Below are 68325 nucleotides of genomic sequence, written 5' to 3'. Positions count from 1 at the left end.
GTATTTGACCCCCTCTGCAAAACATGACTTAGTACTTGGTGGCAAAACCCTTGTTGGCAAACACAGAGGTCAGACATTTCTTGTAGTTGGCCACCAGGTTTGCACACATCTCAGGAGGGCTTTTGTCCCCCTCCTCTTTGCAGATCTTCTCCAAGTCATTAAGGTTTCGAGGCTGACGTTTGGCAACTCGAACCTTCAGCTCCCTCCACATATTTTCTATGGGATTAAGGTGTGGAGACTGGCTAGGCCACTCCAGGACCTTAATGTGCTTCTTCTTGAGCCACTCCTTTGTTGCCTTGGCCGTGTGTTTTGGGTCATTGTCATGCTGGAATACCCATCCACGACCCATTTTCAATGCCCTGGCTGAGGGAATGAGGTTCTCACCCAAGATTTGACGGTACATGGCCCCGCCCCGTCCATCGTCCCTTTGATGTGGTGAAGTTGTCCTGTCCCCTTAGCAGAAAAACACCCCCAAAGCATAATGTTTCCACCTCCATGTTTGACGGTGGGGATGGTGTTCTTGGGGTCATAGGCAGCATTCCTCCTCCTCCAAACAAGTTGAGTTGATGCCAAAGAGCTCCATTTTGGTCTCATCTGACCACAACACTTTCACCCAGTTGTCCTCTGAGTCATTCAGATGTTCATTGGCAAACTTCAGATGGGCATGTATATGTGCTTTCTTGAGCAGGGGGACCTTGCGGGCGCTACAGGATTTCAGTCCTTCACGGCGTAGTGTTTTACCAATTGTTTTCTTGGTGACTATGGTCCCAGCTGCCTAGAGATCATTGACAAGATCCTCCCGTGTAGTTCTGGGCTGATTCCTCACCGTTCTCATGATCATTGCAACTCCACAAGGTGAGATCTTGCATGGAGCCCCAGGCCGAGGGAGATTGACAGTTCTTTTGTGTTTCTTCCATTTGCGAATAATCGCACCAACTGTTGTTACCTTCTCACCAAGCTGCTTGCCGATGGTCTTGTAGTCCATTCCAGACTTGTGTAGGTCTACAATCTTGTCCCTGACATCCTTGGAGAGCTCTTTGGTCTTGGCCATGGTGGAGAGTTTGGAATCTGATTGATTGATTGCTTCTGTGGACAGGTGTCTTTTATACAGGTGTCACGTCCTGACCATAGTAAGAGGTTATTTTCTATGGTAGAGTAGGTCAGGGCGTGACAGGAGGTGTTTTTGGGTGGTTTTCTATGTTTTCTATTTCTATGTTTATTCTAGGTTTCTATTTCTATGTTGTTTTTTGGGGGGTTGATCTCCAATTGGAGGCAGCTGGTCCTCGTTGCCTCTAATTGGAGATCATATTTAAGTCGGTTTTTTTTCCACCTGTGTTTGTGGGCAGTTATTTTCTGTTTAGTCTCTGTACCTGACAGAACTGTATTCTGATCGTTTGCCGTTTGTTATTTTGTCTTTAGTGTTTTGAGTTAATAAATATCATAATGAGCACTCAACACGCTGCGCTTTGGTCCCCTCTATACGACAGCTGTTACAGAACTGCCCACCACAATTGTATCAAGCAGCGTGCTCGGGAGGAGATGGATACCTGGTCCCTGAAGGAGAGGCTAGAGAGGGTAAACTGGACTTGGGGCCAAGTAATAGACAGATATAGACGCCTGCCAGGGAGGCACGAGAGGCTACAGAAACCCAAATATTTTTTTCGGGGGGGGCACATGCAGCAGTCGGCGGAGCCGAGGAGTAAACCAGAGACAATCCGGGAGAAGAAAGAACATTTGGAGAAGGGAGAAATGGGAGAGTTATTGAGTTGGTGGAGGACGCACATGTTTTTCCCAAAGGAACATGTCGTCAGTTTGGTGCCACCTGAGTCAGCTCCCCGTACTCATCCTGAGAAGTGTGTGGACGTTCCGGAACAAGTGGTACCGGCTATACACACCAGGTCTCCAGTACGTCTCAACAGTACGTCCTGTGCCTCCTCTCCACACTCGCCCTGAGGTGCGTGTCATCAGTCCGGTGTCACCTGTACTGGTCCCACGCATCAGGCCTCTGGTGCGCCTCCACAGCCCAGTACGTCCTGTGCCTGCTCCTCACACTCTCCCTTCAGTACGCTTCCACAGCCCAGTACGTCCTGTGCCTCCTCCCCGCACTCAACCTGAGGTGCGTCTTATCAGTTAAGGTTATGAGGACTACGTTTGAGCCGCCATAGACAATGGTCACCCTCCCTACCCTCCCTTTTTGTTTTGTGGTTTCTTTTGTTGGTTTTGTTAGTTGCATTTGGAGTCTGCACCTTTGGGGGGGGGGGGGGGGGGGGGGTACTGTCATGTCATGACCATAGTAAGAGGTTATTTTCTATGGTAGAGTAGGTCAGGGTGTGACGGGGGGTGTTTTTTGGTGGTTTTCTATGTTTTCTATTTCTATGTTTATTCTATATTTCTATTTCTATGTTTTTTTGGGGGGGTTGATCTCCAATTGAAGGCAGCTGGTCCTCGTTGCCTCTAATTGGAGATCATATTTAAGTAGGGGTTTTTTTCCACCTGTGTTTGTGGGCAGTTATTTTCTGTTTAGTCTCTGTACCTGACAGAACTGTATTCTGATCGTTTGCCATTTGTTATTTTGTCTTTAGTGTTTTTGAGTTAATATCATAATGAGCACTCAACACACTGCGCTTTGGTCCCCTCTATATGACAGCCGTTACAACAGGTAACAAACTGAGATTAGGAGCACTCCCTTTGAGAGTGTGCTCCTAATCTCAGCTCGTTACCTGTATAAAAGACACCTGGGAGCCAGGAATCTTTCTGATTGAGAGGGGGTCAAATACTTATTTCCCTCATTAAAATGCAATTTATAACATTTTTGACATGCGTTTTTCTGGATTTTTTTGTTATTCTGTCTCTCACTGTTCAAATAAACCTACCATTAAAATTATAGGCTGATCATTTCTTTGTCAGTGGACAAACGTACAAAATCAGCAGGGGATCAAATACTTTTTTCCCTCACTGTACGTCTCATATAATATCGGAATTTGTACTGGTATTATCGTAATACATAGGCCTATAAAACACTCCTTGGCTGACACACCAATTGCTATTGGCTTATGATCTTGCCTATGCTGCTTGGTCATAGCTCATCCATATATTTATATGTACATGTTCTTATTCCATCCCTTTACCTAGATTTGTGTGTTAGGTTGTTGTTGTGGAATTGTTAGATTACTTGTTAGATATTTCTGAACCGTCGGAACTAGAAGCACAAGCATTTCGCTACACTCACATTAACATCTGCTTGCCATGTGTATGTGACCAATAAGATTTGATTTTGATACATTGTGTGTCTGCGCAGTGCACTGGCCAAGGTGAAAATACAGTTAGTGATGATCCTACAATCGTATGAGAAGAATAACTGTTAATACAATCAGCCATTTTAAAAGAGGCCCATCACCCCTGAGACGGAGGATTCCATTGCCTAAGTGACATATAAAGGAAAGAGACATCAGCAGTTGTGTGTGTGACTCACACTCATGCTGTTAGCTGTTTCCTAACACCACTAAATCTCGTCTCATTGACTCCCACTCATTATTAGCTGTAGGCCGTTGCCTTCATGCAGGGTAAACAATCTTATTTTGGCATAAATGTAGGTTGATAATGTAGATTGTAAAATTCTATAGAATGTTCATAACTGATAAGATAAATAAATAGTATGACCTGGGTTACATAAAATTATTTTTAACCTTCCAGCAAAGTTCCTATTACTAGTTTTAAAGAAATGTACTGAATAATGTTGGTACACAAGCCAGGACAAACAACATGGCATGGAATGTTTTTCATGTAAAGCTGTAGTTCTAAAAATAACTATGAAAAACAATGTGTTGAGAGGTCAAGATCAAGGTGAATAAAATGACTAAATGTTAGAAAGACTCTGAAGATCAAGAGGGAGAGGGTTGGAAATTAAAAAGTAAATATACACTGCGTGCACAATTATTAGGCAAGTGAGTATTCTGATCTAATCATTGTTTCTATTCACATTTTCGAACTCCAAACCATATAAACTTGAATGCTTATTGTATTTAATCTTTTTCAGGTGATATGTATTTGTGTAATGAGGGTGGGTGTGGCGAAAGTAAATAACACCTTATATCAAGGTGTGCATAATTATTAGGCAGCATCATTACCTCAGGTAAAATGGCCCAAAAAAGAAATGTAACTGACACTGAAAAGCCAAACATGTAAAATGCCTTTCAGACGGATGCGACACTCTTTAAATAGCTAAACTATTGAGGTGTGACCACCGGACATTCAAGCGTTTTGTTGCGAATAGTCAACTGGGGCGCAAAAAACGCATGGGGAAGAAAAGGCGCAAATTAACTGCAAAAGACTTGAGAATAATTAAACGTCAAACTACCAGGAACCCATTATCCTCCAGTGCCACCATATTCCAGAACTGCAACCTACCTGGAGTGTTCAGAAGTACAAGGTGTCAAGTGCTCAGAGACTTGGCCAAGGTCAAGAAGACTGAAACAAGACCACCACTGAATAAGATTCACAGGTTGAAGCGTCAAGATTGGGCAAAGAAATACCTGAAGACAGATTTTTCAAAGGTTTTATGGACAGATGAAATGAAAGTGACTCTTGATGGACCAAATGGATGGGCCCGTGGCTGGATCAGTAATGGACACAGGGCACCACTTTGAGTCAGGTGCCAGCAAGGAGAAGGAGGGGTACTGGTATGGGCTGCTATCATTGAGGATGAGGTAGTTGGACCTTTTCAGGTTGAAGATGGGCTGAAACTCAACTCCCAAACCTACTGCCAGTTTCTGGAAGATTCTTTCGTCAAACAGTGGTACAGGAAGAAGTCCTTAGCATTCTAGAAGGCCATGATCTTTATGCAGGACAATGCTCCATCACATGCATCCAAGTACTCCACTGCTTGGCTAGCCAGCAAAGGCCTCAAAGATGCCTGAATAATGACCTGGCCCCCTTCCTCACCTGACTTAAATCCTATTGAGAACTTGTGGGCCCTTCTCATACGTGATATTTACAGTGATGGAAGACAATACACCTTTTTGAACAGCATTTGGGAGGCTGTGGTTGCTGCTTCAGCGAAAATTGATCGTGAACAGATCAAGAAACTGACAGACTCCATGGATGGAAGGCTCATGGCAGTTATTGAAAATAAGGGTGTCTATATTGGTCACTGAATATTTTTGATAGGCCAAAAATGTTATATAATTGTCATTTTGTGTTAGTTATCTGTTACACTTACTCTAAGAATTGAGAATAAACAACTGAGTTGAGAGAAATTATTTTTGTAATTTAGTTGCCTAATAATTGTGCACACTAATAGTTGCCTAATAATTGTACACACATATATTTCCCTGAGAAAGACAAACTCACTTTTCCTTTGTTAAACATTCAGGTTTGAGGTTCAATAACATTTTGGATTGACTGAGAGCATTGTGTTTGTTCAACAATAAAATGAATCCCGAGGAATACAATTTGCCTAATAATTGTGCATGCAGTGTATATAAAAAATAAAGCAATTCAAGCTCCTGATACAGGAAAGGTAAGGTGAACAGCAGCCAGACTGCAGACAAAACAAAAAGAAAGGAAAAGATCACAATTTTATTTGTTTATCTTTATTGTGCATATAGAGTGAGATTGTAGACTGGAGCACATGGTATCACTCTAAGCACAATACAATCAGTTTTGGGAAAGGGGCCAATCACAAAGTTGACTCATGGATATTCTGTATATCCCTTATATTCTACATATGAATTTAACTTCGTAAATTGGTCTGACCAATCAGAATCCGCGCTTCAAGATTGTTTTGATCACGCGGACTGAGAAATGTTCCGAGCAGCCTTAGAGAATAACATCGATCTATACGCTGACTCAGTGGGTGATATATATATATATAAGGAAGTGCATTGTAGATGTTGTACCCACTGTGACTACTAAAACCTACCCTAACCAGAAACCGTGGATGGATGGCGGCATTCACGCAAAACTGAAAGCACGAACCACCGCATTTAACCATGGAAAGAGGACTGGGAATATGGCCGAATATAAACAGTGTAGTTATTCCCTCCGCAAGGCAATCAAACACGCAAAATGTCGGTATAGGGACAAAGTGGAGTCGCAATTCAACGGCTCAGACACGAGATGTATGTGGCAGGGCCTACAGGAAATCACAGACTACAAAAAGAAAACCAGCCACGTTATGGACGCCGACGTCTCGCTTCCACGAAACACCTTCTTTCCCTGCTTTAAGGATAATAAAGTGCCACCGTCATGGCCCGCTAACAAGGACTGCGCCCCCACCCCCTTCTCTGTGGCTTATGTGAGTAAGACATTTAAACGTGTTAACCCTCGCAAGGCTGCTGGCCCAGATGGCATCCCTAGCCGCATCCTCGGAGCATGCTCAGACCAGCTAGCTGGTGTGTTTATGGACATATTCAATCACTCCCTATCCCAGTCTGCTGTCCCCAAATGTGTTAAGATGGCCACCATTGTTCCTGTACCCAAGAAGGCAAAGATAACTGAACTAAATGAATACCGCCCCGTAGCACTCACTTCTGTCATCATGAAGTGCTCTGAGATACTAGTCAAGGATCATATCACCTTCACCTTACCTGCCACACAGCTTAGATATTTGTCACTGATTACTGTACCAATGTGCTTTCGTGAGAATGATTGCTGAACGATCTCCACATAACAACTAAATAGATTCACTGCTGCTATCAAAGTCATTTTTCATCCTCCTCCTCCCCTCCTCCTCTCATCCTCCCCCTACTCCTACCTCTCCTCTTTTCCACCTCCTTCTCTCCTCCTCCTCCTGCTCCTCCTCTCCTCCTTCTGCTTTCACCCTTCCTCCTCCTGCTCCTCCCCCTCCTGCTCCTCCTCGAGGCGGACTTTGCATCTTTTTCAATATGTGTTACATTGCATGTGGGAATGACGTCAGGCGGGGGTATACAAGTGCTTTGAAATGTGTATGTACCATGTATGCGAGAGCTTACTGGTCTTAGCTTACAGGTCTCTTGTATGTTTTTTATGCAATACATGCAACAGCTTGTTATTACTATTATCCAAGTGCTTTGAAATGTGTGTCCCATGTATGTGAGACCTTACATGTCTCTTGTGTTTTTTATTCAATACATGCAACATTTCTGTTGTCTAAACGTAAACCACCCATATAAGTCAGATATGACAAGAATCATCTATGAATCTTGTAAGTGTATTTGCTGCCATATGTGTTAGTTCCAGGTAGAATTCATAAGAATCTTGTTAAATTCTTCTATGTCTTTTCCATATGGGTAGCGTTATTGTCATAGCCATGGGAAGCGGTCTATCTAACACAATAATAGAGTGATAAAACAAGTTCATAGACACATGATTGAACTGTGGACTATGGACTCCTTGAGCTGCTCTGTTATCGTAGTTCTGAGCATGTCACTACCATTCCCACCATCCAACAGGTAAGATAGAGTATTCATACAATCCCTGCATACAGTCAACAGTATTTGGTCAAAAGAGTGCAGGTTGCAGTAGTGAATGTAGGAATATCTTCTGTTCAGGTAAGGGTTCTTACGGGATGCTTGAAGAGTGTTTGTACCAAGTCTCTTGCTGTTTTTTGTACCTCAGGGTTTTTGGCTTGGGTGTGGATGTTATGTTCTACAAAGTCAATAACCAACCTTTTTGTTAAACAATTAGAATGTACTGTATAAGGATCCATATAAGTGGGCTCCCGAGTGGCGCATCGGTCTAAGACACTGCATCTCAGTGCAAGAGGCCTCACTGCAGTACCTGGTTTGAATCCAGGCTGCATCACATCCGGCTGTGATTGGGAGTCCCATAGGGTGGCGTACAATTTGCCCAGCGTTGGCCGGGGTAGGACGTCATTGTAAATAAGAATTTGTTCTTAACTGACTTGCCTAGTTAAATGAAGGTTAAATAAAAAATATAAGATCTGAATTCTATCTCACTTTTCAAATAGGATGTGCTATAGCTCCTACTACTGTAGCTGGTCTTCTATAATGATTGTATACAGTACACGGATGGCCAAAACAATCGATCATGTGACACCATTCATTCCTATGCGAAGACTCAATAGAGCATTGAAGCCAAATGAAGTAGGTTAAGATGAAGTCTCATGGAGACATAACATGCGCAGTTTGAGCTACTCCAGGAAGTGACGTTGCAGGCTAGCTCAGTGCTGCCCCCTCTCATATGATAACTAAAGTTGAAGGCCAACCGGGGTACTGCAGGCTGCTATTAGCAACTAAATTATCCTTATAACTTCTTCTGTGTGCAATTTTGTAAATAATCAGTTCAAGAACATACATTTGGTGTTGTAGATGCAATTATTGGTACCATGATTGTCTCCAAAAATGTTTTGTATTTATATGAAGATTGACCAGAAAGATTGCAATTTTTCCATTCCCTATAATGGGGGATCCTGTTTTCTGCAACCAATGCCTGCAGTACCGCAGTCGGGCTAGAACTTCCGTGGCTTAATGAGGGAGGGCAGTCTTCTCCCCAGTCTTTTTATTAGTACAATATAAAGAATTGGTACAATATAAAGTACTTTGCAACCTAATTAATGAATGGTGCAATATACAGTAAATAAATGCAATTCATAATCATCATTAATACATAACCATACACTAACATATCTGCAGCACCAGCAGCACCACACCTCCATTGGATAATGAGCTCTACAGACCAGCAGCTGCTGCGCTCCCAGCGGGATGTGCTCCTGGAGTGGACACGTGTCCACCCTGCCCCCCTACTACGCTGGCTATGTGACGCCGGGGTCCTTTCTCACGCCCACTACCTGTCCCTGCTGGAGCGTTCGCCCTCCAATGCCATTGCGCAGGCCCTGGAGACGGTGTGCGCAAGTGAGGAGAGCAGCCGCGGCTTCCTGCAGGTCCTGAGGGAGGTGTGTATGTTGATGAGCTACAGTACTTACAGTATAATAACCTGATATGTTACTTACATTAAGCAGGGCATCTTCGTAATTCTGTTCCTGTATCTAACATAATGGTGTCCTGTGACTGTCTCCTTATCAATATAAGGTGCAGGACTACTACTGTGATGAGCTGCAGGTCTGGGTGGAGAGACACTGCAAGGAGAGGACGGAAGGGATAAAGGAGGCCAAACCGGTTAGAGTGGAGGGTGAGCCTGGCTGCAGGGGAGTTGTAGCCTGGTCCCAGATCTGTTTGTACCGTCTGCCAACTCCTATTGTCATTGGTTGGCAGAGCACAAACAGATCTGCGACCAGGATAGGAGGCAAGGCCGTTGTGATGTTTGTAAAAAAACATACTGATGGTTGTAATAGTGTTGTCATTGAGGTTTAGCCAAAGGCAGGCTTCTGATTATGTTTGATAAAAAAATAAGATATTGGCAGTGTGAGCCAAACCTGATGCTGAAAAACTGGAAAATTCATGAATTAATTGTTACTGAATGCGAAGTGAAAGAGCTGATAAAGAATAATTATGTCAGATTTACTTATTGAACTATAGAACATTATGGAGAAATGATTAACAGTGTCAATTCAGGCTTGTAGTATTCAACTGAAGTGCAATTCACTGAACTGTGGCAAAGCCTCTAATGTCTTGCCAAGGTCTTATCTACTGCAGATTGGACTGGCAAGCGGTTTGCGTACATGCTCATCCTTGCACGGCGATAGAAAAGTCATTCATTGTAGCCTGTATATAGTAGTCAATAAAATACTCTGTCAATGTGATAAGACATTCTGTTGAGTTTCCATCTGAGATTGCATTTACCTAACAATGGCTAACTGTGAACTTTAACATCTTCTCACAAAGCAACAGTCTTGATGATGCAGAGGTTGTCGATTCTGCTCGCCCAAAGTCTTTAGTGTTACACTCCTAATGGAAACACACTTACACTCGTGCTTACATTAACATAAAACACTGGCGACACAGTGGTGTGAGGTAAGTCTTAGGTGGAAGTACAGATAGTGTCAAAGACCATTCCATTATCAACAAAGTCTGGGACAACATCTCACCTGATGCCTAGTTATGTTTTTCTAGTTTACATCTATGCATTTTTTTCTGTCTCATCTCTACAGAGAAGAAAAAGCCAAAAAGCCCCATTTCAAAACTGTTCAAAGGCAAGAGTAAATTCACTGTGACCCCTGAAGTCAAAGGTAATGAATTCCATTATCATCCACCATCAATATTAAAGATATGAGATGATTAATCAATTATCACTAACATGCTTTCTAGTGTGCCCAAATGACACACATCAGTAATATGACACAATTAAATGTATTCAATCCCCAGGTGGGGGAAATGTATCTTTCAAATGTGTCAAATGTATAATTTAAATCGTTGTCTTGATAATTTAGTTGAGGAAGAGTTGAAACCTCGGCGGAGCGTAAAATCTTCTCATCTCAGAGGTAGGTTGATAACATTAAGAGTTGGGCCAAACTGTGTAGCACTGACATTGAATTGACTATTGAATCAATATTTGCTTATAAAGACATTATAATACACGAATTGCAGCAACATTTCTCATAGATATGACTTGAGTATCTTATTGTAATGTGTTAGGTATGTTTGCCCATGTTGCATGTAATTTACTTGTCTCCCTTCTATTGCAGTTCCCCTTTCAGCTCACAGAAATACCCTTCTGGAACGTACAGAACGACTTACATCTTACGCAGAAGGGGGAGGGCAGGCCTCCAACTCTGCTTCTCACATTGAGATCCGATACACTGATCTCTTCGTGACCGAGGATAACGAGTCATTTGACAGCAGCCAGCATGAGTACTTCACCCTGGCCAGTCGACGGGCACGCATCTACGCCCACCAGGCCTGCCAACGCATCTGCCCTCACCACCTCCTGAGCCCCCAAGGCACCACAGGGCGCCCACCTAAGCGGGTAAAGGTGAAGGGCATCGCTGGCATCGGCAAGAGCGTGGCAGTGCAGAGGCTGATCTATGAGTGGGCGCTGGGGAAGCACATGCGTGAGTTCACCTGTGTGTTCGACCTCCGCTTCCGCGAGCTGAACCTGATCAAAGCCCCGCTGAGCTTACTGGACCTGCTCGAAGACCGATTCCGTTACTTCAAGACTGTCCTGCCAGAACTTCTGGCCTCGCCAGGTCCCTTGCTCTTCATTCTGGATGGGCTGGACGAGTTTAAATACCAACTGGACTGGAATGCTCCTGACAGGGACATCGGCGTGGACTCCAAGGTGCCTGTATCAGAGCTGATAATGGCGATGATCAAGGGGAGTCTACTCCCAGAATCCTCGGTCATCCTGACATCCAGGCCTTCCACGGACGCTCCTAAGCGGTTCTTCCAGCGTTGCTGCGTAGTCCTGGGCTTCGAGGAGGACCAGGTGAAGGAGTACACCTCCAAGTTCTACAAGGACCCCAAGGTGTCTGAGAAGGTGTACAACTACATCCTGGACAACGACAACCTCTTTGTGCTCTCCTTCATCCCTCTCTATTGCTATATCATCTGCACCGCCTTGGCTGAGTTCTTCTCCAGGCAGGAAGATAGTGACTCATGGTCTCTAGAGTTGAACCCACCTAGGACAGTCAGCGAGGTTTACTACTGCTACCTGTTTACAGCCATCAAGCACCATGCACTGAAAGGGAAGGCAGAGAGGAACACCCTCAGATCGGAGGTATTATCTCTAGTTAAGCAACAGCTGACGAACCTGGGGAGATTAGCTTACGAAAACCTTCTAAAGAGTAAAATCATGTTCGACATACAGGACCTGGAACGTTATGGTCTCACGCCAGTAGATATACAGAACACCTTCCTCAGTCAGATCCTGGTGCCTCTGAAAGAGGAGAGGGTGGAGATGTTTTCCTTCTTCCACTTGACCGTCCAGGAGCATCTGGCCGCCCTGTACTGTGCGATCAACCTCTCAAAGCAGGGTCACATCATCCAGGCTCTGGACTTCTGGTGCTTTGGTGAGATCCCCCCCCCTTCCACCTCCCCAACTCCCCTACTGAGCCAAGACCTCCACCTGGACCAGACTAGGGTGGAGAACCTGCAGATGTTCACTCGCTTCTTCATGGGACTTCTCCGGACCAGGCTGGGGGGGCAGTTGGATGGACTGGTGCTGGCCCCTCTGGAGGTGGGCTTGGAGGGGGAGGATATCCCCACCAGGCTGGGTATCTGGTTCCAGAACCAGTTTAAGGGTAGGCAGCTAGCCAACCAGACGGCGCTGAACCTGCTCCACTGTTTGATGGAGCTGCACATGAAGGAAGTCACCAGCAGGGCGGCACCGGAGATCCGGAGTCTGAACCTGTTCAAGATTAAGCTGAGCATGGTGGACTGTGCAGCGTTACACTATGTGTTGCAGTTCTCCCCACATAGGCTCAAGGAGCTCAACCTGGGATACTCCAACATCGGAAACAGAGGTCTTAGCAGGCTAGCTCCGATATTGCACCGCTGTGAATCTCTTTAGTGGGTATTCATAGCATTTTTCTTGTGTGACTCAGCTTTGCAAATGTTTGATCATTAACAGGGACTAACTGATGAGAAGTATAGCAATTAACTCATTATTGTAGGTAACTATAATTTGTATTTTTTTCTCAGTCTGCGATATAACTGTCTGGAAAGGGAGGCAGCCATCCTGGAATCTGCAGTGTTGAAATCAAACGAGTGTCAGGTGAAGAAGCTGTTGTAAGTGACTCTGAAAATAACATTTTCTGAAAATAACATAATTTCATTTCTAAGACTGTTTCATAGCGCCTCTATCTCACACTTGAACTCTTGACTCCTCTATTTTGTACAGTATGTGTGGTAACAATTTGGGTCCGGAAGGAGTTTTGGAGCTGTGGAATGCCCTGGAGCAGAACACTACACTGGAGGAACTCTACTTGGACATCACTGGCATCACAGAGAGAGGAACAGAGAACATTGTCAACTGCCTCAGCAAGAACACCTCTCTGAAAATGCTGACGTAAGAGAAAGGGGAGAGAGAGATGTGTTATCTTTTTTGTAATATTTATTTTATCTGACTTAATATTACTGCATTGTTGAGGAAAAGCTTGCAAGTAAGCATTTCACTGTACTGTTTACTTCTGCTGTATACTGTGCAGGAGACAAATACACTTTGATTTGAAGTTGACAGTTTTCTCTGAAGTTACAATGGGTGTTGACATACTGCCATCTAGTGTATTTCACAGTTGTTGCTATGATAACATCCTGTCTGACCTGTTATGTTCTCCTTCCCAGCATCGTGGGGAATGACATTGGGGAGGTGGGGAAGAGGAGGCTGAGGGAGCTAGGGCATCGACGGCCGGGGCTCCAGATCATTGGGAACTTTGTGGACGACCTAGGACTGCTAAAGGCCTACCTGGACTGGGTAGAGGAGATACGGGATGACCGGGACCAGATGGACTCAGTGAAGAACGCAGATGCCCTACAGTCTATCTTGAAGGGGCTGAGGGTGGGGGCAGGTGGGGAAAATGGGGAGGGAGTGGAAGGAGAGAACACAGCTAAAGCCCTGGAGCTGGAGACCAAGATCTTGGAGCTTTTGAACGCCCCCACTCACCTGGCTGGAGTGAGATGACTTCACTTAACCTTTTGCTCCGTGAGGAGCACAGGTTATCCACAAAGTGAGATGGCTGATCAAGTCTAAATGGGCAAAATAAAATGCAACCACACCTTTGCATTGTCACAAAACCAGAGAGCAACCTCTGTCTGGTGAAGTCCACAAAGCATATTGCATGTAACAAACTGTTACATGACCTACAGCATGGTCAAGCAAGTGAATGTTTCCAAAATGTTCTGACCACTAAACAACTATTGATTTAGAACCACGGAGAGTTACCACGAGTCTCAAAGAAAACAGCTGCCTCCACTATTCCAGCACCAATTTCAACTTCAACATTTCAACCACATCAAATCACCTATTCCTAGACTAACACAGTGACAACTAAAAGATACCAAAAACTATTTAGTCCAATGAGCTAAATATGATGTGGCTGTCCATGGTTCTGATTTCTATGTGCGTGTGTGTGTGTGTGTGTGTGTGTGTGTGTGTGTGTGTGTGTGTGTGTGTGTGTGTGTGTGTGTGTGTGTGTGTGTGTGTGTGTGTGTGTGCTATTGCAAGTAGTTAAATATGTTGACTCACCCTACTTGTTGATGAAATGGTCAACCGCTCTGTCATACAGTACACACTTTTATTCTTTGTTGTCCTAGGCTACCTGGCTAAAATGCTTGCTCGCTAGCCTGACTTCAATTCATGGCAACATTAGCTAGTTAACATTAGCCTTCTACATCTAGCTACATATTGAACTTCCATCCTCTCAGGCCAGGTGAACAACAATGTATGAATAAATGGTTGGATCAGAATCACTCAGAATTAAGTAAAACCACAAGTCCAAATCCTTATCTCCATCCATGTCTAATTTAGCAAGGGGACAACTTTAGCTAGCTAGCTACCGGAGGACAACACAACGAGATGCAACAATTCAAGTTGTTTCTGTGAATGATGTATGCTCTCAATGCGATTTGATAGGAGTGACGCCAAAATTCAAGCTGGCTTCCCTACACACTTTTTTTTGATGCGCCAGGATCATTCACAATTGTGCTCGCTCAGTTTAGTTGATTGGCATATGTTTGTATACTTTTTTTATCAATGGAGGCCAAATGCTTGCTGGCTTCCCTTGCATTCCATTCAATGCTATTGCGGCAACAATAGATGAACAGAGATGGATGGACAGAGGGGCGCTGTTTTGCTCGCTCGGATGCTTTGTCTGATGAGATACATTCAGCCTCTTGTCGAATTGAAGGACAATTATAAAACACAGAGAGATGAAAGATAAATTATACATTTGTTATTGGTAAAACATTTTTGGGAAGCCTGGCTTTCCTTGGCATCCATGAATGCACGCCACTGCCTATAGCCCTAAATCCTAGCCTTTTATACTTTTCTAATTGGGCCGTAGTGATTATGTTGCCATTGCTGTAAAAGTTGAACGTGTAATAAAGCTCCTTTGCTTGTACTTCGCACTGTCTCTGTGGTAGTGTTTGCCGTGGGATTTTAGAACTCTGCGAGTGACAAACATTGTTTCTGTGAAATGATTTATCAGCTGAACATTGCTGACACTGAGAGCAATGATTAAGAAACTGGATGGAAGTTAGAGTGTCAAAATATATTTTGGGCGGAACAGTGTTACATCTGATACATTTACAGTAATTAGTGTCATGCCGAATGTAACTTGTGAATTAACAAATACAGCTCTGAAAGGTCCTAATTTTCTCAGTCAGAGAGTTGCAGTAAAAAAATTATAATTAAATACTAAAGTAAAAAGACAAACCCAGCATGGCCAAATAGCTCTATTTTCATGTCATTCAACAAATGTAAACGCCTGGGGATGGCTCATTGGCATTTGTCTTGGAACAGGTGCTTTGGTCAGATTACATAAAAATTGAGCTCACCAGTGCTGGGTTTGGCATCGACATGAGAGTGCATAAGCAGAAAATGACCCCATAACTACTGTCAAATATGGAGAATATTTGTTATGGGCTATTTTGCTTCCACACATTTTAGCCAAAAACCTGGTTGCTTCTGCCAGGACTCAGGAGGCTCAAACTTGGCCGCAAGTGGATCTTCCAGCAAGAGAATGACCCCAAGTACACATCAGAATCCACAAAGAAATGGCTAATTGGCTACAAAATCAACAGTTTGCAATAGCCATCTCAGTCTCTGGACTTGAAACCCATTGAAAACCTGTGATTTAAATTGAAGAGGGACGTCCATAAGTGTGGATATCAAGGATTGGATGGATTCTATATGGAGGAATGGTCTAAAACCCCTACCAATGTGTTCTACAACAAACATTGTAGAAAAAGGCTCAGTGCTGTTATCCTTGCAAGGTGAGGTATTGAAAACAAGGTTGTCAATCATTTTGACCCTATTACTTGTTAAACACACTCTTTCAATGTGCAATTGTATTAGTTTAAAATAAAAACATGTGGTGCATACAATCAAGCTTAAATTATTTTCTAACTGACATTTTTGATCTTTATCAAGGGTGTTAATTTCAGACCCCACTGTACTTTATTACTATGTGTTACAGAAACATAGCTACAGTATGATTATAGTAACTGAATACAAAAAAGGTCTCCCTTCTCTTCAAATTATCCTCATAGTATTGATAATGTGTGAAATAATGTGTCAAGTGGAGGATAGAAACAACATTTCAAAACCTGCTTGATTGCAATAAAATCCTATTAATGTCTAGGTTATTGTAACGATCGTCTGGAAGAGGGGACCAAGATGCAGCGTTGTAAGTGGTCATAATGATTTTTAATGATACACTTCAAAAAACAAACAGGGAAAACGAAAGCCAACAGTTCTGTCGGTGCAAACCACACAACAGAAACAACTACCCACAAAACCCCAAAGGAAAACAGGCTGCCTAAGTATGATTCCTAATCAGAGACAACGATAGACAGCTGCCTCTGATTAGGAATCCTACTCGGCCCAAAACAAAGAAATACAAAAACATAGAAAAAGGAACATAGAACGCCCACCCAATGTAACACCCTGGCCTAACCAAAATAAAGAACAAAAAACCTCTCTCTATGGCCAGGGCGTTACAGTACCCCCCCCCCAAAGGTGTGGACTCCGGCCGCAAAACCTGACTCTGAAGGGGAGGGTCCGGGTGGGCCTTCCTGCGGCGGCGGCTCAGGTGCGGGACGTGGACCCCGCTCCACCCTTGGCTTCGGCCACTTAGGTGGCGCCCCTAGCTGCACCGGAGGACTGGTGGGCGACCCTGGCTGCGCCCGGCTGGCGGACGACCCTGGCTGCGTCCGGATGGCGGGCGACCCTGGCTGCGCCCGGCTGGCGGGCGACCCTGGCTGCGCCCGGCTGGCGGGCGGCTCCGGCGGCTCCGGGCTGGCGGGCGGCTGTGCCCGGCTGGCAGACGACCCTGGCTGCGCCCGGCTGGCGGGCGACCCTGGCTGCGCCGGCTGGCGGGCGGCTCCGGCGGCTCCGGGCTGGCGGGCGGCTCTGGCGGCTCCGGGCTGGCGGGAGGCTCTGGCGGCACTGGCCCAGGATTCACCAAGCTGGGGAGACATGAAGGAGGCCTGGCCCTGGGCGCAGGCACAGGACTCACCAGGCTGGGGAGACATGAAGGAGGCCCTGGGTGCAAGCACAGGACTCACCAGGCTGGTGGGCGGCTCTGGCGGCTCCGGACAGGCGGGCGGCTCTGGCGGCTCCGGACTTGTGGGCGGCTCTGGCGGCTCCGGACTGGCGGGCGGCTCTGGCGGCTCCGGACTGGCGGGCGGCTCTGGCGGCTCCGGACTGGCGGGCGGCTCTGGCGGCTTCGGACTGACCAGGATGGGGAGACCCACTGGAGGCCTGGTCCTGGGAGGAGGCACTACAAGGCTAATGCGAGGAGCAGGAACAGGACGTACTGGAGAGAGAGTGTGAGAGGCAGGCACCTGAAAAGCATGGGTCGTTGACTCAGGCCTCACCCCTGGTCCAGCCGAACTACCCGTGTGCCCCCCCCAAAAATGTTTGGGGGCTGCCTCTCGTTCTTCCCGGGTAGGCTCTGATATCTGTCGATCACCTGGCCCCAAGTCCAGTCTCTCCTCCCAATCCACTCCTGATGAGACCAGGTGACCATCTCCTCCCGAGCACGCTGCTTGATCCAGTTGTGGTGGGTAGTTCTGTAACGGCTGTCTTCGTTGTTAGATGAAAAAGAGAAGTCATCGTCTGAGAAAGTGGACCAATACGCAGCGGAGTTAGTGTTCATCATTGAAGTTTAATTTACTTAAGAACACTACACAAAACAAAACAAGAAAACCGACAGCCAAACAGTCCTGTCAGGTGCAAAACACTAAACAGAAACAATTACCCACAAAACCCCAACGGAAAAACAGGCACTTATGTGTGACTCCCAATCAGCAACAACACTCTACAGCTGTGCCTGATTGGAAGCCACACGGCCAAAATCAACGAAACAAATCAACATAGAAAATGCACATAGAACGCCCACCCAATGTAACACCCTGGCCTAACCAAAATAACGAACAAAAACCCCTCTCTATGGCCAGGGCGTTACAGTTATTTTGTTTTAAATACTTTGCACAAAAGTATCTTTCAAATCAAATCAAATGGTATTTGTCACATACGCCGAATACAACAGGTGTAGACCATACAGTGAAATGCTTAGTTACAAGCCCTTAACCAACAATGCAGTTTTAAGAAAATACCCCCCCAAAAAAGTAAGAGATCAAATATTTAAAGAGCAGCAGTAAATAACAACAGGGGGAACCGGTACAGAGTCAATGTGTGGGGGCACCGGTGTCGAGGTAATTGAGGTAATATGTACATGTAGGTAGAGTTATTAAAGTGACTATGCATAGATAATAACAGAGAGTAGCAGCAGCACAGAAGGGTGGTGGGGGAGTCTTATGGCTTGGGGGTAGAAGCTGTTTAGAAGCCTCTTGGACCTAGACTTGGCGCTCCGGTACCGCTTTCCGTGCGGTAGCAGAGAGAACAGGCTATGACTAGGGTGGCTGGAGTCTTTGACAATTTTTAGGGCCTTCCTCTGACACCGCCTGGTATAGAGGTCCTGGATGGCAGGAAGCTTGGCCCCGGTGATGTACTGGGCCATACGCACTACCCTCTGTAGTGCCTTGCGGTCGGAGGCCGAGCAGTTGCCATACCAGGCAGTGATGCAACCTATCAGGATGCTCTCGATGGTGCAGCTGTAAAACCTTTTGAAGATCTGAGGACCAATGCCAAATCTTTTCAGTCTCCTGAGGGGGAATAGGTTTTGTCGTGCCCTCTTCACGACAGTCTTGGTGTGCTTGGACCATGTTAGTTCATTGGTGATGTGGAGGCCAAGGAACTTGAAGCTCTCGACCTGCTCCACTATAGACCCGGCGATGAGAATGGGGCGTGCTCGGTCCTCCTTTTCCTGTTGTCCAAAAGATATCATTTTCATGTACAGTATGTTCTAAATGCAGCATAGTATATCGGCTGAAATGATTGTGCTTTACAAGAAAATTAAATATATCTAATAGTAAACATATTTAGGGATGTTCTTTAAGTAACGTCAAACCAAATATTGAGTTTATTAATAAAAACAACGCTTGTTTATCCATATCACTTCCAATGATTGTTAGCTAGCGCCTAGCGTTTGCTAAAGTTAGCTGAAGTTTGTAGTGGCTGTTTAAAGAAAACCAATTACTATTTCTCCTGGCCCATAGACTACTTTTAGGGTGAGAAACCATCATCAAGTTGTAGAATACTGAACATCCTATTGAGGTCATGTTGTTAAAACCATGAAGCACCAATATACAGGAAGAATGCAGGGCTTACCATCGTCCTCTTTGACAACCTGCGAGAAAGAAAAACATATTTACAGCACTGATACTATGAGTTAGTTACTAATTATTGAAATGTTTCAATATAATGACTGGTGTTTTACAATATTCATAAATGTACTGTCTGAATTTGTACAAACCAACCCCAACAGTTATGATGTAAAGGCAAACCAGTGCTAGAATAATTATAGTCAATAGTTTTTCACTTCCTGGAAAAGAACATAACAGTTATTTTGTGCTAAAAGGTCACTAGAAATATAACTCTTGTTTGAAAGCCCATATCAAAGAAAACTCTTATGATTTTAATAATTCTCAAAAATAATATTGACTGTTGCACATTCTGCAAAGAAGACCATCCATGTAAATACTCAAGTTTAAACTGAGATTACTTCAGCTGAGACGGACCTACAGCTTTCATGTTGTATGGTCTGTGTGTTTGCAACACAAAAATGTTACTGATATACTAACAGTCTTTACAGATGGTACTTTGAGTTAGCAGTAAAGCACACATCAGTTCTGTTATTAATGCAGAAACACATATCCCAGTGATAAAGCGTGGTAAGGACACACATTTGGACAAAAAAAGATTGGTGTCTACAGGATCGGTGTTCCCCCCCCCCCGCGGGACGGTTGAGCTAACGTAGGCTAATGTGATTAGCATGAGGTTGTAAGTAACAAGAACATTTCCCAGGACATAGACATATCCGATATTGGCAGGAAGCTTAAATTCTTGTTAATCTAACTGCACTGTCCAATTTACAGTAGCTATTACAGTGAAAGAATACCATGCTATTGTTTGAGGAGAATGCACAATTATGAACTTGAAAATGTATTAATAAACCAATTAGGCACATTTGGGCAGTCTTGATGCAACATTTTGAACAGATATGCAATAGTTCATTGGATCAGTCTAAAAATGTGCGCATACACTGATGCCATCCAGTGGCCAAAATCAAAATTGCGCATGGGCTGGAATAATACATTATGGCCTTTCTCTTGCATTTCAAAGACAATGGTACCAAAAAAATGCATGTTTTTTTCTTTGTATTATCTTTTACCAGATCTAATGTGTTATATTCTCCTACATTAATTTCACATTTCCACAAACTTCAAAGTGTTTCCTTTCAAATGGTATCAAGAATATGCATATTCTAGCTTCAGGTCCTGAGCAGTTAAATTTGGGTATGTCATTTTAGGCGAAAATTGAAAAAAAGGGTCCGATCCTTAAGAGATTTTAAGGAGCAATGCTAAAATAACAGTAGCGAGGCTATATACAAGGGGTACCGGTACAGAGTCAATGTGTGGGGGCACCGGTTAGTCGAGGTAATTTAGGAAATATGTACATGTAGGTAGAAGTAAAGTGACTATGCATGGATAATAATCAGAGAGTAGCAGCAGCATAAAATTACAAATAGTTCAGGTAGCCATTTTGTTAGCTGTTCAGGAGTCATATGGTTTGGGGGTAGAAGTTGTTTTTTGGGCCTTCCTCTGACACCGCCTGGTATAGAGATCCTGGATGGCAGGAAGCTTGGCCCCAGTGATGTACTGGGCCGTACGCACTACCATATGTAGTGCCTTGCAGTCAGAGGACGAGCAGTTGCCATACCAGGCGGTGATGCAACCCGTCAGGATGCGGACACCAAGGAACTTGAAGTTCTCAACCTGCTCCACTACAGCCCCGTCAATGAGAATGGGGGAGTGCTCGGTCCTCCTTTTCCTGTAGTCCACAATCATCTCATTTGTCCTGATCATGGTGAGGGAGAGGTTGTTATCTTGGCACTACAATGCCAGGTCTCTGACCTCCTCCCTATAGGCTGTCCCATCGTTGTCGGTGATTAGGCCCACCACTGTTGTGTCGTCGGCAAACTTAATGATGGTATTGGAGCCGTGCTTTGCCATGGGTGAATAGGGAGTACAGGAGGGGACTGAGCACGCACCCCTGAGGGGCCCCCGTGTTGAGGATCAACGTGACTGATGTGTTGTTACCTACCCTTACCACCTGAGGGCGGCCCGTCTGGAAGTCCAGTCTCAGTGAGTTTCCTGTTTGAAAAGAACAGAGGGGAGGGTGATGTAGTGGGTTGCGTTTTGTGACAGAAAACAGAGGACCAACACAGACAGACAGAGTGTACTGTTAAACCAAAGTTTATTTGTAATTTACAGTAACACACTGTTACTGCCAGATATCGTAAAAACAACATGATTTTCTTTAGTGTAAACATGCAGCACTTGGTACTGTAGACTTTAGGGAGACTGTGATGCATTTCCAGTAAACTCTACCCACAGGTCCTACCACATAATCTGCTATAGACTATCCATCTTGATATCATTTTCCATGTATTATCTAATTTCTATTCACCGGGGGTGATGTGTAAGAACTGTCCATCTGCATCCTGTTTAATCAAACCAAAATGAAATTGGCAGAAGTACTGACCTCATTGCAGTTTCGCATCCCTTTGCACATCAGCATGAAATATGTTTGTTTGGTCAAATGTAGCCTTTGGTTACTGCAGTATAGCCTGCAAGGCTGCAGTATAGTGAAATGTTTTCAGTAGAAAGTATTTAAAAAAATATATATATATAATATTCTGAATGTATTTATGTTGTGATTCAATGTATAGTTGAAACTGAAATGTAATAAAAAAGTACTTCATTTATGTAATTGGTTGATTGTTTTATAGCTATAAACCTCAAAAGCCTATCCATCACTAGCATCTGGACCCTATCAGACACTTAGACACCGTAGACTCCTCTCATGAACATTTCAACCTTGTTGAAAGTGCTACATGTATAAAGAAAGACAGTGAGAGAACCACATGCAGTATTTTTAACCTCCGGTCACATAATGTGAGAAATGTGCTTACTGGCTATATACAGCACATTTTGTTCAGTGTCAATGTAGTGTCAATTACATATTTGGCCTGTTTCTGCTTTCTGTTTCTATTCCCATTTCTGACTTCTCTGTGTAGATTTCAATAAAAAAAATGTATATTTACTGAAAAGCAATAATTAATATGCAAACAAATTTGTTTAACCTTTAAAAGATTTTGGAGATTTCTTGGAGATTATATGTGGATTTTGTAATATTGAAAAAAAATGAAATTGTAAAGATGGAACTGGGATTTGTAGGGCTGGTTTATGCAGAAATATTCTATTTTCATATTTAGATATTCAACATATCTGTAAAAAGGAAATAGATACTGTTAAATTATGGAATCAGTGTTAATTCCATCATCTCTGTTGATATACTGATGCTACCATTTGTTCACTTGCTTTTGTAATAAGAATAAACATTTCTTGGTGAAAATACAACCTGTTAAATGATTTATCGGCTGAACAGCACTGACACTCAATAGCAGTGACCAAGAAAACGAGATGGAAGTTAGTATATGAAAATATACATATTTGGGTGGAACAGTGTTACAATATATCTGAGACCCACGGCTGCAAAATTGCATCCTGCACAGGTCCCAAACCAAAAAAAGAATGTTAGACTACATCTCCTCAGTCCCAGATGTATCTCTTAGTAGTATTTTTTGTATGTCATCATGATTATTGTGGCATCTGTAGCCTCTGAAACATTAGAAAGCTGTCCACTCGTCTGAGACCACACGAGTCCCCTACACAAGCATGTGTTGTGTCCATGCTAGACAAGTACATGACATATTTTTCCTGTCTTCTTTAATATGTGGTGATTATGTATAAAATAAAGGATTGAGAATGAAACATTCTGAGCCAGAGCTAAAGGTACAGTAGTTTTATAAGTGTCACAAAAAGATAACATTGGGCTTAAAGAGTTTCCAAACTGAGACGTAGGGCCACATTCATATATTGATAGACAAGTTAGAGAGATTGTTTCCCTTCCAAATTCTGCAAATATGGACAACCAAACATAGCTGTGGGAGGTAGGGGTGCTGAGCAGCACCCCCTGATAAATCAGAAATTAGTGAACTAAGCCTTTATTACTCCTGTACGAGCGGACCAAAATAGTTGTCAGCAGCGCGGGTAGAACAAAAACTCTCAGCAGTAAGATAGGAGGTTATCTTTCCAAGTTAAGCCAGAAAGGACAACCAAACAAATATTAATACAAGTACGATAGATGTTCTCCATATATAGGAAACCCACAAAATAATGAATGCTTTCAAAAATATTAGTTTTTGATAGCATGATAGTTGGATTGGTCAAGTTGACCAATGTTGCTATTTCAGACAAAATATGACTTAATTTCCGATGTAAATACCATTACACAATATTCTCAATGATTTTGATCCATTTTGATGTGATTTTTATAGAATTTCACAATTTTCTACCGTCGAAGCCTAATGTTGCATTTTTGCTGTTTCCAGAAATTCCTTCTACAAACAAAATAAAAAACCCTGATTATTTTCAATATCAGAGGCCTATTACAAGTATTTCTCAAGGGTAATAACATTTTTTTCCTCATTTGGATCTATGCTTGGGTCTCGCAGGGTTGAAGATTCATAATACATACAGCTTTGAAAGTTCCTCATTTTCCAAAGACACAGTCAGTCAGTCAGTCAGTTAGTCAGTCAGTCCGTCAGACAGTCAGTCAGTCAGACACAGTTGCAGTTGAATAGGACATACATACACAACATACTTCCTATTTGATCCTCCCTACTATTCTATCTGTTGGCAAAAAAGGTATGTTATTTAATAATGTCATAATAAATGTATAGGAGCGAACACTTATTTACTCATCAAAATAGCTCCAGTTTTATTGATTATACTCGGTAACACTTTACATTATGGTGCCCTTATTACTCAAATATATATAAATATTTTGGTAATTGATTGGAACATTTTACTGTGTAGTTATTCCTGTGAGTACAGTGTAATAAGTATTGTAATTACTCATTGTTACAGTGTGCTTGTACTTACAGCAGTAACCCTAACCCTTACCCTAACCCTAAGTACAGGGTAAGTCCAGCATAACAATGAGTAACTACAATACTTGTTACACTACAGGAACAATTACACAGCAATAAAGGCACTGGAATGTAAAACGTAACCGTTAAAGAGGAATTTACACTGTGTTAGCACCATCAAATCTTATTACAATCTGTGCATATACACCCTTGGGAAGAATATGATGTATTTGTTTACATTTTGTGACAAGCAAGCATAAATATATGCAAATGTTCATGTTTTCATCCATTCATAGAATGTTTGGAAATGACGTAGAGTCAGGTATTTGTAAAAATTCTATATTAATACAAATGGGAAAGTGGCGGTGCGTTTGGGCAATTAATAGACACTTCATTAAATAAAAACACTGGACACAGACCGCTGCGCCATAACTAATCAGAGCTATACGGGCGTGTGCCATTCACTTTGATATTGCACTGCACTGGACTGTGTGTTTACAGGCAGCAGCACAGCACGACTTTGGTTAGATCATTGTTTTGAAAGCAGTAGCACACAGCAGTAGTCACAAAATAAACCTGAATGGTTTTCTGCAAATATATAAATACCACGGGAGTCTTACTTTTGGGAACTTTACAGTCCTATTGATCAATCAACCAACAGGTACGCTCTTAGAAAAAAAGGTGTTCTTCGGTTTGTCCCCATAGGGGAACCCTTTTTGGTGCTGGCTAGAACCCTTTGCAGAGGGATCTAGAACCCTCTATATAGGGCAGCAGAAAGATCAGCAACTGCAAATCCAGAGGTTATGAGTTCAAATCTCATGGTCCAGTTTCACATTTTTCTATCTGGATCAGAATGATCCGGATTCTGTAATCCGCTTTTTTGCAATCCAGAGTGATCTGGCTGTTTTTGAGCTGTTTTTTCTGTGAATCGAATAGATTTAAATGTTAGAATTGGGTTTTTCAAAATGGAAATGTTTTATATTCTGATCCTCCAGATAGGGATCCGGATTTGGTAATCCAATCTGACCTTTAATCAGGATTAAATGTTGTTTTTTGCATTTTTCAAAACTCAAAGGTGGTGATTAGGATAGTTTTGATGCCGAAAATCAGGACTACCTTGATCCCATTCTAATCCAGATTAATCAATTTGAAAAACTGGCCCCTGATGACTAAAGCTAATGTCTTGAGAACATTTTACAAACGTCCTAACATGGTCCTCAATGACGTCCTGGTAACTTGCAGGGAACTCAGCAGCACAGAGGAGGTCGTTCACTACCTTTACCAAGGCAGTTTCAGTGCTATGCATAGGCCAGAAGCTCGACTGGAGGGGTACGAAAGTTCATGAGAGGCCCTGTGTTGTTGGATTTGTGACGCTACCACCCACTCAAGCACTTACATTAGCCTCGTACAAATAATCCAATTTCTGTACTTACAGCATTCTTATAAATTCATTTTTCATTAGGTTTTTTACATTGACATCTGTCAAATCAAGTTCCATTTCCTGTAGTCCACGATCAGCTCCTTTGTTGAGGGAGAGGTTGTTGTCCTGGCACCACACTGCCAGGTCTCTGATCCCCTACCTAATAGGCTTTCTTGTTGTCGTTGGTGATCAGGCCTACCACCGCTGTGTCGTCAGTAAACTTAATGATGGTGTTGGAGTTGTGCGCTGCCACGCAGTCGTGGGGGATTAGGGAGTACAGGAGAGGACTAAGCATGCACCCCTGAGGTGCCCATGTGTTGAGGGTCAGCATGGTGGATGTGTTGTCGCCTACCCTCACCAACTAGGGGTGACCCGTCAGGAAGTCCAGGATCCAGTTACAGAGGGAGGTGTTCAGTTCCAGGGTCCTGAGCTTAGTGATGAGCCTGGAGGGCACTATGGTGTTGAACGCTGAGCTGTAGTCAATGAACAGAATTCTCAGAAAGATGTTCTTCTTGTCCAGGTTGGAGAGGGCAGTGTGGAGTGCAATAGAGATTGCATCATCTGTGGATCTGTTAGTGCGGTATGCGAATTGGAGATGGTCCAGGGTTTCTGGGATGATGTTGTTGATGTGAGCCACCAGCCTTTCAAAGCATTTCATGGCTACAGAAATGAAAGCTACAAGGCGATAGTGACTTAGACAGGTTACTTGAAGAGAGCAGGCAAGAAGATTGTCAGGTGTCCTACCCCATAGCAACCACCTGATTCTGGCAACCTAGCAGTGGCCTGGTCAGAGAGGTCACTGGGAGTTTGGGCAGACAGTTTATGACCCCCTAGTCTCTCTGGCAGCGTCAGGGGATGGGTGGAGCAAGTCTCACAGGCAGGGGAATCCGTAACAGGTCTACCTCTATACTATGAATAAATGCTACACAGTGGATGTTGACTGTAAAAAAAGAAATCCTTAATTTCACATGCAGAGGTAATACAAGCCAATAACAGTGTTATTCCCTCTGCTCCTTCCTGACAGAGACATGGCTGGCGCTTTAAGATTCCTCCTCAGTGGCTGTCTGCTGCAAGGTGGGTGGCTGTGGGAGTTGGGATCACTGGCCAAGGTCAGGGGTGAAAGTAAGGCGGTACGGTCCAGTATGGTGTCCAGGCAAAATAAATAGTGGAGGTACGCCGTACCGGTAAAACATGAGCCAATCACAATAATAAATAGAAAAATATCATAAGAAGTAGGCTATTACAGTATTATTTATCATTACCGCATGTCAGAGGCATGAAACATTTGTGAATTTACTTGAAAATGTGTGGTATAGCCCACGCTCCATAATGTGATGTGGTTCGGGTGGAGGAACGTGCTCGGGTACAGCCTAGTAAAGGAGCCACTTAAAGTGTTTCCGATGATGCAATCAGATGTAAACATCATGACTGGTTGTGTTTATGACGTAAATAAAGGTAATACATTTTAAAAGTTAAATGACAAATCTTTATGACTTGGCCCACAGAGATCCTATTGAATTAACATGGATTCTATAACTAATTCTATGATTAGGCCCATAAAAACGCACACATAAGAGGTCCCGTACAGAGAAGATATGAAACCTACTTCCACCCCTGGCTAAGATGATATGTGTAGCAGCAATGTCTGGTAATAATAATGAATTAGTTCTTGATACACACTCACACCCTAACATATGTCCTATGTTGATCGTAAATATAAACATTCAAATAAAGTGTCACCCAGCTGGAAAAATGGATTTACAGAGAAAGCTGGTGCTGAAATACAGTACATCTAAAACGCTGTCTTTGTTGAATTGAATGAGTCGCATCGAACTCTGTAAAGACTTGCGCTGTTGTTTTTGTGTTTTAGGTGTTCTCTGTGCAGATTGGACAGCCTTGATGCCTCAGAGTATAAAGGCTCTGAAGGGATCATGTGTGCGCATTCCCTGCTCATTTACACTTGGTTCTTCGAAGTCAGTGGACTATAATCCCTGCCTAAAAACTCACTCATGTAATGCCATTTGGATGAGAGGTGGACCAGATAAGACAAACACAGTAGGCTCCAGTCCATCTGGGAACTTGAACCAGAAAGACTGTACTACAATCCTGGACAACATGCCTACTGGTGACACGTATTACCTCAGACTAGAATGTGGCAATTGTGTTATGTTTAATTTTGGCACACCTGTTCAAGTCAATATCGCAGGTAGGACACATAGCTATTCAATCAAACGGAATTATTGACCACCCATGATTCTATACACTTTACCTCGACAAAACTACATGAAATTGTCTTAAACGTATTTGTGATTATAGACTTTGTTTTCACATCTTTTTGAACAATTGATTGATTATCATTGATAGTGGGTGTGTTTGTTCCTTTTAGTTTCATTGAGCTAGGAACGTGTCTTTCTATTCTAGACGTTCCCCCCACACCCACTCTAACCCCAGCTACAGTGGAAGTGAGGGAGGGGACCTCAGTGAGTTTGATTTGCTCTGCTGCAGCCCCATGTCCCTCTCTCCACCCAACTCTGACATGGACCCCCAGTCTGGGTCAAAGTGTGGAGAGACTACAGGAGAATCAGGATAAAACTCAAGTCAAGACCTCTTCTCTGACCTTCACTGCTTCATACCTCCATCATGAACAGTATATCTCCTGCACTGCTCTCTACAAACGACAAGACGACAGGAATGTCAAGTCACCTGAAACTAGTCTGACCGTCACGGTTCTATGTAAGATCATTTTGACTTTTTTCCCACCTCATATTAGCATCAGTTGGTTGGTTTTATTTCAGTCAAACATGAATAACATTGTGTGCACTTTCTCTAAGTTTCTCCCAAGAACACCTCAGTGTCAGTCAGTCCCTCTGGTCCAGTGGTAGAGGGCAGCTCCGTGACTCTGACCTGCAGCAGCAATGCCAACCCAGCAGTGAGCTACACCTGGTACAGAGTCAATGGAGTTCAGGTGACAACAATGGGGTCTAGCAGAATGCTAACTATCCAGGTGTCTGCAAACAACAGTCAGTTCTACTGTGAAGCCAGAAATGACCATGGAACCGAGAACTCCTCTGTCATTCAACTAGATTTGCCATGTAAGTACTTGCACTATCTCAGTAGCAATGGGTGCAATGGTGGCACCACTAAATTCACTTGTTTCAAACATTGTCCCTGTTTTTCAGATCCTCCCATGTATACCTCAGTGTTAGTCAGTCCCTCTGGTCCAGTGGTAGAGGACAGTTCTGTGACTCTGACCTGCAGCAGCAATGCCAACCCAGCAGTGAAGACCTACAACTGGTACAGAGTCAATGGAGTTCAGGGGACATCAATAGGACATGGAGAGAAACATCAGACCCAGGTGTCCACAGATCAAAGAAAGTTCTACTGTGAAGCCAGAAATGTCCATGGAACACAGAACTCATCAGTCTTTGAACTGGATGTAATGTGTAAGTATACAATGAAATACAATGGATGAGCGCTAGTATTTGAGTACTCAGGTACTCGATTCAAGGTTTGTATTTGTGTACTATAATCAAATGCAAGTACTCAAAATGTACAAATGCAACTATTTAGCTGGTTAAATTTATAAGCACTGACATTTCAACTCTAAGATGTATTTGATGTTTTGAGAATACAGTATGTCAAATGCAGTGAAAAAATGTTCAGTTTGTTTTTCAGTTGTGTAAAGAATAACCAGCGCAACCAGTACAACTCACATGTATTTTTACGAGAGTACTCAAACACTGATGTTTTTTCAAATGCCCATCCATATTAAATACAAGTATTGAACATTTCTTTGCAATCACTTTGTACAGTTGAAGTCAGAAGTTTACATACACCTTTGCCAAATACATAAACACAGTATTTCACATTTCCTGACATTTAATCCTAGTAAACATTCCCTGTCTTAGGTCAGTTAGGATCACCACTTTATTTTAAGAATGTGAAATGTCAGAATAATAGTAGAGAGAATGATTTATTTCAGATTTTATTTCTTTCATCACGTTCCCAGTGTGTCAGAAGTTTATATACACTCAATTAGTATTTGGTTACATTGCCTTTAAATTGTTTAACTTGGGTCAAACGTTTTGGGTAGCCTTCCACAAGCTTCCTACAATAAGTTGGGTGAATTTTGGCCCATTCCACCTAACAGAGCTGGTGTAACTGAGTCAGGTTGTAGGCCTCCTTGCTCGCACACACTTTTTCAGTTCTGCCCACAAATTTTCTATAGGATTGAGGTCAGGACTTTGTAATGGCCACTCCAATACCTTGACTTTGTTGTCTTTAAGCCATTTTGGCACAACTTTGGAAGTATGCTTGGGGCCATTGTCCATTTGGAAGACCCATTTGCGACCAAGCTTGAACTTCCTGACTGATGTCTTGAGATGTTGCTTCAATATATCCACATAATGTTCCTGCCTCATGATGCCATTTATTTTGTGAAGTGCACCAGTCCCTCCTGCAGCAAAGCACCCCCACAACATGATGCTGCCACCCCCATGCTTCACGGTTGGGATGGTGTTCTTCGGCTTTCAAGCCTCCCCCTTTTTCCTCCAAACATAACAATGGTCATTATGTCCAAACAGTTCTATAATTGTTTCATCAGACCAGAGGACATTTCTTCCAAAAGTACGATCTTTGTCCCCACGAGCAGTTGCAAACCGTAGTCTGGCTTTTTTATGGTGATTTTGGAGCAGTGGCTTCTTCCTTGCTGAACGGCCTTTCAGGTTATGTCGATATAGGACTCGTTTTACTGTGGATATAGATACTTTTGTACCTGTTTCCTCCAGCATCTTCACAAGGTCCTTTGCTGTTGTTCTGGGATTGATTTGCACTTTTTGCACCAAAGTACATTCATCTCTAGGAGACAGAACGCGTCTCCTTCCTGAGCGGTATGATGGCTTCGTGGTCCCATGGTGTTCATGCTTGCATACTATTGTTTGTACAGATGAACGTGGTACCTTCAGGCATTTGGAAATGGCTCCCAAGGATGAACCAGACTTGTGGGGGTCTACAATATCTTTTTCTGAGGTCTTGGCTGATTTCTTTTGATTTTCCCATGATGTCAAGCAAAGAGACACTGAGTTTGAAGGTAGGCCTTGAAATACATCCACAGGTACACCTCCAATTGACTCAAATGATGTCAATTAGCCTATCAGAAGCTTCTAAAGCCATGACATCATTTTCTGGAATTTTCCAAGCTGTTTAAAGGCACAGTCAACTTAGTGTATGTAAACTTCTGACCCACTGGAATTGTGATACAGTGAATTATAAGTGAAATAATCTGCCTGTAAACAATTGTTGGAAAAATGACTTGTGTCATGCACAAATTAGATGTCCTTACCGACTTGCCAAAACTATAGTTTGTTAACAAGAAATTTGTGGAGTGGTTGAAAAATGAGTTTTAATGACTCTAACCTAAGTGTATGTAAACTTCTGACTTCAACTGTGTGTATATATATATATATATATATATATATATATATATATATATATATATATATATATATATATATACATATATATATATATATATACATATATATACACACACACACACACATTAGTATTTTCTTCTTTAGACTCCCCAAAGAACACCTCCGTGTCAGTCAGTCCCTCTGGTTCAGTGATAGAGGGCAGTTCTGTGACTCTGACCTGCAACAGCAATGCCAATCCAGCAGTGAAGACCTACACCTGGTACACAATCAGGGGAGCTCGGGAGATACCAGTGAAGAATATGCCAGAGCTAACTGTCCAGGTGTTGACAGATAACAGCAAGTTCTACTGTGAGGCCAAAAATGACCATGGAATCCAGAAATCCTCTGCCTTTCAACTCGATATGATGTGTAAGTACACAATAAAATAAATATGTATAATATTTTTGTTCTATACACACAAAACTAATTGTTCTATATAGTACCAAATTAGGGCTCTTTGGCTTGTAGCCATAGTGGATCCTTTGTTGGTGTTATAAATATATATATACAAAAATAAGCTTCTATAAATAACCATGCTCATAAGGTTCTAAATGGAACCTCTGTGGTGATATAAAGAACCCTTTCCTAAGGTTCTATAAAGAATCTTTAATAAAAGGTTCTGAAGAGCACCAAAACAGGGTTCTGCTATGGTTACAACCCTTTTGGGGGCTATATAGAACCCTTTTTCATGTTTTGTTTTCATATAGAATCTTTTTGGACAATAGTTTTATAAAGATACTTCCTCGATCTCAAAGGTTCTTTGTAAATCTTTTTGAAGAACCATACAGGGTTCATTATTTTGTTTAACCATATTATATTGTTAAAGGTCCAATGCAGCCATTTTTATCTCAATATCTTATATCTGAATAGCAATTAAGTACCTAACTGGGATTGTTTTAAATAAAAATTTGTCAAAAAGAAACAAAAATATCTTCTTAGCAGAATCATTTCTCTGTCACCAGGCAGGCCAAAATTACATCCCACCAAAGCAGGCGGAGATTTCAGACCATCTTTTCAAACAGCTATTACGTTAAAAGGCCGTTATCATAAGTTTTTACAATTTCACAGTATTATTCCAACCTCATTGTCACGTCTGTCTGAAGAATGGGACCAAGGCGCAGCGTGTGTATCGTTCTACATTTTATTTTAACGGTGAAACTATGCAAGACATACAAATAAACAAAACATCAAACCGTGACGAAGAGGTGCAACATACACTAACTCAAAACAATCTCCCACAAAACCTAGTGGGAAAAACAACAACTTAAATATGATCCCCATTTAGAGACAACGATAACCAGCTGCCTCTAATTGGAGATCATCCCAAAAAACAACAGCATAGAAAAACAGAAACTAGAACCCAACATAGAAATACATAAACTAGACAAAACCCAACATAGAAAAAAGAAACTAGAACCAGCATAGACATAAATAAACTAGACAAAACCCCCTGTCACGCCGTGACCTACTCTACCATAGAAAATAAAAGCTTTCTATGGTCAGGACGTGACACTCATAGTGTGGAAATATACACTGAGTGTACATAACATTAAGAACACCTGCTCATTCCATGACATAGACTCACCATGGGATTCCAGGTGAAGACTATGATCCCGTATTGATGTCACTTGTTAAATCCATTTCAATCAGTGTAGATGAAGGGGAGGAGACGGGTTGAAGAAGTATTTTTAAGCCTTGAGACAATTAACACATGGATTGTATATGTACGCCATTCAGAGGGTGAATGAGCAAGACAAAATATTTTAGTGCCTTTGAACAGGGTATGGTAGTAGGTGCCAGGCGCACGGGTTTGTGTCAAGATCTGTAAACCTGCTGTGTTTTTCACGCTCAACAGTTTTCCGTGTGTATCAAGAATTGTCCACCAACCAAAGGACATCCAGCCGTCTTGTCAGAGCTGTGGGACTCTTTTGACACCTTGTAGAGTCCTTTCCCCGACGAATTGAGGCTGTTCTGAGGGAAAAAGGAGAAGGGGACGAGGGGTGCAACTCAATATTAAGAAGGTGTTCCTAATGCTTGATAGAATCAGTTTATATGAAACACAGGAATACCTATTTTTGACAGCACTGGGCTTTTCAAATTCTTTAGGTGTTATAACTGTGTTAATTGACAAGTGGAGTCAGGTGTGCAAGCTCTAGAACAGCTGGAGACATCTGAGGAGAGAATGGTTCTCAGTCGAGTATTTCAGGAGTATTTCACAAGACACTGTGACTGACCGTAGTCATAATGATGATGAAATAGCATAACACAAAAAGATAAGCTAAACTGGAATGACACTCTCACTCGTGGTTGCACAAGAAGAGCTGTGAGCAAACCACATCCCAAAATATTTGGATGAGCCGCCACCCCTTACATTTTAACTTTCACTAAGAGAGGAAAGAATCAATGAAGAGCTCAAAGGGTTCTTTGAGCCGTCACCCTTCCATAATAACCCTGGAGGAACCCTATTCTCTAAGTGTGTAGCCAGTATCATAACACACACTATGCTTACTTTTTTCATTCATTAGCTGTTGTTCCTTCCCCCTAGACCCTCCCAAGAACACCTCAGTGTCAGTCAGTCCCTCTGGTTCAGTGGTAGAGGGCAGCTCTGTGACTCTGACCTGCAGCAGCGATGCCAATCCAGCAGTGAGCTACACCTGGTACAGAGTCAATGGAGTTCAGGGGACATCAATAGGACATGGAGACAAACATCAGACCCAGGTGTCCACAGATCACAGACAGTTTTACTGTGGTGCCACAAATGACCATGGCACTAAGAACTCATCAGTCATTGAACTGAATGTATTGTGTAAGTATAATTCTGGAACTATTGTTTGTACTCAATTTTAGTTGTGAGGATAGCACCAAGTTTTACAGCTTTTTACAGCCTTTTTACTGTTTTTACACCTGTCTCTTCAGTTCCTCCCAAGAACACCTCAGTGTCAGTCAGTCCCTCTGGTTCAGTGGTAGAGGGCAGCTCTGTGACTCTGACCTGCAGCAGCGATGCCAATCCAGCAGTGAAAAACTACACCTGGTACAGAGTCAATGGAGGCCAAGTGACACGAATTGCTAATGAAAAAGAGTTAAAAACGGAAGCATCTACAGACAACCACCAGTTTTACTGTGAGGCCAGAAATGACCATGGGACAAAGAACTCATCAATCATTCTACTGAATGTGCTATGTAAGTACAACATTACAAACATACTGGGGCCTCAAGTAATAACTTATTAAACAAAAAAAACAACAGGTAGAACATTTTAATTGCATATTTTTTGTTGTTTTCCAGACCCACCAAAAAACATCTCAGTGTCAGTCAGTCCCTCTAGTTCATTGGTAGAGGGCAGCTCTGTGACTCTGACCTGCAACAGCAATGCCAACCCAGCGGGGAGCTACACCTGGTACAGAGTAAATCAAGAACAGGTCACAGAAGTGGGGTCTAGCAGAATGCTAACTATCAAGGTACCAGCAGACAACAGCCAGTTCTATTGTGAGACAAGAAATCGTCTTGGATCCCAGAACTCATCTGTCACTCAACTAGATGGGATGTGTAAGTGCAAAATAAAAACAAATGTACACAATATTTTTGCACCTTGGCTTTTGTCATAACACACTCTAAACTACCTGTTTCCATACAATATGCTTCTTCACTTCTTCAGATCCTCCCAAGAACACCTCATTGTCGTTCAGTCCCTCTGGTTCAGTAGTAGAGGGCAGCTCTGTGACTCTGACCTGCAGCAGCAATGCCAACCCAGCAGTGAAGACCTACACCTGGTACAGAGTCAATGGGAATGAGGGAGTCATTGTAGGATCTGGACAGAGCTTCACCTTCAATAAGATTGCTATCAATGATAGTGGGCGGTACTATTGCGAAGCAGAGAACAAGCATGGGGTGGACAACTCAACAACTACTAACATAGATGTGGCATGTAAGTTGTTACACTTCCATATCCTGTGAACAGACTTTAAAGGGGCAGTGCAGTCAAAAACGTGATTAAAAAAATGATATTTCCAAGCACTGTGCTTAAAATAAAAAATCCTGGAATTTCAGCACGTCATCACAATCTGATCTAATTATTCTGACCAATGACCAGTCATCTTTTATTTGTATATAGTATGTATCCTCCTACTTTTAAGTGGTAAGTGGGGTAGGCTCTAGAGGGTTCCCAAACTTTTTCACTCAGGCCCCCTTCCAGCATTGGGAAATATCTCTCCCCCCGCGCGCGCACACAAAACATCTATTTCTTTTTTTTAACCCCTTTTTCATGGTATCCAATTGGTAGTAGTTACTGTCCTGTCTCATCGCTGCAACTCCCATACAGACTCGGGAGAGGCATGCGTCCTCCGAAACACAACCCAACCAAACCAAACCAAGCCAAGCCAAGCCAAGCCACACTGCTTCTTGACACAACACACATCCAACCCGGAAGCCAGCCGCACCAATGTGTCAGAGGAAACACAGTACACCTAGCAACCTGGTCAGCATGCACTGCGCCTAGCCCACCACAGGATTCACTAGTGCACAATGAGACAAGGATATCCCTGCCGGCCAAACCCGGACGACACTGGGCCAATTGTGCATCGCCCCATGAGCCTCCCGGTCGTGGCCAGCTGTGGCAGAGCCTGGGCTCGAACCCAGAATCACTGGTGGCACAGCTAGCACTTCGATGCAGTGCCTCAGACCACTGCGCCACCCGGGAGGCCCCTAGCAAAACATCTATTTCTATGGGCACAAGCACTGTCCATGACACAAACTGTTCACACCCCTCTTGTTGATGGAGAGAAAATTTAGCAGGTTTAAAGCTTATTTCCTGCAATTCTACACATTCTGTCATTGAGTGCAGAGAACATTTTGCAGTTTTAAAGCAAAGTTTCTTGCAAGTCTACACATTTTGCCATGTCTAATGTGTATTCATGTGATATTTGAGCGTCACAAACATTACAACAAAATCTATGAGCTAAAACATCTAGCTAAAAAAAACAGAAGCTGACATGGGCTACTTGATTTGGACATTTCTGACAAGTTACAAATATCTCTCCAAGGTATGAAATGACTGACATGACATGAAGAAAACTGATGGTTCACTACCAAATTACGAAAATGCACCTTGTGCATTCTATTATTACAACTATCAAGTGTAAGTTGAAAGCCGGACTGAGTTCCTTTAAACGCGTTCCATGACTTATTAAACATTGTACAACGGGTGGGTCTAATCCTGAATGCTGATTGGTTAAAACCACATTCCAGCCAGTGTCTATTCCACAAATTACCACCAGCTAAATCTATGATGTTAAAATGCCTATTTACTGTGTTCCATCTGAATGTGCAGTCCACTGTCTAATCAGCCCAGACTGGCACTTTATAAACTTGATCTCCACTATAAAAAGCATATTGACATTCTCTCACATTTCTTTTAGACTAACATTTAGTTTTCAACAGAGGACATTTGTATAAACCTTGCTGTCTGTCTCTCTGACATTTGCAACATTGTTTCAATATTAAAATTAGATCTCCAGATGTCCCATAGTAATGAACATGTCGGGAGTCGGGATGAGACAGACAGGCAGGCAGCTTTTCTCAGCCAGTCAAAATCATGAATAACATAATTTTTATGGATATATACAAAGAACTATCAATAGAAAACAGGTCAAACAAAACAATGGGTAATTAGGTTGCTGTCTTTCCAGATTCTGTTTAATGGGATTGTGTTAGCTGTGTTGCTGGCTAGCTCCTCTGAACAAGTGTCCTGACAAGAGACCACATTTTCAATGCCAGGCGAAGTTGCGCCTCATTAGCTCATTGTTATGGATGTATCCAAATAAATGTCACTAGAAAACAGCTTAAACAAATGCAAATGCAGCTACTTTGCTGTTATTCTGGCTACACTGTTTGACGTGACTGTCAGTTAGCCATAGTTTGCTAGCTAGCAAGCAAGGGATAAGAACGTTGCCAGTCAATTATGGCAATGGACATTTAGAACCAACGACTGGGTCGCATCCATAGATACAGAACAAAAAGACTGAACGACTGGGTCGCGTCTCTGGCAACCGAACCGATAGAACGAACAACCAGCCGGCTTGGATAGCAACCCTAGATTTGTGTCGGGACTATGTCTTGTGGAAGGATGAAATAGTTTTAATAAATTCATCCAAATAATGTTTTTAATTAAAATATGTAAATCATTATTTGAATATGTTGGTGTCCTGTTGTATAAAAGTGATAATGCCCTCGAATGCCGGTGTTTGGAGGATATATTGGTACAGTTTGCCTGCCCTCAACTTTGTCTCGGCCCTAACAACTCTCCTTCCAGACTCACATTAAGCATCTCCAATCCAAAATTAATCTAGAATCGGCTTCCTATATCGCAACAACGCATCCTTCACTTATGCTGCCAAACACACCCTCGTAAAACTGACCATCCTACCGATCCTCGACTTCGGTGATGTCATCTATAAAATAGCCTCCAACACTCTACTCAACAAACTGGATGCAGTCTATCACAGTGCCATCCGTTTTGTCACCAAAGCCCCATACACTACCCACCATTGCGACCTGTACGCTCTCGTTGGTTGGCCCTCGCTTCATACTTGTCGCCAAACCCACTGGCTGCAGGTTATCTACAAGTCTCTGCTAAGTAAAGCCCCGCCGTATCTCAGCTCACTGGTCACCATAGCAGCAGCCACTCGTAGCAGCAGGTATATCTCACTGGTCACCCTCAAAGCCAATTCCCCTTTGGCCGCCTTTCCTTCCAGTTCTCTGCTGATTGGAACGAACTGCAAAAATCTCTGAAGCTGGAGACTCATATCTCCCTCACTAGCTTTAAGCACCTGCTGTCAGAGCAGCTCACAGATCACTGCACCTGTACATAGCCCATCTGTAAACAGCCCAGCTATCTACCTACCTCATCCCCATACTGTATTTATTTATTTATCTTGCTCCTTTGCACCCCGGTATCTCTACTTGCACATTCATCCTCTGCACATCTACCATTCCAGTGTTTAATTGCTATAATGTAATTACTTCGCCACCATGGCCTATTTATTGCCTTAACTTACCTCATTTGCACTCACTGTACAGTGGGGGGAAAAAGTATTTGATCCCCTGCTGATTTTGTACGTTTGCCCACTTACAAAGAAATGATCAGTCTATAATTTTAATAGTAGTTTATTTGAACAGTGAGATACAGAATAACACATGTCAAAAATGTTATAAAATGATTTGCATTTTAATGAGGGAAATAAGTATTTGACCCCTCTGCAAAACATGACTTAGTACTTGGTGGCAAAACCCTTGTTGGCAATCACAGAGGTCAGACGTTTCTTGTAGTTGGCCACCAGGTTTGCACACATCTCAGGAGGGATTTTGTTCCACTCCTCTTTGCAGATCTTCTCCAAGTCATTAAGGTTTCGAGGCTGACGTTTGGCAACTCGAACCTTCAGCTCCCTCCACATATTTTCTATGGGATTAAGGTCTGGAGACTGGCTAGGCCACTCCAGGACCTTAATGTGCTTCTTTTTGAGCCACTCCTTTGTTGCCTTGGCCGTGTGTTTTGGGTCATTGTCATGCTGGAATACCCATCCACGACCCATTTTCAATGCCCTGGCTGAGGGAAGGAGGTTCTCACCCAAGATTTGATGGTACATGGCCCCGTCCATCGTCCCTTTGATGCGGTGAAGTTGTCCCGTCCCCTTAGCAGAAAAACACCCCCAAAGCATAATGTTTCCACTTCCATGTTTGACGGTGGAGATGGTGTTCTTGGGGTCCTAGGCAGCATTCCTCCTCCTCCAAACACGGCGAGTTGAGTTGATGTCAAAGAGCTCCATTTTGGTCTCATCTGACCACAAAACTTTCGCCATTTGTCCTCTGAGTCATTCAGATGTTCATTGGCAAACTTCAGACGGGCATGTATATGTATTCTTGAGCAGGGGGACCTTGCGGGCGCTGCAGGATTTCAGTCCTTCATGGCGTAGTGTGTTACCAATTGTTTTCTTGGTGACTATGGTCCCAGCTGCCTTGAGATCATTGACAAGATCCTCCCGTGTAGTTCTGGGCTGATTCCTCACCGTTCTCATGATCATTGCAACTCCACGAGGTGAGATCTTGCATGGAGCCCCAGGCTGAGGGAGATTGACAGTTCTTTGTGTTTCTTCCTTTTGCGAATAATCGTACCAAATGTTGTCACCTTCTCACCAAGCTGCTTGGCGATGGTCTTGTAGCCCATTCCAGCCTTGTGTAGGTCTACAATCTTGTCCCTGACATCCTTGGAGAGCTCTTTGGTCTTGGCCATGGTGGAGAGTTTGGAATCTGATTGATTGATTGCTTCTGTGGACAGGTGTCTTTTTTACAGGTAACAAGCTGCGGTTAGGAGTACTCCCTTTGAGAGTGTGCTCCTAATCTCAGCTCGTTACCTGTATAAAAGACACCTGGGAGCCAGAAATGTTTCTAATTGAGAGGGGGTCAAATACTTATTTCCCTCATTAAAATGCAAATCAATTTATAACGTTTTTCTGGATATTTTTGTTGTTATTCTGTCTCTCATTGTTCAAATAAACCTACCATTAAAATTATAGACGGATCCATTCTTTGTCAGTGGGCAAACGTACAAAATCAGCAGGGGATCAAATACTTTTTTCCCCCACTGTATATAGACTTACTGTTTTCTTTTGTTCTACTGTATTATTGACTGTATGTTTTGTTTATTCCATGTGTAACTCTGTGTTGTTGTATGTGTCGAATTGCTACGCTTTATCTTGGCCAGGTCGCAGTTGCAAAGGAGAACTTGTTCTCAACTAGCCTACCTGGTTAAATAAAGGTGAAATAAAATAAATAAATAAATAAATTAACAACACTGTGCCAATATATCCTCCAAACACCGGCTTCTCTGGCATCATCACTTAATCGAACTACAGATATAACATTTCACTGGATAATTTGTTTTGTTTTTCAGATCCACCAAAAAACAGCTCAGTGTCAGTCAGTCCCTCTAGTTCAGTGGTAGAGGGCAGCTCTGTGACTCTGACCTGCAGCAGCAATGCCAACCCAGCGGGGAGCTACACCTGGTACAGAGTAAATCAAGAACAGGTCACAGAAGTGGGGTCTAGCAGAATGCTAACTATCAAGGTACCAGCAGACAACAGCCAGTTCTATTGTGAGACCAGAAATCGTCTTGGATTCCAGAACTCATCTGTCACTCAACTAGATGGGATGTGTAAGTGCAAAATAAAAACAAATGTACACAATATTTTTGCACCTTGGCTTTTGTCATAACACACTCTAAACTACTTGTTTCCATACAATATACTCTTTCACTTCTTCAGATCCTCCCAAAAACACCTCATTGTCGGTCAGTCCCTCTGGTTCAGTGGTAGAGGGCAGCTCTGTGACTCTGACCTGCAGCAGCAATGCCAACCCAGCAGTGAAGACCTACACCTGGTACAGAGTCAATGGGAATGAGGGAGTCATTGTAGGATCTGGACAGAGCTTCACCTTCAATAAGATTGCTATCAATGATAGTGGGCGGTACTATTGCGAAGCAGAGAACAAGCATGGGGTGGACAACTCAACAACTACTAACATAGATGTGGCATGTAAGTTGTTACACTTCCATATCCTGTGAACATACTTTAAAGGGGCAGTGCAGTCAAAAACGTGTTCTGTAAAAAAAATATATGATATATAAATATAAATATACACTACCGTTCAAAAGTTTGGGGCCACTTAGAAATGTCCTTGTTTTTGGAAGAAAAGCAACTTTTTTGTCATTTAAAAAAACATTAAATTGATCAGAAATACAGTGTAGACATTGTTAATGTTGTAAATGACTATTGTAGCTGGAAACAGCTGATTTTTTAAATGTAATATCTACATAGGCGTACAGAGGTCCATTATCAGCAACCATCACTCCTGTGTTCCAATGGCACATTGTGTTAGCTAATCCAAGCTGTAAAAGGCTAATTGATCATTAGAAAACCCTTTTGCAATCATGTTAGCACAGCTGAAAACAAGGACATTTCTAAGTGACCCCAAACTTTTGAACGGTAGTGTATATGTTTTGCATTTCAGCAAGTTCAGGTGGCATGGAGTTTTTCGCCCACAGCATGACATCACAATCTGATCTGATTATTCTCACCAATGACTAGTCATCTTTTATTTGCATGTGTATCCTCCTACTTTTAAGTCTAGACCAGGGGTTCCCAAACGTTTTCACTCAGGAGAACGCTACCTGCCCGAATTCATAGTGCCAACTGTAAAGTTTGGTGGAGGAGAAATAATGTTCTGGGGCAGATTTTCATGGTTCGGGCTAGGTCCCTTAGTTCCAGTGAAGGGAAATCTTAACACTACAGCCCACAATGACATTCTAGACGATTCTGTGCTTCCAACTTTGTGGAAACAGTTTGGGGAAGGCCCTTTCATCATGACAATGCCCCGTGCACAAAGGGAGGTCTATACAGAAATGGTTTGTCGAGATTGGTGTGGAAGAACTTGACTGGCCTGCACATAGCCTTGACCTCAACCCCATCGAACACCTTTGGGATCAATTGGAATGCCGACTGCGAGCCAGGCCTAATTGCCCAACAGCAGTGCCCCACCTCACTAATGCTCTTGTGGCTGAATGGAAGGAAGTCCCCGCAGCAATGCTCCAACATCTAGTGGAAAGCCTTCGCAGAAATAGTGAAGACTGTTAAAGCTGCAAAGGGGGGACCAACTCTATATTAATGCCCATGATTTTGGAATGAGATGTTCGACGAGCAGGTGTCCACTTGAGCCAGCTATTTGCTGGTTCAAGTGGGGACTCTTCCGGTTGAGGAATAAGTTTCACACATACTGATGTGCTAAATTCACACCTCAAAATTACTCAACAGCAACCCCAGCTTTGAGCTGAGCTCAACTGTAGATCTGAGTCACTAGGAACTACTGTAATGGACCTCACACTGCTTGCTTAGTGAGTACTGCTTCCACCTGATTCGGCTCACACCAAGCCTGATCTCAATACAGTTTTCTGTTCCCAAAACTAGAATCTGTTATGAATAGAGTGCAGTAAGTTTTGTAGATGTGACCCTTTGTCAAAGTTTCTAAAAGTTGTGCTGTTTACAAGGACCGCAATGGCAAATTGAGTTATTGAACACGCACACTTCACAGAGGAAGCGTTCCCTAACGGAAATATGAAAATACATGCTAGAACCCGCCAATAGGATCTCGCTAGCTCTTGCTTGGCTCTGCCCACCTCCTTGCTCGTTCTACCCACTATGCTTAATTTTCTCCCATTGAAAACGACACAGATGAACTACCTCGGGTTAGTTATAAATATTTTTGACTTAACTGTCTTCGTCCTCTGTTGTCTATAGTTGCTCCAAAGATCCTGCTCTCATCTCGCTGCATCAGAACTGCTGATCAGATCAACTGTACCTGTGAGAGTCATGGGAACCCCTCTCCCAAAGTGGAGTGGCGATTGGCTGGACAGCCTGTCAATCACTTTACTAAAACTGTCATCAGGGAGCCAATGGGCAGCACAGGCCTGAGAAGCTCCCTCACCACCCACCAATCACAGGAGAAGGACATGCCCACTCTGGTCTGCCTCAGCACCAACTCTGTAGGATCTTCCAGCCTCCAGTTCTGTACTCAATGCCTGGGGAATCACCAGGGGCTGGACAAAAGCACTGAAGTTCTTGAGGGTAAGTTCTTTGTGTTATCAAATGCCATACATACACTTTGTGCAGCATTTGGTGTTTTTCTGCAGTAAAAGCAATTTGGATCTGGTCAAAACATAATTGTACAGTATAGGTACTTTGAAATACACAAACCAGTCATCATCATTCGTAAGGGGGTTGGACACCATAATTGACTGCAATAATGATCTTGATAACCTTGATAACAACTTTTGCAAGTCTATCAATTAAAGCTTTTTCTGTTCTTCCCTAGGTCAAGTTTCCTTGCCAATCTTCATCACTGCAATATTTGTTTCGGCATTAATGACAGCACTGATATGTGTTTTACTGTATCTCCGAATGTAAGGTCATCACTCTTTTAATGTTCTGGAAATACTCCACCTATTTGTGTCTTTATACTTTTTGTACTTTACATTAACTTAGTTCCTGATTCTAAAGTGTACACTTATTAATAGCTATCTGATTTGACCAGTTTCTTGTATGATGATTTCACAGGGTTCGGGATCCTTGTTTTAAGGTACTCAGAGGTCATTACAAATATTACGACAGTGATGTGGGGATGAACCTAGTTCCGACCAGTGGTGAGAGGACACAGGTAAGCATCATCAGATTCATCCTGGAAATATGTTGATAATGAAATTTTAAAAAAGAAAAATCGGTTAAATGTCTATAAATGTATGTTATTGCAGGATCCTCCTGCGTCAAAAGAAGACATATACGCCAGCAGCATGATGCCGAGTCAGGCCAGGAGACAGGGACGCAAACAAGACCTAGAGGCCCCCAGTCCGGGTCCCAAACCCCTGCCTTCCTCCAAAGCCATCTCTGAGACAGACCGAACCAGCCCTCCCAGTCCTATTGCTGACACTGCTATAGATCCAGCAGAAGGCACTGCAAAGAAGGAGGGGGGTGGCGTGTTTTATTCCAGTGTGATTTGGAAGAAGAAGAAGAAGTGGATGAAGAAGAAGAATGAGGGGTCCGTGGACGGGGGAAGGGAGGCGTCTAGCGGTTCCTACCTGGAGGAAGAAAGGTGTGTGCTGGGAAATGTAGGCAGAGACAGAATAATGAAGATACTGGAGATGGATAACCTGCAGTTTCTCTAGATTTTCATGAATATAATGTGGGCCTATTGTACTTTCACAAAGATATATTGCTCTTAATGAAAATATAACGCTGTTTTTTTTCACCGCAAAACAAATAAAAACATGAAATGTCCACCTTATTGTTCTTTATTGTAGCCTAATGTAATTGTTCACAGCATTTTGATGACCTACGTTCTGTATAACCTTTCATGTTTTCAAGGTATTTAAAACTCTTAAACTTATTCTAATATCATTGAATGTACCAATAGTATTTAACAAAAAACAAAAAAAAATACAAAGGTGTGTTTGAAAGCTTGGCCATTTGGAAAGTAGGCTCAGGCAGACTCAGTGAGTTTTCTGTTTGAAAAGAACAAAGGGGAGGATGATGTAGTGGGTTTCGCTTTGTGAGAGGAACAGAGGGCCAACACAGACAGACAGACAGATGCTCACCACCTCCTCTGAAGGTAAGGCATGATGTTAATCTCTAGTTTTATGGGGATTTGTGACAACATTTCAATGACAGGTTGCACAAACCATTTTGGGAAATGTAAATATAATGTAAGTATCTGTACACTGTTAACAGTGTTATCCTTGGTTGACAAAGGTCATCATACATGGTTCTGCTGTCTGATTATGGTTTATAACATCATTTTGTAGCCTCCAGGTACACTGTGATGCATTTCCAGTAACCTCTTCCCACAGGACCTACCCCAACATACAGTTTTCTATTTGTTATCTCATTTTTATTCAAAGGGGTGATGTCCAGAGCGACTTACAGCAGTGCATACATTTGTATTATTTTCTCGTATTGGTCCCCTCGTGGGAATCAAACCCAAAACCCTGACGTTACAAGCGCCACACTCTACCCATTGAGCCACATGGGACCTAGTATTACAGTTTTGCTCTGGTGTCTCTGGTGCTCTGGTGTCTTCAACCAGGATCTCAGCGATCACTGCCTCATTGCCTGCATCCGTAATGGGTCCGCGGTCAAACGACCACCCCTCATCAATGTCAAACGCTCCCTAAAACACTTCAGCGAGCAGGCCTTTCTAATCGACCTGGCCCGGGTATCCTGGAAGGATATTGACATCATTCCGTCAGTAGAGGATGCCTGGATATTCTTTAAAAGTGCTTTCCTCACCATCTTAAATAAGCATGTCCCATTCAAAAACTGTTGAACTAAGAACCAATATAGCCCTTGGTTCACTTGACTTGACTGCCCTTGACCAGTACAAACATATCCTGTGGCGTACTGCATTAGCATTAAATAGCCCCTGCGATATGCATCTTTTCAGGGAAGTTAGGAACCAATATACACAGGCAGTTAGGAAAGCTAAGGCTAGCTTTTTCAAACAGAAATTTTCATCTGGTAGCACAAACTCCAAAACGTTCTGGGACACTGTAAAGTCCATGGAGAATAAGAGCACCTCCTCCCAGCTGCCCACTGCACTGAGGCTAGTAAACACTGTCACCACCGATATATCAACGATAGTCGAGAATTTCAAAAAGCATTTTTCTACGGCTGGCCATGCTTTCCACCTGGCTACCCCTACCCCGATTAACAGCTCAGCACCCCCCACAGCAACTTGCCCAAGCCTCCCCCATTTCTCCTTCGCCCAAATCCAGATAGCTGATGTTCTGAAAGAGCTGCAAAATCTTGACCCCTACAAATCAGCTGGGCTAGACAATCTGGACCCTCTCTTTCTAAAATCATCTGCCAAAATTGTTGCAACCCCTATTACTAGCCATTTCAACCTCTCTTACGTATCGTCTGAGATCCCAAAAGATTGGAAAGCTGCCACGGTCATCCCCCTCTTCAAAGGGGAAGACACTCTAGACCCAAACTGTTACAGACCTATATCTATCCTACTCTGCCTTTCTAAAGTTTTCGAAAGCCAAGTTAACAAACAGATCACCGACCATTTTGAATCCTTCTCTGCCATGCAATCCGGTTTCCGAGCTGGTCATGGGTGCACCTCAGCCACACTCAAGGTCCTAAACGATATCATAACCACCATCGATAAAAGACCATACTGTGCAGCCTTCTTCATCGACCTGGCCAAGGCTTTCGACTCTGTCAATCACCACATTCTTGTCGGCAGACTCGACAGCCTTGGTTTCTCAAATGACTGCCTCACCTGGTTCACCAACTACTTCTCAGATAGAGTTCAGTGTGTCAAATTGGAGGGCCTGTTGTCCGGACCTCTGGCAGTCTCTATGGGTGTGCCACAGGGTTCAATTCTCAGGCCGACTCTTTTCTCTGTATACATCAATGATGTCGCTCTTGCTGCTGGTGAGTCTCTGATCCACCTCTACACAGATGACACCATTCTGTATACTTCTGGCCCTTCTTTGGACACTGTGTTAACTAACCTCCAGACGAGCTTCAGTGCCACACAACACTCCTTCCGTGGCCTCCAACTGCTCTTAAATGCAAGTAAAACTAAGTGCATGCTCTTTAACCGATCGCTGCCCGCACCCGCCTGTCTAGCATCACTACTCTGGATGGTTCTGACTTAGAATATGTGGACAACTACAAATACCTAGGTGTCTGGTTTGACTGTAAACTCTCCTTCCAGAATCACATTAAGCATCTCCAATCCCAAATTAAATCTAGAATTGGCTTCTTATTTCGCAACAAAGCATCCTTCAGTCATGCTTGCCAAACATACCCTCGTAAAACTGACCATTCTATCGATCCTTGATTTCAGTGATGTCACTTACAAAATAGCCTCCAACACTCTACTAAGCAAATTGGATGTAGTCTACCACAGTGCCATCCATTTTGTCACCAAAGCCCCATATACTACCCACCACTGCGACCTGTATGCTCTCGTTGGCTGGCCCTCGCTTCATATTCGTCGCCAAACCCACTGGCTCCAGGTCATCTATAGGTCTTTGCTAGGTAAAGCCTTGCCTTATCTCAGCTACCTGGTCACCATAGCAGCACCCACCCGTAGCATGTGCTCCAGCACATGCTATATTTCACTGGTCATCTCCAAATCCAACTCCTCGTTTGACCGCCTTTCCTTCCAGTTCTCTGCTGCCAATAACTGGAACGAATTGCAAAAATCACTGATGCTGGAGTCTTACATCTCCCTCACTAACTTTAAGCATCAGCTGTCAGAGTAGTTTACCGATTTATTGCACCTGTACACAGCCCATCTGTAAATAGCCCACCCAACTACCTCATCCCCATATTGTTATTTTTTTCTTCTTCTCCTTTGCACCCCAGTACCTCTACTTGCACATTCATCTTCTGCACATCTATCACTCCAGTGTTTAATTGCTAAATTGTAATTATTTTGCCACTATGGCCTATTTATTGCCTTACCTCCCTAATCTTACTACATTTGCACACACTGAATATAGATTTTTCTATTGTGTTAATGACTGTACGTTTGTTTATCCCATGTGTAACTCTGTGTTGTTTGTGTCGCACTGCTTTGCGTTATCTTGGCCAGGTTTCAGTTGTAAATGAGAACTTGTTCTCAACTGGTGTACCTGGTTAAATAAAGGTGAAATAAAAAATGTAAATGCTGTGGGGATGTGTTTCAGCGGCAGGGACTGCAAGACTAGTCAGGATCAAGTAGAAGATGAACGGAGCAAAGTATAAAAAGATCCTTGATGAAAACCTGCTCCACAGGACTCAGGACCTCAGACTGGGGCGAGGGTTCACCTAACCAACAGGACAACGACCCTAAGCATACAGCCAAGACAACACAGTAGTGGCTTCAGGACAAGTCAGATTGATGAGGGAAAAAACGATTGAATCCATTTTAGAATGGATTCAACAAAATGTTGAAAAAGTGAAGGGGTCTGAATTCTTTCCAAATGCACTGTACTTCTATGGATCAACCAACTATCCAACAATGGAGCCTTATTCCAGGCCAACTGTACTGTCTGGCATTCCTGCCCATCCTCTCCTCCATCCCTTCACTGGAGACGTTTGCCTGTAAATTCTACAGCAGTGACTTCCATGGAGGAAAAGGGAGGGCTGTGGGTGTCTACTGAGACAATACAAGGAAGAGGAACGTGCCTACTGCACAAAACAAGAGATGAAATGCACAGCTCAATTCGCTACAGTCCAAACTGAGAGTCAACCAGTCATTCTTAACATCTCATGTACGTTTTTGGTCTTTCTTGTTTGTTCTCAGTTGTGTAATTGTTCCGATTACAGGCCATCACATAAATAAATCTTCAATTTTACAGAACAAACGACTACATGGTCACAATACATGTTTGTCTACTTTATTAACAGATGCCCCTGTAGGTGTGAAGGTGATGGTGGATGAACAGCCAGTCAGTGAAGGTCATAGTGTCAACCTGGAGTGTGTTGCTGACAGCAACCCCCAGCCAGGCAGGTATGTGTGGATCAGACGACAGGGAGGCCAAAGCATCCAAATGAATTCAACTCAGGGCAAAATGTCCTATCCCAACGTTAGCAGAGACACCTCATTATCCTGCATTGTCCAAAATAATATTGGATCAAATCAGTCAGCCTGGCTGTTTCTGGATGTCAACTGATGATCAACGGAAGCAGCACTCTCCCATCCTCCTTCACTTCCATCACCATATACAGATGAAAATATGGTGTCAGCAGAACTCATTGGGCCTGTGGAAAGACGCCAGAATATCTCCTGTGTAGCCAGTAACTCACTTGTCACTGACATCCAGCAGCTCCCCCTTGACACAAAATTCACAGCTGGACAGTGTAAGTAAGCATTCAGTACGGAATTTCTGTTGTTAATCTTCTGATATCATTATAATCGGCACACAGTGACAGTCATTCTTCCTCCTCTGCCTCCCCATGTGTCCCCACTCTCTCTCTCTCTTGCTCTCACTGTCTCTCTCTGTCTGTCTTTCTTTGAACACAGTTCTGCCATGGATGCTGACTGCTCTGGCAGTTGGAAGTGTCTTTCTGTGGGGAGCTGTAATGTTTGTACGCAGAAGAAATTGCAGCGAGAGGTTTGTATGGTTCTTGATGATGATGTCACATATTAAACCATATTAGGTGTGCCATTTTGAATGATGTCTCCCTTCTACATTTTCTGTAGACCAAAGGCCAGCTCTAATCTCCCCACTTTGGATATCCCTCTAAGGTACTCTCATTTTTGCATCTGTATTTTACATACAACAAATAATAATGTTCAAGCTCATTGACATTGTTTTTTGTCTTCAAGGCAACCTAACATGTCAGAGTCCCTAAGGTACAGCAATACACAAAAGTAACATAGGATAATGCTTGGAAGAACCCGTTTTGGTTCCTGGTAGTACCCTTTTGGTTCCAAGTAGAACCCTTTTGGGTTCCAGGTAGAACCCTTTCTACAGAGGGTTCTATATAGAACCCAAAAGGATTCTGCCTGGAACCCAAAATGTTACATATGCTCCTGCCATACCCTCTACTGCTCATCCGGTGACTCCTTGACCTGCCGCCACTCCCCCAGTGCTTTTTCCCTTTCTGTGTGTGTGTGATTGTGTCGTCAGAGACAGGTGTGCTAGAGTCAGAGCAGATCCCCCACCAGCTGCAACCTGTTTCATAATCAAGACCTCTACAAATACTCAGACCTGCCACTTCCATGCTGCCAGATCATAATCTCTGCTCAGTCAGTCTATGTTTCTAGCCATTTGTTCCTTTTTAGATCCTGTTGTCCTGTTGTGCCTGTTTTCCCTTGACTGACGCTGTTTTCCTCTCCGCTACAGTTCTGCCCGCTCTGACTCTGGTCCCTGCTTACCCTGTCCCAACACGTCTCGCTAAAGCCTCAGCCTCCACACCTGGTTTACTGAAACCCGCCTGAGCTTCCCCTGGCCTGCCCTCAATCTTCCCCCTGTGTTTTAATAAATACTTTGGTTACCTCATCCCAGTCTCCCCATCTGAGTCTACTCTTGGGTTCACCTGTTCCGCTCCACGTGACACAAAAGGGTTCTAACTGGAACCAAAAAGGGATCTCCTATGGGGACAGCTGAAGAACCCTTTTGGAACCCTTTTTTCTAACCCCTTAGTCAAAGGGACACCTTATGGTGACAGTTATGCAAAACTTCAATGATTTAGGCCCAGTGATGGCTGTACCACTTGGTTTATTACACCGTTGCTTATCTCATTATATACAAACCACCCATTCATTGACTGCTTACTTGTTCTGATAAAATGAGCTAGAGATAACATTTTTTCAAGTAAAATTTGGAGCATGTAATTAGAAAGAGGTGGACAGTCCTCCCCAACCGAGCTGAGGAGAGAAGTGACTTTAATCTGCACAAATAACTTTCCGTGAAGCCTGTGTAGCGGACAGCCTTGGACTTTCCACCATATCCTCTGTTTGATTAACTGTTGATAGCGTGAGTAATACTTCAATGACTGCTCATTATTGTTATTGAAGCCTTGGTCCTGACTGTCAATTTATGTAGTTCAATAGCCTAATAATGGGAGCTGATGTACAATCAATCTCAAACAACAATCTAAACAATCTACATTATACCATGATGCTTTTGTTTTGACATGGCGGTGCTTGGGTTTGAACTATAAAAAAATTGAATATGAGATGATTTCACGGATGGTTTCATTTTCATTTCAACATTTCCACAGCAAGCTGCATCCATTACATCATCATTTGTGATAATGGTTGATCTTAATTTAGAGTTGACCATTCTTCAGCTAAAACTGTGTGCTATATGATCAAATATAGATAATAGTTGCTGTCATTCTCTGCTCGTTCTCAGTTGAAAGCCATGGTGGTGAAGAGTGGGGTGATTCTGTCTGTCTACATCATCACCTTCCTGGTGGGCCTGCCTGGCAACATCCTGGCACTCTACGCCTTCAGCGTCAAGATCCACAAAAAGCCCACTCCTACAGACATCCTCCTGCTCAACCTGACTGTGTCCGACCTGATCTTCCTGCTCTTCCTGCCCCTCAAGATGCACGAGGCAGCCTCCGGCATGTTCTGGACTCTCCCCTGGTTTCTCTGCAACATTACCTCTTTTGTCTTCTTCTCCACCATCTACACCAGCTCCCTCCTGCTGATGGTGGTCAGTGTTGACCGCTACCTGTGTGTGGCCTTCCCTGTCCAGTACAGGCTCCGCCGCAAGCCCTTGTACGGAGTGGTGAGCAGCCTGGTGGTGTGGGTCTTCAGCTCGGTCCACCTCTGCTTCATCTACATCGTGGAGAACCAGCCCTCATCTGATTTCAATGCCTGCTATAACAACTTCACCAAGGAGCAGCTGAAGGTGGTGCTTCCCATGCGTTTGGAGCTGTGTGTAGTTCTATACATCGTGCCACTGCTGGTCTGTGTGTTCTGCTACCTGAACTTCATCCTCATCCTCAATAGGACCCCTAACCTTTGTGCAGAGAAAAGGAAGAGAGCCGTCGGAATGGCTATGGGGACCTTACTTGTTTTTGTTGTCTGCTTCCTGCCCTATAATGTCACCCATGTACAGGGGTTCATCATCCAAGACAACGTGGAGTGGCGGCTCTATGCTCTGCTCCTGACCACGGTCAACACCGTCCTGGATCCTGTGACGTTCTACTTCTCCTCCTCCATGTTCCAGGCCACCATGAAAAGGATTCTGACTGGGAAGCGAAGGAACAGCTCGCCTGGTGTCTTCATGACAGCTCAAAACAACACTAGAGACATAGAGGGACACAGTAACCCACCCACAACTGAGGGAGGTTTGTCTGACAAGTGACAGAGCTTTTTCTGACAATTGAAGACTTCCTAATATGGATGCCATATTCCGGGGCAGACAGTCACCAGTTCACAGACAATGATGTAGACTAGAGAGAGACCTGCCAGCAGCATACCTGCCAGCAGAATACCAACCTACATCCCACTGCTCACTTAACTATGAAGCTAAGCAGGGTTGGTCCTAGTTGGTCCCTGGATGGGAGACCAGATGCTGCTGGAATGGGATGTCATACGGGTGTCTTGGCTCTCAGTGGTCACTAAAGAGCCCATGGCACTTATCATTAGAGTAGGGGTGCTAACCCCGGTGTCCTGGCTAAATTCCCAATCTGGACCACATACCATCATGGCCACCTAATTATCCCCAGGTTACAATTGGCTCATTCATTCCCCTCCTCTCCCCTGTAACTTTTACCCAGGTTGTTGCTGTAACTGAGAATGTGTTCTCAGTCAACATACCTGGTAAAATACAGGTAAAATTAAAAACCTGAAAGGTTCATTGTGAAGCTGCCAATCTTTACATAACTTTTCTCTTTGAAAGAGTATTGCTTTTCAGCACATTACTATTTGTAACTTGTTATTATACAATAGTTATTGATGAAGTGACAACAAAATGCTAATAGATTATTCCAACCCTGAGCCACAACCACATGGACACATACAGTAACAATTAGTGGTTTGCTGCTACAGTACCCATCAAGTGTTAGCAAAATGTTAATACACATATGACGTTACATCAACCTTGGGCACGTGGAAAAATAAATGTTAGGATTCTGTTATCATTTACATGACTGTTCTCTTGGGAAGGCAATGTCTGTTTCCACACTATTTACAAAATCGATATTGAAATTAGACACTCCCTCCTACACACATGTAATATCAGATGTAAACACAGCAATGTTTTGCATTTTAGTTAATCGTTACCATGCACTCTCGCCTCCTCATGTTTGCACTGTTCAATACGTCTGCTGTGCACTCAAACAGATCTGCTTGACTGCTATATATGCTAGAAATTTTAAATAGAGCATTCTGCTGTTTTGACCAAAGTAACGACCTCCTTAGGAAGCTTGAATACACTTGGCTGAGCTCTCCAATTCCTGATTAAGCCAGGTAGGTTATGACCATTTGGAACTAAGAATGAGTTATCTTTCTCCCTTTAAGGTTTTCACTGTTGAGATGCAAGTGTACTGTGGGGAGGATGTAGCTACACACATATTGTGATTCCTTCATCAGTAATAAGAAGTTGGCTGAGATATTGTAACAAAAAATACATTGATCATTGAAAACAGCTACATTTGTATGATTTTAAAATATGATTATTGGGCACCCTGAATGTGTTATTTTTGGTTTTGTTTATCTTATAGCTTCAGAGCCATGGTGTGGGTGAAAAGTGAACTGATTCTATCTATCTACATCATCACCTTCCTGATGGGCCTGCCTGCCAACATCCTGGCGCTCTACGCCTTCAGCGTCAAGATCCACAACAAGCCCACTCCCACAGACATCCTCCTGCTCAACCTGATTGTGTCCGACCTCCTCTTTCTTCTCTTCCTGCCTCTCAAGATGTACGAGGCGGCCTCCGGCATGCTGTGGAACCTGCCCGAGTTCCTCTGCTCCATCACTTCCTACACCTTCTTCTCCACTATCTACACCAGTTCTCTCCTGTTGATGGCTGTCAGTGTGGTCCGTTACCTGGCGGTGGCCTATCCCATCACCTACCACAAACTTCACAAACCTTTCTATTCTGTGGTGGCTAGCACAATCATCTGGCTTCTCTCCACCGCCCACTGCAGCATCGTGTTCATCATCCAGCACCAGCCGGACCTCTCCCAAAGCAACACCTCCGTCTGCTACGAGAACTTCACCGAACAACAGCTGGCCATCCTCCTCCCGGTGCGTCTGGAGTTCTTCGTCATGCTCTGCTTGGTTCCTCTCATGGTTTGCATCTTCTGCTACCTCTGCTGTATCTGGATCCTGTACATGCTCCCCAGGATCAGCCCAGGCCAGAAGCAGAAGGCCATCGGGATGGCGCTGGGTACTCTGGCCGTCTTCCTTGTGTGTGTCTTTCCCTACAACTTCTCCCATGTGCTGGGTTTCTTCACAGGCTCCAGCCCCTCGTGGAGGTACTACACCCTACTGCTCAGCGCCTTCAACACCTGCCTGGACCCTATCATCTTCTACTTCTCCTCCTCTGCCTTTCGCATCACTACCAAGATGGCCATCTGCAAGATGCTGGGACTGCGACAGGGTCAGGCTGCAGTCCAAAGGGAAAGCACAATAGCCGATATGGGCCAAGAGTAGAAAATGTAGTCACCTTACTCCAGTAAGTGCCTTTTGGGTAATTTTGTCAAAAATAACTATTCATTTCACCAAATGTTTTAATTCTGTCATAAAGAGCAAATGATCAACTTCATAAAAAAACATGTTTTCCCATCTCAAGAGGTTCAATTAAGAAGAATAACTATACAAATTCAAATTGAAGTGACAGGATTGACTGTAATAGGGTTAACAATGTTATCTTAAATCCACCATAACTTCCTTTGTGACAGGGGGAATGGAAGCATGTTGTGTGCAACAGCGGGAAGCAATTGCATGCAAGTTCAACAAAAACATTTCTACTAACTTGTTAAACACATTTCTAGCCTATCTATCTATTGGTAACACAGGGTTTATGGGTTATGCTTGACGTGTTCAGTTTTCCTGCACAAAACTAATGGCCTAAAAAAGTAGAACCAGCTTACCTGCTTTTACACTATGATATGGCTATATTACTAGATGGTACGTTTTTCTTTTGATTCAGTCATTTAAAAACTAATAGTTTTACCATATTAAAACGTGAGTTCAGTTCATGTTACAGGGTTAACATAAACCTGAGGGACAAACGTAAATGAATCATTTAATAAGTAAAAATCTTCAGCCATTACTTTCCTAAAGTAACAAAATAACTAGGACTTAAGTAGATATATTTCGTAGAAGGTGAACAAAGATGACATTGGACATGCCAAATGGGGATTTTCAGAGAAAAATAAATACCTTACTTTATTGAAAACACACTGCTATTAGAATGTGTAAATAAAAAACAAAAAAACGGCTTGGCTGAGTTAGAGCATAGATGTATGTGATTCCATTGAAATTACGCAGTATATTATGCAGTATATTTCAAGATAATATGTCATTTGTGTTTTACACATTTCTGTGAACTGTACCTTTTTTGCCAAAGTCATTCATATTTAAATGTTTAAATTCCATTTACAAAAGTGAGCACTTCATACATGATTCATTTGTTTCATCACAGTAGCTTCTGTTACCCTTTTGAATTGCACACTATGTGAAAGCTTGGTTGTTGTCCTTTAAAATTATGAATTTGTTTGGTTAGAGTATGTGCTGTGTTACCCATTTTAATTGACACATAATGCTAAATATTTTCTACCTCCATTTGTATTGGCATGAATCTGCTAACATATTTGTGTTGCAAAGACCTTTCTGTATTCAAGAGTTTCAAGGCTGAATGTAACAAAGAGTATAAATGTTTTACTGTTAAAGAGAGTTATAGCTTTATTAAAATGACACGTAAACTGCTCAGGCAGAATCAAACATTTGTATTCATCTTTGGTTCTCAATTTTCCAGTACAGTTTCTATATTTCAGTGATATGTCTATTGGTGTAAGCTTGATTCTTTCATCGTGTTGGAATTGAGGGCCCAAAATGTCCCGATTTCTTTTCACTGGCTTTCCTCTCTCTTTTAGCGTGGGCCCACCACTCTCCTGCATTCATGCATTCTGTAGGCACACATGTAAAATATTCCTGCAAAAGAAAAAATTGTAAATCAACAACTGTCCAGCATCCATGCTACTTGAAGTAGTTCCCATATAGATAGATAAAGAATAGTGTCTTATCTGTTATCAATGAATACCAGCACTGTCTCCATGTTTCATCAATAAAACTACAACAGTTGATGATATTCTGCAGGGTTTGACAATTCGACTAGCATTTTTGGATTTCAAATAATGACTTAGGAGATGAGAAGAACATGTGCCATTTGATTCTAGTTCTGCTTATCCATAGAGACCAAAAGAGGGCACACTCCTATATTTGCCATTGATCGCTTCTGTGACAGCATTGGCAGCTCCTCTATTTTTGTATTTTTTAATTTTTTTAATTTTACCTTTATATAACCAGGTAAGCTAGTTGAGAACAAGTTCTCATTTACAACTGCGACCTGGCCAAGATAAAGCAAAGCAGTGCGACACAAACCACAGCACAGAGTTACACATGGAATAAACAAGTGTACAGTCAATAACACAATAGAAAAAGAAGAAAGTCTATATACAGTGTGTGCAAATGGCGTGAGGAGGTAAGGCAATAAATAGGCCATAGTAGTAAAGTAATTACAATTTAGCAGATTAACACTGGAGTGATAGATGAGCAGATGATGATGTGCAAGTAATGAAACTGGTATGCAAAAGAGCAGAAAAGTAAATATAAACAATATGGGGATGAGGTAGGTAGATTGGGTAGGCTATTTACAGATGGACTATGTACAGGTGCAGCGATCAGTTAACTGCTCAGATAGCTGATGTTTAAAGTTAGTGAGGGAAATGTAAGTCTGCAGCTTCAGCAATTTTTGCAATTGGTTCCAGTCACTGGCAGAAGAGAACTGGAAGGAAAGGCAGCCAAAGCAGGTGTTGGCTTTGGGGATGACCAGTGAGATATACCTGCTGGAGCGCGTGCTACGGGCGGGTGTTGTTATCGTGATCAGTGAGCTGAGATAAGGTGGAGCTTTACCTAGCATAGACTTATAGATGACCTGGAGCCAGTGGGTCTGGCGACGAATATGTAGCGAGGGCCAGCCAGCTAGAGCATACAGGTCGCAGTGGTGGGTGGTATAAGGGGCTTTGTGAACAAAATGGATGGCACTGTGATAGACTGCATCCAGTTTGCTGAGTAGATTATTGGAAGATTTTTTTTAGATGACATCACCGAAGTCGAGGATTGGTAGGATAGTCAGTTTTACTAGGGTAAGTTTGGCAACGTGAGTGAAGGAGGCTTTGTTGCAAAATAGGAAGCCGATTCTAGATTTGATTTTGGATTGGAGATGTTTGATATGAGTCTGGAAGGAGAGTTTACAGTCTAGCCAGACACCTAGGTATTTGTAGTTGTATACGTGTTCCAGCTCAGAACCGTCCAGAATAGTGATGCTAGTCGGGCGGGAGGGTGCGGGCAGCGAATGGTTGAAAAGCATGCATTTGGTTTTACTAGCAGTTGGAGGCCACGGAAGAAGTGTTGTATGGCATTGAAACTCGTTTGGAGGTTAGTTAACCTCTTATGGCTAGGGGGCAGTATTTTCACGGCCGGATAAAAAGCGTACCCGATTTAATCTGATTATTACTCCTGCCCAGAAACTAGAATATGCATATAATTATTAGCTTTGGATAGAAAACACTCCAAAGTTTCTAAAACGGTTTGAATGGTGTCTGTGAGTATAACAGAACTCATTTGGCAGGCCAAAACCTGAGAAGATTCCAAACAGGAAGCGCCCTCTCTGACAAGATCTTGTTCTTCTTGTCTCTGTTTATTGAAGACTGAGGATCTTTGCTGTAACGTGACACTTCCTACGGCTCCCATAGGCTCTCAGAGCCCGGGAAAAAGCTGAATGATATCGAGGCAGCCCCAGGCTGAAACACATTTGCGCTTTTGGCAAGTAGCCGATCAGAGGATAATGGGCTTAGGCGCGTACACGAGTCGACCCCGTGCTTTATTTTCTTTCGTCTATTTACCTAAATGCAGATTCCCGGTCGGAATATTATCGCTTTTTTACGAAAAAAAATTTAAACAGCGGTTGACATGCTTCGAAGAACGGTAATGGAATATTTAGATTTTTTTTGTCACGAAATGCGCCGTGCTCGTAACCCTTATTTACCCTTTCGGATAGTGTCTTGAACGCACAAACAAAACGCCGCTGTTTGGATATAACTATGGATTATTTGGGACCAAACCAACATTTGTTATTGAAGTAGAAGTCCTGGGAGTGCATTCTGACGAAGAACACCAAAGGTAATAACATTTTTCTTATAGTAAATCTGATTTTGGTGAGTGCTAAACTTGCTGGGTGTCTAAATAGCTAGCCGTGATGGCTGGGCTATCTACTGAGAATATTGCAAAATGTGCTTTCACCGAAAAGCTATTTTAAAATCGGACATATCGAGTGTATAGAGGAGTTCTGTATCTATAATTCTTAAAAGAATTGTTATGTTTTTTGTGAACGTTTATCGTGAGTAATTTAGTAAATTCACCGGAAGTTTGCGGGGGGTATGCTAGTTCTGAACGTCACATGCTAATGTAAAAAAGCTGGTTTTTGATATAAATATGAACTTGATTGAACAAAACATGCATGCATTTTATAACATGATGTCCTAGGGTTGTCATCTGATGAAGATCAAAGGTTAGTGCTGCATTTAGCTGTGGTTTTGTTTTTTGTGACATTATATGCTAGCTTGAAAAATGGGTCTGATTATTTCTGGCTGGGTACTCTGCTGACATAATCTAATGTTTTGCTTTCGCTGTAAAGCCTTTTTGAAATCGGACAGTGTGGTTAGATTAACGAGAGTCTTGTCTTTAAAATGGTGTAAAATAGTCATATGTTTGAAAAATGGAAGTTTTCGGATTTTAGAGGAGTTTGTATTTCGCGCCACGCCCATCATTGGATATTGGAGCAGGTGTTCCGCTAGCGGAACGTCTAGATGTAAGAGGTTTTAACACAGTGTCCAAAGAAGGCCAGATGTAAACAGAATGGTGTCGTTTGCGTAGAGGTGGATCGGGGAATCACCCGCAGCAAGAGCGACATCGTTGCTATATACAGAGAAAAGAGTCAGCCCGAGAATTGAACCCCATGGCACCCCCATAAAGACTGCCAGAGTTCCGGACAACAGGCCCTCCGATTTGACACACTGAACTCTGTCTGCAAAGTAGTTGGTGAACCAGGCGAGGCAGTCCTTTGAGAAACCAAGGCTATGGAGTCTGCCGTTAAGAATACGGTGATTGACAGAGTCTTGGCCACGTCGATGAAGACGGCTGCACAGTACTGTCTTTTATCGATGGCGGATATGATATCGTTTACTACCTTGAGCGTGGCTGATGTGCACCCATGACCAGCTCGGAAACCGGATTGCACAGCGGAGAAGGTACGGTGGGATTCGAAATGGTCAGTGATCTGTTTATTAACTTCTTTGGGCTAGGGGGCAGTATTTTGAAGTTTGGATGACAAACGTGCCTAACGTAAACTGCCTGTTACTCAGGCCCAGAAGCTAGGATATGCATAACATTGTCTATCCAATAGCATTGGATAGACAACACTCTGAAGTTTCTAAAACTGTTAAAATATTGTCTGTGGGTATAACAGAACTGATTTGCCAGGCGAAACCCCGAGGACAATCCATCCAGGATTTTTTTTTGAAGTAATTGGACTTTTCAATGCTTTTCTATGGAAAAGTCTAATAATTAGGACCCAGATTGCAGTTCCTATGGCTTCCACTAGATGTCAACAGTCTTTAGAAATTGCTTCGTGCTTGTTTTTTTTTAAATGAAGAAGTATTCGTATTCTTTCGAAGTATCCCTCAGAAGGACTCGACTCATTTTGTGCGCTCCTCATTCTTTTTCTCCGGTATTGAACAGTGTATATTCCGTCTTAAATTTTATAGATTATTTACATATTAGGGTACCTGAGGTTGGATTAGAAACGTTGTTTGAATTGTTCGGACAAGGTTTACAGGTAACTTTTTAGATTCCTTTGTAGGCATGTTGGGTGAGTTGGAACAGGTGGATTTCTGAATCAAACGCGCCAAATAAACTGACATTTTTGGGATATAAAGAAGGACTTTATCGAAAAAACCGACCATTCATTGTATAACTGGGACCCTTTGGATTGCAAAAAGATGAAGATCTTCCAAGGTAAGTGATTTATTTGATCACTATTTTTGAGTTTTGTGACACCTGTGCAGGTTATGAATTCATGTTAATGCAGGAAGTGGGTGAGGCACTGTAAATCGGACAAAGCGGTTCAATTACCAAGATTCTAAGCTAAAGAATGGTGTATAACACTTGTATTTTTATGAATGTTTAATATTATTACTTTTGTATTTTGAATTTTGCACTCTGCAATTTCACCGGATGTTGTCGAGGTGGGACGCTAGCATCAGCTCTTTCAGAACATCTGCTATCTGGATATGGGTGAAGGAGAAGCTGGGGAGGCTCGGGCAAGTAGCTGCAGGGGGTGCAGAGCTGTTGGCCAGGGTTGTTGGGGTAGCCAGGAGGAAAGCATGGCCAGCCATAGAGAAATGCTTATTGAAATGTTCGATTATCATGGATTTATCGGTGGTGACAGTGTTACCTAGCCTCAGTGCAGTGGGCAGCTGGGAGGTGGTGCTCTTGTTCTCCATGGACTTTACAGTGTCCCAGAACTTTTTGGAGTTAGAGCTACAGGATGTAAATTTCTGTTTAAAAAAGCTAGCCTTTGCTTCCCTGACTGACTGCGTGTATTGGTTCCTGACTTCCCTGAACAGTTGCATATCGCGGGGACTATTCAATGCTATTGCAGTCCGCCGCAGGATGTTTTTGTGCTGGTCAAGGGCAGTCAGGTCTGGAGTGAACCAAGGGCTATATCTGTTCTTAGTTCAACATTTTTTTGAAAGGGGCATGCTTATTTAAGATGGTGAGGAAATTACTTCTAAAGAACGACCAGGCATCCTCGACTGATGGGATGAGGTCAATATCCTTCCAGGATACCCGGGCCAGGTCGATTAGAAAGTCCTGCTCGCAGAAGTGTTTTAAGGAGCGTTTGACAGTGATGAGCGTTGGTCGTTTGACCGCGGACCCATAGCGGACGCAGGCAATGAGGCAGTGATCACTGAGATCCTGATTGAAAAGAGCAGAGGTGTATTTGGAGGGCAAGTTGGTCAGGATAATATCCATGAGGGTGCCCATGTTTATGGATTTAGGGTTGTACCTGGTAGTTTCCTTGATAATTTGTGTGAGATTGAGGGTATCTTAGATTGTAGGACTGCTGGGGTGTTAAGCATGTCCCAGTTTAGGTCACCTAACAGTACAAACTCTGAAGATAGATGGGGGCAATCAATTCACATATGGTGTCCAGGGCACAGCTGAGGGGGGTCTATAACTGGTGGCAACAATGAGAGACTTATTTCTGGACTGATACATTTTTTACATTTGAAGCTCGAACTGTTTGGGCATAGACCTGGAAAGTATGACAGAACTTTGCAAGCTATCTCTGCAGTAGATTGCATCTCCTCCCCCTTTGGCAGTTCTATCTTGACGGAACATGTTGTAGTTGGGTATGGAAATCTCAACATTTTTGGTGGCCTTCCTAAGCCAGGATTCAGACACGGCAAGGACATCAGGGTTGGCTGGCGGAGTGTGCTAAAGCAGTGAATGAAACAAACTTAGGAGGAGGAGGCTTCTGATGTTAACATGCATGAAACCAAGGCTTTTTCGATTACAGAAGTCAACAAATGAGAGTGCCTGGGGACATGCAGGGCCTCCGTCAACCTCCACATCACCCGAGGAACAGAGGAGGAGTAGGATGAGGGTACGGCTAAAGGCTAGCAAAACTGGTCGTCTAGTGCATTGGGGACAGAGAATAAAGGAGTTGGCATATTATCTCCTTCTATAAATTTATCGGCGGTCTGTAAACAAAAGGAAAAAGTGCATATAGCCACCTACTGTGCGGGATTGTGTTTTTTGTCAAAACAGCCATACAGCCAAAGTTGGTGATTTACTGCCACCTGCAGTGTTGGAATGTTTGCTCAGGAGTATAATTCTTCGGCTGATCCCTCCCGCTGATCTGGATGGAATTCTATGATCCTTCCTTAACCTACAGGAAGTCCCACCCAATTGACACCTTTTAAATGGTGTAAGCTTTTAATGGTGCTGCCCATGCTAAAACAGACTTGCTGGCAAGTGTGCCCTCTATCCATATTTATGTCTTTTTTATATTTTTACCTGCAAAGAAGGTCATGAGCAGTGCCACCCAGCCCAGTATGTAGGACCAAGAGAAGCGCCAGTCACCGAATCGCTTCCCCAGGAAGTTCACCGTCACTCCAGTGTAGATGGCCATTGCAAGCAGAACAAAGAGAGCTGGCGGAGAGTAAAACAGGACAAATTCAAATTCGGACTCCCAATTTACAGTAGACAGAATTGTAGGTAAAATAGCGGTCGGGTCTGTAAACAGAGACAAAATGATTTGTCCTGGATTCATTTACATTTGTGTATTGAGGCTGTGACTATTTGTGTATTGTGTCTAGCTCTGTTAGCTTCGCAATGTCCAGTGGGACTCACTGGAGACGAAGAACATGATCCCTGCAGCGAAGGAGCGGTTGAACCTCTCGAAGGCGGAGAAATGGGCGAAGGAGAGAATGCCTGCGATGATGCCGGCAAAGCACGACATGGCCGACAGGATCATGAAGGCACGGGTGGCATTCCAGTAGGCTAAGGACAGAGAGCGAGAGAGAGAGAGAGAGAGAGAGAGAGAGAGAGAGAGAGAGGGGAATAAAACAAGAAAAAAAGAGAGGACAGATACAATTTCAAAGATTAGAGAAAGTCGCAAGCCCACACGCCTGTGAAAACTGTGTCTTGACCCATTCATTCAGTCTAATGCTCCAAATGTTATTTTTCACCTAAACTAGTACCAGCCAATTAGGGCCAACGGGTGCATGATTTGCCTCCATAGTTAACTGTAAAAACATATTGAGTCTAAAAAACGTATTGATTCTATTGAGTCTGAGTCTAATGACATGTTGCTATTTCAGTCATTCAGTCATCTCCTTCATTACATACAGTCCTCCTTGGTAGTCCTGAACATTGGTAAGACAGGCATACAGCATTCATATTAGGAAGTCATTCAACTAAGGGAGTTTCGTCTGACAACTGAGGGACTTCCTAATATGGATGCCGTACAGGCAGTCCCAGTGGTGCTATGGGTCCCCAATGCACCCCACTCACCGATGCTGTCTGTCTGCATGTAGCACTTGCCCGACATGCAATACCTCCACAGGCCCTGGTGGGCGAAGCTGCCCGACAGGCGGTACTGCATCCAGTAGTCTGTCGCAGTTGAGACCACCAGCAGGATGTTCCCCACTATGGCGCAGAACAGGCCGCCTCCCATAAAGCTGTGCATCCTGAGTGACACTGCGACCGTGGCGAGGCTCTACGCACTGCAGCGCACAGCAAGGCAGAGTGACAGGGTCAATGGCACAGTCAATACAGGGAAACAGGCACAATATTTTGCGGATGCCTTCAAGGTCCTACTACACTAAGTTGCAGGCAGCCAGGGTTGGGGTCAATTCCATTTTAATTCAGTAAGTGAATTGCATGTCCAGAATTACAAATAGCTGCTTATCGTTATCATTATTATTATTTTTTTAAATAACTTCCTGGATTGACTGAATTGAAATAGAACTGACCCCAGTACTGCAGGCCAGAATGCCACACATTGTGCCCACACACTAAACACAACACACAGACCTAGACAGACGCATCAATGGTGCGTAGAACCAGACAATGCAGGCAATGCTTCACTCAGCAACAGCGCAGAGACGTGACACACACTCAGCACAAACCAGATGAAACAACACTGGATCACTTCCTTATTTGAAGAGACACACGTGAACATGTGCGGCAAAGTGTCTCTGTAGCTGCACAGAGACAGTATGGACCCTATTTTGAACTGTACATGTTCAATTTCTGTATCACTGTCAACACTGTGCAACCCACTTACGCTATCCATTACCTGCGTGCATTGTAGAGACGTCAGCTCAGTAACCTCAAGCGCATACAGAAACACTCAAACACTCCACAAGCGTGGTCATACTGAAATATCGAAGTGTTACATTTCAAAGTGAGAGTGGAGGATGGACAGTGTTGTAAGTATTTACCGGCTCCAAAAAAATGCTTATGTAGAACTAACCAACAATAAATGATGGATATAAAAGCTAGATGGTATTTCCTGAGACAGTGATTCATGACCATCCAGACAACAGTCATAACACCTCTGGAGCACCTCCATGTTTCCAGATGATAAAACGTCCATAGAGATTCCTTTATGGTTGAGGAAATGAAGAGCTAACTGCCTTACTCATTGATCTCGCACCCGAGGCGGAACTAGAAAATAACCATTCAGTTCAGTTGTTCAACGCAAAGTGAATACTATTTGCAACACAGCCAGACCAATCACCAAGGCCCTATGTACTGCAGAGACTAATGGATGCCTCATACTTGTTGTGCTACATTCAACATTCTTGCATTGAACGTTACTTGAGGTCAAGCGTTGAAGTCAATATCTGTAGAATGCTGAATTGGTTGTGATTGCATTTATTTGAATGCATACTTTGACATAAAATTAAATGACAATGATTGAAGAAAAGTTATTTACTTATTTCGCTTTAGAGACTCAAGCATTATCTCATTCAATTTATCACTGAATGATTTGAATGTAATTAGCCCTTACCCATTTAATTGCACTTCAGACCAAGTCTTCCTTAGTCTTAGAAAAATATGCTTACATTCAGTAGCTCTGCTATTTTTCTCCATGGACAGAAGTGTCCCTCTTTGCCCACCTGTGCCCCATATGGCTACAATGCTTTACTCCATACAGATTTACTGTATACGCTTGCTTATTAGTCCAATCAGTCCAAACGGCCCAATCTGGCAACACAACATAACAGCACTGGGAGTAAAGTACCAGGATGCATCTTACCTGAGTTCTTCAGGATAAATAAACCCTCTTAAGTGTCAACCTTTCCGCAGGGAAAGACTGAGAGAGAAAGAGAGAGAGTGCAAGCCTGGAGTGAGCAAAAACTCAAAGAGGACCCCCTAGGCCGAATTCCAAAAAGTTATCCGCTCCGCTTTTCTGTCTATGGAGGCAAAATCCTTTACAACAACCAGCAGCGAGAACAAATGCACCTGAGCTGGTGGGCGCAGAGGCACGTGGCTCTTTCCCATTGAGCGACCATGGGGACTGTTGGAGGGGGTATTGGGTTGATAGTATGGGACAGTGGTGGATGGGGGGGGGGGGGGGGGGTGAGGCCTCCACCGGTGTGTCGTTCTGTTTTTGTATCTGGTGTTCTGGAACTGTGGATGTGCAGAGGCTTGCAGTACTGGGGGTGGTCAATGCAACATGCTGAAGCTCACACTTTCTTTCAGTTGGAGGAGGCAACTGTCATGTGTGGGCTGGGTATGGTCATGAGAGCAGATACACGCTTAGAGAGAGCCCACACATGCCCACATGCATGGCTTAAATGAACTCCCTCTCTCCATCTCGCTCTCTCACGCACGCATTGACATGCTCACAGACACACACACACACACAATGTCAACATACATACGCAGTATCATCATGACATCGCAGGCACTGATGATCCCTTTTAACTTATTCAAAATTATTTTATTTTTTTCTCGTACTGGCCCCCCATGGGAATCGAACCCACAACCCTGGCGTTGCAAACACCATGCTCTACCAACTGAGCCACAGGGAGGCCACCAACACACACCACACCACTGGACAGAAAGAGAGAGGGTGAAAAGAAATTAGAGAAAGACAGACATTCAATGAGTATTGTTTGATAGCTGAATGCTGTCATATATGGCAAAATAATAGAACAACTTCCAGAAAACATTTAATTTGTGGGCTCAAAAGTATCAGCATTTTGTGATGATATTGAAAATATAAAGATCCAACATACATTTATCTTGGAAACAGAAGACAATACAATGTCTTATCTGCCAGATTGTACACCCATTCAAGACTAAGGACATCATGATCATTTTTGTAAACTTTTACCTCAACTCGAGGCAAGATAAATGCCCATTATGAGCAGGCATAATGAGGTATAAAGTAGACCTACCTTGTAGTGTATAGCAGAGGAACACGTTTTCATGACTGATGCACCTGCATAAATGGATGATATCATTAGAATTAGACTCTGGAAATCCAATTGAATCTAGAGGACAAAATGTCACTCAAGTGCAGATAAACTGTGATCAAAATGTAACTGGTACGACTACTCATTCAGTTACTCCAGAGGCAGAAAGAGAAAACAAAATACAGCATGCCTTTGTCTAGATGCAATCATTCATTAGTAACAGTCCAATACAGTCATTGACATTTCTGAGAAATGTAAATGCAGTGCAACTGCTCACGAAATGTTTCTAACAAAATATACTGCTAAAAAAAATAAAGGGAACACTTAAACAACACAATGTAAATCCAAGTCAATCACACTTCTGTGAAATCAAACTGTCCACTTAGGAAGCAACACTGATTGACAATAAATTTCACATGCTGTTGTGCAAATGGAATAGACAACAGGTGGAAATTATAGGCAATAAGCAAGACACCCCCAATAAAGGAGTGGTTCTGCAGTTGGAGACCACAGACCACTTCTCAGTTCCTATGCTTCCTGGCTGATGTTTTGGTCACTTTCGAATGCTGGCGGTGCTTTCACTCTAGTGGTAGCATGAGACGGAGTCTACAACCCACACAAGTGGCTCAGGTAGTGCAGCTCATCCAGGATGGCACATCAATGCGAGCTGTGGCAAGAAGGTTTGCTGTGTCTGTCAGCGTAGTGTCCAGAGCATGGAGGCGCCACCAGGAGACAGGCCAGTACATCAGGAGACGTGGAGGAGGCCGTAGGAGGGCAACAACTGCCTTTGTGCAAGGAGGAGCAGGAGGAGCACTGCCAGAGCCCTGCAAAATGACCTCCAGCAGGCCACAAATGTGCATGTGTCTGCTCAAACGGTCAGGAACAGACTCTATGAGGGTGGTATGAGGGCCCGACGTCCACAGGTGGCAGTTGTGCTTACAGCCCAACACCATGCAGGACGTTTGGCATTTGCCAGAGAACACCAAGATTGGCAAATTCGCCACTGGCGCCCTGTGCTCTTCACAGATGAAAGCAGGCTCACGCTGTTCACGTGAGAGACGTGACAGAGTCTGGAGACGCCGTGGAGAACGTTCTGCTGCCTGCAACATCCTCCAGCATGACCGGTTTGGTGGTGGGTCAGTCATGGTGTGGGGTGGCATTTCTTTGGGGGGCCGCACAGCCCTCAATGTGCTCGCCAGAGGTAGCCTGACTGCCATTAGGTACCGAGATGAGATCCTCAGACCCCTTGTGAGACCATATGCTGGTGCAGTTGGCCCTGGGTTCCTCCTAATGCAAGACAATGCTAGACCTCATGTGGCTGGAGTGTGTCAGCAGTTCCTGCAAGAGGAAGGCATTGATGCTATGGACTGGCCCGCCCGTTCCCCAGACCTGAATCCAATTGAGCACATCTGGGACATCATGTCTCGCTCCATCCACCAACGCCACGTTGCACCACAGACTGTCCAGGAGTTGGCGGATGCTTTAGTCCAGGTCTGGGAGGAGATCCCTCAGGAGACCATCCGCCACCTCATCAGGAGCATGCCCAGGTGTTGTAGGGAGGTCATACAGGCACGTGGAGGCCACACACACTACTGAGCCTCATTTTGACTTGTTTTAAGGACATTACATCAAAGTTGGATCAGCCTGTAGTGTGGTTTCCACTTTAATTATGAGTGTGACTCCAAATCCAGACCTCCATGGGTTGATAAATTGGATTTCCATTGATTATTTTTGTGTGATTTTGTTGTCAGCATATTCAACTATGTAAAGAAAAAAGTATTTAATAAGATTATTTCTTTCATTCAGATCTAGGATGTGTTGTTTAAGTGTTCCCTTTATTTTTTTGAGCAGTGTATATTAGGCTGCATTTGGTAACATACCTCAGTAGTCCTGTCTGTGTCTCCCACTGATGACCGTTGCTCTTGGAAATGACACTAACGTGGCCTTGATGCCTAACCTTCTTCTGCTTCTCATGCCCAAGAGTGGTCACTGCTAAGTTCAACAGCTTGACAGGCGTCCAAACATTTCACCATGTTCATGGAGGATAGAAATGGATTTGAAAGTGGTTGTCAGAGATGACCATGTTTATATGTACCAGGTGCACAACCATAAGTAACCCTTAACGACACTAAAATAGGCCCGTCTTGAAAACCAGAACAGAGTGGTTATATGAACTGTAATAATCCCCCAAGTTATGAAACTTGTAAATTGGTGGAAAAAGGAATTTCTTAAAATATCAATTGTCATGGGTTGCTTAAAAAGTGTTAAAAAAAACTGGATATTGTGTAACTGACTGAACGGCATTGCAATCACATCGGACTGAATGTAAAAAAACATTAAAAACACCTTCCTAATATTGAGTTGCACCCCTTTTTCCCCTCAGAACAGCCTCAATTTGTCGGGGCATGGACTCTCCGAGGTGCCGAATGCGTTCCACAGGGATGAAACTGGAATGCGTTCCACAGGGATGAAACTGGAATGCGTTCCAAAGGGATGAAACTGGAATGCGTTCCAAAGGGATGAAACTGGAATGCGTTCCAAATTGATGAAACTGAAATGCGTTCCACAGGGATAAAACTGGAATGCGTTCCACAGAGATGAAACTGGAATGCGTTCCACAGGGATGAAACTGGAATGCGTTCCAAAGGGATGAAACTGGAATGCGTTCCAAAGGGATGAAACTGAAATGCGTTCCACAGGGATGAAACTGGAATGCGTTCCACAGAGATGAAACTGGAATGCGTTCCACAGGGATGAAACTGGAATGCGTTCCACAGGGATGAAACTGGAATGCGTTCCAAAGGGATGAAACTGGAATGCGTTCCAAAGATATGAAACTGGAATGCGTTCCAAAGGGATGAAACTGGAATGCGTTCCAAAGGGATGAAACTGGAATGCGTTCCACAG

At 43.2% G+C, this 68325-nt stretch overlaps 5 protein-coding genes and 1 non-coding gene across 7 annotated transcripts; 4 read left to right on the top strand and 2 right to left on the bottom strand.

The window, feature by feature from the left end:
- The first annotated feature begins 7431 nt into the window (after positions 1–7431).
- LOC115177290 (NLR family CARD domain-containing protein 3) lies at positions 7432–13881 on the top strand. The gene is made up of 9 exons (XM_029737930.1): positions 7432–7529; positions 8634–8893; positions 9030–9129; positions 10049–10126; positions 10328–10378; positions 10583–12404; positions 12537–12623; positions 12736–12903; positions 13179–13881. Exons 2-9 carry the CDS (start codon positions 8663–8665, stop codon positions 13513–13515), a joined length of 2874 nt encoding a protein of 957 aa, XP_029593790.1. The 5' UTR covers positions 7432–7529; positions 8634–8662; the 3' UTR covers positions 13516–13881.
- Positions 13882–23572: 9691 nt separating this feature from the next.
- LOC115177277 (B-cell receptor CD22) lies at positions 23573–43946 on the top strand. 2 transcript variants are annotated; one of them, XM_029737910.1, is made up of 17 exons: positions 23573–23950; positions 26618–26669; positions 27466–27801; positions 28017–28328; positions 28427–28687; positions 28775–29038; positions 31175–31438; positions 33615–33875; positions 33986–34249; positions 34355–34615; positions 34725–34994; positions 40014–40274; positions 40384–40653; positions 42412–42738; positions 42986–43073; positions 43228–43327; positions 43422–43946. In XM_029737910.1, the coding sequence occupies exons 2-17, from the start codon at positions 26624–26626 to the stop codon at positions 43830–43832; spliced, it is 3996 nt and encodes a 1331-aa protein (XP_029593770.1). In that variant the 5' UTR covers positions 23573–23950; positions 26618–26623; the 3' UTR covers positions 43833–43946. The 2 variants fall into 2 exon arrangements, with proteins under 2 accessions (XP_029593770.1, XP_029593779.1); XM_029737919.1 differs by lacking the exons at positions 23573–23950; positions 26618–26669 and adding an exon at positions 27186–27243.
- A 6124-nt stretch (positions 43947–50070) lies between these two features.
- Positions 50071–51492, top strand: LOC115164915 (free fatty acid receptor 2-like). The gene is made up of 2 exons (XM_029717839.1): positions 50071–50147; positions 50529–51492. Exon 2 carries the CDS (start codon positions 50538–50540, stop codon positions 51489–51491), a length of 954 nt encoding a protein of 317 aa, XP_029573699.1. The 5' UTR covers positions 50071–50147; positions 50529–50537; the 3' UTR covers position 51492.
- A 1369-nt stretch (positions 51493–52861) lies between these two features.
- Positions 52862–54219, top strand: LOC115165482 (free fatty acid receptor 2-like). The gene has a single exon (XM_029718641.1). It carries the CDS (start codon positions 52862–52864, stop codon positions 53786–53788), a length of 927 nt encoding a protein of 308 aa, XP_029574501.1. The 3' UTR covers positions 53789–54219.
- Positions 54220–55016: 797 nt separating this feature from the next.
- On the bottom strand, positions 55017–64509 carry lim2.5 (lens intrinsic membrane protein 2.5). Its single transcript, XM_029737898.1, has 5 exons — positions 64254–64509; positions 62501–62712; positions 61838–61987; positions 61502–61636; positions 55017–55291 (listed from the first exon to the last, which is right to left on the bottom strand). Exons 2-5 carry the CDS (start codon positions 62673–62675, stop codon positions 55230–55232), a joined length of 522 nt encoding a protein of 173 aa, XP_029593758.1. The 5' UTR covers positions 62676–62712; positions 64254–64509; the 3' UTR covers positions 55017–55229.
- A 449-nt stretch (positions 64510–64958) lies between these two features.
- On the bottom strand, positions 64959–65033 carry trnaa-ugc (transfer RNA alanine (anticodon UGC)). The gene has a single exon. It is a non-coding gene; the product is annotated as a tRNA-Ala (tRNA).
- Between the last annotated feature and the right edge of the window lie 3292 nt (positions 65034–68325).

Source organism: Salmo trutta, chromosome 3 (assembly GCF_901001165.1).
Source record: "Salmo trutta chromosome 3, fSalTru1.1, whole genome shotgun sequence".
Lineage (NCBI taxonomy): Eukaryota > Metazoa > Chordata > Actinopteri > Salmoniformes > Salmonidae > Salmo > Salmo trutta.
This window is presented reverse-complemented; position numbering and strand designations above follow the sequence as displayed.

What these genes read in the sequence shown, in the direction of transcription:
- LOC115164915 (XM_029717839.1), top strand. Translation starts at nt 50,538, where the DNA reads ATGGTGGTGAAGAGTGGGGTGATTCTGTCTGTCTACATCATCACCTTC.
- LOC115177277 (XM_029737910.1), top strand. Translation starts at nt 26,624, where the DNA reads ATGGCTGGCGCTTTAAGATTCCTCCTCAGTGGCTGTCTGCTGCAAG. An exon ending in CACTCAACTAGATGGGATGT is followed by an intron (nt 34,616 to 34,724) that starts GTAAGTGCAAAA and finishes TCACTTCTTCAG; the next exon opens with ATCCTCCCAAGAACACCTCA. An exon ending in CACTCAACTAGATGGGATGT is followed by an intron (nt 40,275 to 40,383) that starts GTAAGTGCAAAA and finishes TCACTTCTTCAG; the next exon opens with ATCCTCCCAAAAACACCTCA.
- LOC115177290 (XM_029737930.1), top strand. Translation starts at nt 8,663, where the DNA reads ATGAGCTCTACAGACCAGCAGCTGCTGCGCTCCCAGCGGGATGTGCTC. An exon ending in TCCTGCAGGTCCTGAGGGAG is followed by an intron (nt 8,894 to 9,029) that starts GTGTGTATGTTG and finishes TATCAATATAAG; the next exon opens with GTGCAGGACTACTACTGTGA. An exon ending in CAAACCGGTTAGAGTGGAGG is followed by an intron (nt 9,130 to 10,048) that starts GTGAGCCTGGCT and finishes TCATCTCTACAG; the next exon opens with AGAAGAAAAAGCCAAAAAGC.
- lim2.5 (XM_029737898.1), bottom strand. Translation starts at nt 62,675, where the DNA reads ATGCACAGCTTTATGGGAGGCGGCCTGTTCTGCGCCATAGTGGGGAAC. An exon ending in CATGCAGACAGACAGCATCG is followed by an intron (nt 61,988 to 62,500) that starts GTGAGTGGGGTG and finishes CTCTGTCCTTAG; the next exon opens with CCTACTGGAATGCCACCCGT. An exon ending in GCTCATGACCTTCTTTGCAG is followed by an intron (nt 55,292 to 61,501) that starts GTAAAAATATAA and finishes TTTCTTTTGCAG; the next exon opens with GAATATTTTACATGTGTGCC.
- LOC115165482 (XM_029718641.1), top strand. Translation starts at nt 52,862, where the DNA reads ATGGTGTGGGTGAAAAGTGAACTGATTCTATCTATCTACATCATCACC.